The sequence below is a fragment of the Cavia porcellus genome, unplaced genomic scaffold (assembly GCF_034190915.1).
Source record: "Cavia porcellus strain 051 isolate PalLab524CR breed Dunkin Hartley unplaced genomic scaffold, mCavPor4.1 scaffold_2, whole genome shotgun sequence".
NCBI classification, from domain to species: Eukaryota; Metazoa; Chordata; class Mammalia; order Rodentia; family Caviidae; genus Cavia; species Cavia porcellus.
This window is the reverse complement of record NW_026947485.1, coordinates 94,018,955-94,091,043: the sequence shown is the minus strand read 5'-3', so window position 1 is coordinate 94,091,043 and position 72,089 is coordinate 94,018,955. Positions and strand designations below refer to the sequence as shown.

At 37.5% G+C, this 72,089-nt stretch overlaps 1 protein-coding gene across 2 annotated transcripts; it reads right to left on the bottom strand.

The window, feature by feature from the left end:
* Window positions 1-21,150: 21,150 nt before the first annotated feature.
* On the bottom strand, window positions 21,151-69,952 carry Wdr11 (WD repeat domain 11). 2 transcript variants are annotated; one of them, XM_003479630.5, is made up of 29 exons: window positions 69,808-69,952; window positions 68,660-68,771; window positions 65,009-65,162; window positions 63,725-63,898; window positions 61,176-61,362; window positions 58,963-59,128; window positions 58,424-58,538; window positions 56,583-56,778; window positions 56,194-56,297; window positions 53,227-53,403; window positions 50,642-50,726; window positions 44,398-44,504; window positions 42,866-42,941; window positions 38,884-38,992; window positions 37,234-37,358; window positions 35,559-35,706; window positions 32,860-32,966; window positions 32,390-32,504; window positions 31,641-31,812; window positions 29,998-30,106; window positions 29,012-29,074; window positions 27,743-27,808; window positions 26,848-27,025; window positions 26,166-26,261; window positions 25,560-25,725; window positions 24,578-24,675; window positions 24,002-24,147; window positions 23,190-23,269; window positions 21,151-22,069 (listed from the first exon to the last, which is right to left on the bottom strand). In XM_003479630.5, exons 1-29 carry the CDS (start codon window positions 69,891-69,893, stop codon window positions 21,912-21,914), a joined length of 3,675 nt encoding a protein of 1,224 aa, XP_003479678.2. In that variant the 5' UTR covers window positions 69,894-69,952; the 3' UTR covers window positions 21,151-21,911. The 2 variants fall into 2 exon arrangements, with proteins under 2 accessions (XP_003479678.2, XP_023417187.1); XM_023561419.2 differs by having other exon boundaries at window positions 56,194-56,294.
* Window positions 69,953-72,089: the final 2,137 nt, after the last annotated feature.

Sequence of the window (72,089 nt, the reverse complement as noted above, 5' to 3'; positions counted from 1 at the left end):
GTAATTTGCTTTTAAAAATCAAGAGTGTAGCATGGGTGTTCTTTCTCCTAAAATGTGTTTTGAGCACTATGTGTGAGACACACTGCGTGTTCAGTGCTGGAGCTACCCTGTGAACAAAGCTCACCAAGGGTGCAGCCTTCACAGGTTTTTTCAATGTACTAAATAGAAAGGGAGAGGAAAAAAAGAACAAGATACCATGAAGAATAATAACAGTCTCCCCATCGGGACAGAAAGGTCAAAGGGAGCTCTCTGAGAAACAAGGACAAATGAAAGTTTCCCAGACGGGCAGGGAGAAACCAGCCCTGTCGAAGGCCCACTGATGAGACTGGGTGGGGCTGGTGCCCAGGAGCTGATGAAAGGTGGTGGCTGTGGCCTGAGCATCTGTGGTGGGGACACTTGTTGATGGATTGTGATAAGTTCAGGGCACCAGATGGAGGCAGCTGTGCTTCTGTGACCTCAGATGGAGAAGAAGAGAGCAATGCAGAACACGAAGCTCCGTCTTGCAGAGCCTGGTGGTCGAGGCAGGCATTCACCTGCGTATGCAAACACGAAGGGCAATGTGTGTTATGGGGTTTCAAGCTGCTGGTGACATGATGTGGGCTTCCGCTCACGGCTCACGCACTACTGGGTGACAGTTATCTGGAGAGGAGCCAGGAAGGATATCTAGAGGCCTACCCAGGAAGTTCAGGATAGAGATGTCCTTTAACAAATCTATAATTTACATCTCAAACCATGTTTTTAACATTTTAGGATTCCCACTGTATGACTGTGACAGAATTGTTTCAAGCAACTTTTTAATTTAAAATGGTTGCAATTATAAGTGTGAGGTCAAATTCTTGTTTCCCTGGGGAAGGGCCTACAAGTAGAATTTCTTACCCATTTTTAAGGCTTCATGTGTACCATCCAAGGGTGTGATGGAGAAGCAGAATCAAATCACACTCCTAGCATGTGGATGCAAGGGCTTCCTTCACTCAGCACCATGAGACTTCAGGAGCACCCAAGGGGCAGAGGGCATTTGAGTAGCAGATGCTATGGTCGGTGGTTGCATGGGTACCTGGGTTGGATCCTGGGGAGGCTGGGACCTGAAAGTGTGTGGTGGGAGGGATGAGTACATTTGGATGCTAAGTCGCAGCTTGAAGAGGGCAGGGAGGTCTTTCAGGGTTGGGGAAAAGAAGAGTGATTGAGAGAGCTACTCCCTGTCTGCCTGGGAAGTAGAGATTTCATTCTCCAGTACTTGGGTCGGCAAGGTGATTGGTGGGGTCAATAGTTAGTAAGTAAAAAGGGATAAACAAGGAAAGAGGCAGTGGTGACAGGTGCATCCAAAACCGATTTCATTCTAATCCCCCTGTGCTGAACCCTGCCCCTAAATGTAGCTCAAGGCCAATCAGCACATGAGGAGGGACATTTGTTACCACAAACATGACAGTGGCCTGACTTGAGCGTGATGGCTCGTGCTTGGAGTCCTAGCACTCAGGATGGGGAGGCACGGGGATCCCTTGAGTCCAGATGTTTGGGACCAGGCTGGGCAACGAAGGAAAAACCTACTCAAAACTAAACCCAATCAAAAAACAAAACCAAAAAACCAAGGCAGCAGCAGTGTGTTAAGGCTTACTGCATAAAATTCCATTTTGCATGTAGAGATAATGATATTCCAAGAATGGCAGATTGTCAGCACATCACGACCTCTGTGTTCAGAGTGGAAAGGAAGAGGTTCACACAGAGGCCCAGGAAAGAAGGGCAGGGAAATGGAGTGGGTGTTCAGACGGTGTGAGGCTGAGTGGGCTGGAGCTGGGGAGGGGAGCAGAGGGAAGGGTTTTGGCTCTTGCTTGTGGCCCACTGGCCTCTCTTCAGATGTGTTTAAGGAGCTAATATCAGTCTCCTTTCTACAGTCTGCAGGTCGGCATGCAGAGCCATGGGCCAGCCCCATGTCCTGGGCCAGATTTGGCCCCAGAGTTCAGCACAGTGGAGGAGGGCCTGAAGTTGAAAGAAGGGTTCTGCCTGAGGACAAGAGGTCCAGGGCTAGGGCTGGCCAAGCAGCTTGAGTGTGTTTGGCAGGGGAGTAAAGGACACCTGGGCAAGTGGACACTCACAGAGATCTGGGGACAGGGAACACCCAGAAAGTTGGCATAGCATGTATGCACTTCACTACTTATGGCTGCTTGCAGAATTCTTCCTTTTATCAGCATTGAAGACACTATCCTGTTAAAAGTGAAGCAGCTCAGGCGTGGTGGCCCATGTCTGTAATCCCTGCACTCTAGAGGTTGAGGCGTGAGGATCGCTGAGAGTTCAAGGCCAGCCTGGGCTACAAAGTGAGTTCAAAACCAGTCTGAACTTTGTAGTGAAACCCTGTATCAAAAAGAAAAAAAAAAGAGGAGTTGAAAATCTTATAGGAAAGTGCCTCATCTGGCCAATAAGGTACAGAAGGATACCATACCTTGTATCCTTCCCCCTGTCCCTGTAATGGCTCCAGAAAGTAGGTTAGTATGTTAGTAGACATCTTTCAAGGGAGACAGTCCCCCATGTTCCACTGAGGGCTCTGATGAATTGGGCAGCCATTAGAGTCACATCAGCCTATTAAAACTGCTTGGGGTTAAAAAAATTGTTTGGGTACTACATGAACACCTGAGGTCAAGACTCCAACTAAATACTGTTACATAACTCTTTTTGTATTGGAGATTGAACCCAGGGCTTTTAACAGCAAGCTATCTACCTGCTCCTTTATATTTTTTAATATAGGGTCAGGGTCTAGCTAAAGTGTATAGGCAGCACTTGAACTTGCAATCCTCCTGCCTCAGCTTCCCAGGAGCTGCGATTACAGGTATGCTCCACCACTCCCAGTTGGTTGTATAGCTTTTTAAAAAATTACACATACAATTCAGAAGCCTGCATGTGTCTGGAATAAGTCCTGGAAAACAGCAAGACCAAGATTTTTCAAGCATTTAATGTATTTCAACTTTCTTTGTGCATTAACTCAGGGAATGAAGATGAAGCATGACAATGATGCTTTCATTTATGATTATGGAAGTCACAATCTAAACAGCAAGACCAAGATTTTTCAATCATTTAATGTATTTCAACTTTCTTTGTGCATTAACTCAGGGAATGAAGATGAAGCATGACAATGATGCTTTCATTTATGATTATGGAAGTCACAATCTGTCGCTGCAAAGACTGATTTTGGCCCAGAAATATATTTTGTTTGGCATGCACTGGATTCTTTTTAGTCAAGCCAATATTTAAAAGTCTGGATATATCACATAGTTCTTTGAACTTCCAGTTCCTTTTGAAACATCAAAAGATTTGACAGTTCCCATTTGTCTGTGTTAACAGTCAGCTGGAGCTGAGTAGATGCTACTGACCTTCCTTCCCAAGCTCACAGCCCTGATTATTACTCCTTCCGGCAGAATTCAAGAGACACTTTGACCATCACCCTTATGCTAGGGCAGATCAGCTCCTGATGGCGCTGACTTTCTCTGCCTGCCGGGCAAGTACTGAGCACTGACGGATTGCGCTACTGGAGCTCCGGCACTGACTTTCTCTCTGTACACAAGCAACACATCAACAAGCTGCTGGGCTCTTTTTCTGATAGCACAAATACACACTCAGTCTGAGTTAGCTTTTCACTGCTGTGACAGAATACAACTTAGAGGAAGAGAGCTTTATTTTGGATCATAGTTTGAGAGATTTCCATTCATGGTCACTTGGCTGATGATGGGGTTTGGCCGAGCAGAGCTGCTCGCCATGGTGGTCAGGAAGCAGAGAGGGTGAGTAAGAAAGGGAGGGGCTAGGGACAAGATGTTCCCAAGTCATCTTCTATGTCCCTGTCCCTAGACTCCACCTTACAAATTTTTATCACCTCCTAATAATGACATCAAATTATGATCCTGTCAAGGGATTAATCTACTGATGAAATCTGGCCCATCATGAAACACTCACCTTCTAAAAGCCCCACCTGTGAACACATGAGACTCCTAGGGGACATTTTAGATTCTAAACCATATCACAGGCAAACCTCAGGGGAACTGGTTCTAGGACCCTATCATACTACCATCAATACTATAATTGTGGAGGCACAAAGCATGCAATGTCGTATTTGCATATAACCTATACATATCCTCCTGTATACTTTAAATATTTAGTATATTACCTAGCACAACATAGAAATGCTTTGTAAATACTTATCATACTGTATCACTCAGAGAACAATGGCATGAAACAGAAAGACTGCACATGTTGAGTGCACACTCAACCACTGAGGGTGCATGGGTCAAGCAACAGCATGACAGTTTTTGAACTATTTTTCAGCTGTGGTTTGTTCTAAGGTCTTTTGGCTCTCTGGAATCAGTTAAAAGTACTGATTTACATTAGACTTTAATAATAAGTCAAGAACAAGTGATGCCATTACACAGATGATTCTTTTCTAAATTGGCAGAAAAGAATCTATAAGCAACAATATAATAAAAAGAGAAATGGAATAATGGTAAAATACTAATTGAAAAGAACATAGAAGGGGTCAGGGGTTAGTTCAGCGGCATAAGTGCTTGCTTGGCAAACGTGAGGTCATGAGTTGAATCCCTGGCACCAAAAGAAAAAAAAAAAAGAACATAAAAGAGGAAAGATAGAGGACATACAATAGGTCAGAAAAATGGAAAGCAAATAAGAAAATGATACATTTAAACTGACCAACATAGGGGCTGGGGATTTAGCTCAGTGGCATAAGCACCTGCCTTACAAGCAGGCAGTCGTGAGTTCAATCCCCGGAACCGATTAAAAAAAAAGTTAAAAAAAATAAATTGACTCACATAAGTTATCTCTTTATTTATAAAAGGCTCCAACTCAGCTTGGAAGACAGCAAGCAAAATACAAACAAATACTCAACTAGATGTTACTAAAAGAGACATAAGCTACATTAAAAATATAGAAAGATAAACATGAAACAGCATAAATATAAGAGAAAATATATTGTAGTCATGCTAATTAATATCAGAGTAGCTGCTAAGGGAAGAAGAGCTCATGAATCTGTAACGTGTGAACCCCAATAGTTTCGTCCCACAGCAGCCTCACCTGCTAATTAAAACACAGTCTGTGAGTGTCCTGAACTCTGAATCATCAAATGAAGATGCAGAGTATGAAAATCTGTAGTCTTCACTACAGGCAATGCTGGAGATACTCAAGTAGGGACCCACCCAGAATTTAGAGCCCAGTAGACAAGACATGCCAACGAATAGCCCATTATTATACAAACTAAAAGTCCTACAGTAAGCTCATAGTATGGGGCTTAGAGATGGGGTCCTGATGCTGGGTGAGACAGGAGTTGGAGAAACGTAAACAGAGGCAGGCACTAAATTTTAAGGATGCATTGATGTTCCCAAGCCACTGAAGCAGGAGAGGTATATCAGACAACAAGAGTAATGTAGGAGGTGCTGCATGTTCAGAAGCACATGCATTTCAGGATGACCAGGTCTTACCGTACAAATGACAGGTTCTGAGAGGCCACATGGCTGTGGTGGGTTGGTAACTGGTGGTCAACTTAAATACCAGTTGAACTGAATAAGCATGGTATAGAGTGTGGACTGCCCATCTGAGGACAGCTGCCAGCATACAAAGGAGACCTGAAGAGGAAGAGAGGCACTGTGGTTCTCCTAAGTGCTGTTGTTTGGAGCTATTGGTTCTCCTGGAGGAGCTTGTCATGCTGGGCCCTGTCATATGAACTTGGCTGTTACATCGGAGCAGATCTGGACCTGGTTGCTGAGAATAACTGAGGTTCACTTTAGGGCAGCTTTGGTCTTTACTTTGAGCATTGCTTAGTGGATCTGGAGGGGAAGACGTATGCTGTTTAACCTCCAGGAGGTTTGTCATGTTGGCTTCCTGATATGAACTCGGTTGTTCTCATCATGAGAGGAGCATTGGACTTTATTGTCCCTGAGGATGGCTGGTACAGATCCTTCACCCAGCCTTTCTGGCTTCCACTGCTGGCACAGCCTTTCTAGCTTCCACTGCTGACATTTGGGCCTTCCCAGCACAGATTCATGGGATAGACTTGCATAAGTCATTGTCATGGGCTCTGAGTTTTTAGCTGAATTCATAAAGGTTATTGCCATGAGATTAAGGCCCTTGGCTGGATTTTCTAAGTCTTTAGTGTTATAGACAAATTTCCTGCGCTTTCTTTGCATTTGACTCCTTGGGTGACCACTATAAATAATACTATAAATTATGTGTCCTGTATGTAATTATTCTCTTTGCAACTCCTGACTACAACAGTGGCCTATCCTTGGGTTACAGAAGGTTTTTCATAACATTCAAAAGTGAATTTGTGCCTGAGGAATAGAGACCTGATGAAGAATTCCGAGCCAGGAAGCTGCACAATTCTACTGATTTATAGGAAAAGTGGTGGTGGTGGGGTGAACAGAGGGGCTTTCTTAAAACTTGGATGAGAAAGAGAGGAGGGACATCCTCAGTGTTGAAGTTCATAAAAACACAGTCAGACAGAAGAAGGAAGAGCACAGAGAAAAATCTGCAAGTAATAGATTTGAGAGTTCCTGAATACTATATGCATTTCTTGTAGGCACAATGGGTACTTTCATATTAAGGGCCCTGAGAAATTTTTCAGTAAAGAAACTTATTTACCTATATTTATTTTGGCACTTGCCAAACTTACATGACCATGATATTTTTTAAAATATCAATGTATCACATAAAATGATGGTTCCAAGGAACACAACTGCAATACACAGTATTAGCAAAAGGATTCTTGGCTCCAGAAAGTTAAAACCACAAAGAGTGCTTGACTCCAGAATCTTCTGCAACCACCGCCATGGGGCCAGAGGCACTGACAAACTAGAAACTGTGGGTGCCTCTCTTGCCAACAGTGGGCAGCGGAAGGAAATGCCAGAGTGCTGTGAGGACTCAGAAAATGGTCCTGGGAACAGAAGGTGGACAGCCCAGTGGGTGAATCTGGTTTAGGTCCATGGGTATAACTGGAAGTCATTCTTTTCTTTTTAAACATTGTGGGTGAGGAGATAGTTCCTTGGTATAGCTTTTGCCTAGATGTGTATCTGTTTCTTAGTGAGATGGGAGAGTAGGACTGCAGCTTCCTGAGAGGTACTTTTTTTTTTTTTAATTTTGTTTTGTTAGCACATGGTTGTGATACATGAAGTTTACATTCCTCTTAAGTAGGTACATGTGCATAAAATATCTTGATTTTTATTCCCCTTCCCATCCTTGCCTACCTCTCTCCTTCTGTCTCTAGAACCATTTCCCCATTTTTGTTAATATTGTTATTTTTAGTTCATATTTATGGCATATAATGTTTACATTCATTGTGGTTATTGGTACATATACATGGCACACCTTAAAGCCTCTACTCCCCCAATCTCGCTCTCTCTGCCTCGGGTTCTTTTTCATTTGCAAAAGATCTGTCTCCCTGTTTCTTCTTATCAGATCTTTATTTTGCTCTTCACACTTTGCCTCTCTCAAATGAGAGATACCATATGGTATTTAGCTTGTATGTCTGATTTATTCACCTAATATTAGATTTTACAGGTGTATCCATTTCCCTACCAATGTCTCAAATATATCCTTTACAGCCAAGTAGTCCTCCATTGTTTATAGATACCACACTTTCTTTATTCACTTGTCTGTTGATGGACATACAGACTACTTCCAATATTCAGCTATTATTAACTGTGCTGCTGTGAACATTAAAATGTATGTAATGATGTCTTCAGCTCTTTGTCTTTGAATTCTAGTTCTTTGAGAAACCTCCATGCTGGTTTGCATACTTGTTTACCTTCCCACCACTCCCTGTTTCACTACAGCCTTACCACTATTTCTTATTCTTTGATTTCTTGATGATGGCCATTCTTTCTGTGTAAGATGAAATCGCAGTGTTATTGTAATTTACATTTGTCTAATGGCCAGAGATATTGGCCATTTTTTCACATGTTTATTGGCCACTTGTGCTTCTTTTTCTGAGACGTATCCAGTTTGGGAGGTACTTTTCTTCCATGGTTACCCCAACACCTCATAACTGGCCGTGGCTATGTCAGATGCTCCATAGATGCTCCAGGAGACATTTGCTGTGACTGCCACAGGTTTTGCTCTCAGGTGCACTCACATGATTAACCCTGCAGCCTTTCTGGGATGACTCTTCTCCTCTGCATCCCTCCTGAAGCAGGTCCATGAGGAGCCCATCTCTTACCAATGATTAAATGGAAAGCCTGACATTCTGCATGTTCAAGCCTGTTTCTCTCCTATATAAGCAACCTTCTTCACTTCCCCTCATGGGTCAATCCATGCACTTCGCTTGTTCGGATACAACATAGATCCTAATAAAGCCTCTTTTAGATGGTATGCTTTTGCCTATTTATGACTCCTTTTAGGAGTAGAGCAGTGAGCTGGTAAACTAATAGCTGTTGACATCAAAGGCCACTTGTACCAAGGTGGCCAGGAGCCAGCCTTGTTAACACTGAAAGTGGCTGACTGCAAAGAACAATGGAGAGTAATGGGGAATTGCCAGGAGCTATGATTTCTAGCCTTCCAAAGAGTCCCTCAGAGCTGTTAGTAGCTAGCTGCTGACTCCAGTTTTCAGTAGAGTGGTGAAGGTTGCTATCACCAAGAGCTGATATCCACCAGCACCCAGAGCTCAGGGCTTACTAACACCAAAAAAACTACACTTTGTCTATTTGTGATTTCTACTGAGCAAAATAACCACTGGCCAATAGGTAACATTAAGGAATTGTAACAAATTACAAGCTTGGTGGCTTCAAACAACAGGAACTTAATCTCTCATCCTTCTAGAACTAAAGGTTCAAAGTCAGTGTGGGCAGAGTTCTGTCCTTCTAGGACTCTAGAGGAGGCTCCTTGTCTCTTCTCAGTTTCTGGTGGTCACTGACCAGACCTGGTGTTTCTTAGATTGTGACGATACAGTGGTTCTGTCTCCATCACACATAGCCTCGTTCTCTCCTGTGTGTCACCATGTCCTTTCCTTTTCTCATTATCATCACCAACTGCTGAAAGTAAAGTCCCCTTAAATCCAAGATAATGTCATCTCAAGATGCTTTAACTAAATTATATCAGCAGTGAGCTTATTTCCAAGTGAGCTTATTTAGATCCATTCTGAGATTCCAGCTGTAGGTGAATTTGGGGATCTCCACACAGGTTAATGCACATGCTTGTGGCTTGGGCCAGATAATAATGGGTGTGGGGGGGGTCTGTCTAGGGGCTCAGTGGTTGGGCTCTTTGCACAGCTCTGAGATTTGCCATGCATCATGATTCCTTGTGAAAAGCCACTGACCTCTCACCTTCCAAACGCATTTTCTTCCACAATCCTGCTCTCTCAATAGATTGCTCCAAATGCTTACATCTTAAGGACTACAGCAACAGGGGCAGCCTGATGAACAAGGGGAACATTGACATTAGTATGACAGGTCCAGGCCATAAAGGTGGTTTTCTTTGGATTCTATGCCATCTCAATGGGTTCCTCACTGTGTCTTCGGATCAGAGCTGGGCTGATTCACTCACGGACAAGCCTTTACTTCTTTTGGGATTTGTGTAACAAGCTCAGGTCACTCTTGGCTGATCTGGACTTTTGTTTTCACTTAACACTCTAATGGCTTCCAGTAATTTCTACAATGCTAAGTTCACACCTAGCAAGAATCTTCTTGGGCAACCTCACCTAGGAGTGGAAGCTAGGAAGGAAAGGGGAGATGAAAAGGGGAGTGGTGGGTCTATGGGCAAAGCAGGTAAGGGTAGGATTCTGTCTGGAGCATCTTAAGGTTCGCCCATATACAAGTGCTGGCCATGTCCTGATCTCATACGAAACTGTAGGCTCTTGTCTTCTGTGGATCTGTGTTCACAACACTTCAACCTGCAAAGTTACTGTAAGTCTATTTAATTTACTTGTTAAGTTAAGCCCTCCAGCCCTTTTTATTGAGTAGGCCCAACAGTAGAAGCTGGCCCAAGCAAGAGACTCTCTGAGACCAGGGTTTGAATGACTTAACAACCACTGTGGCCCTGTCTATGTGAATAATGCTCTTACTACCACTGTTGGCAGCAAGCACCATCCTTGGCCGGCCTCATAATTGAAAACAGAGCCATGTCTGAGGGAGCAGGGAAAGAACTGAAGTTCCAAAGCCCTTGACCAAGGAATGAAGTAGATGCTGTAGACCAATGTTTTGATTATTTTTTTTTAACCAACAGGTACTGTTTCAGTTTCCCCAAACCATCTGCAATTCATTTAAAAGAAAAATAAAGACAGAAGATAAAGCAATGACATTTGTCAATGGTTTCTGTGTGAAAGGAGAGCACCCTGAACCAGAATGGTATAACTTGGTTCAGTTTTGCAAATAAATCTTGGAATGTACAAATTCTCCCATACAAACTTCTGGAAATATTTTGAAAACTGCATTCTTTCTAGCAGCCCATGCCTAACAAGACAGTTCTCTAATTCTGGTCTTTGCTGGCTCTGGGTAGGCTTTCCTCACTCTGCCTTGTTAGGTGACACATGAAGAGAGAGCTCAGGATTCTGGTTCAGACAAATGCTTCTGAGAGCTCCAGAGAATGGCAGTAGCTGGGACCCACATGGCAGGCAGGCTTGCATAGTACATTCCAGCCTTGTGACTTAGTAACCCTGTGTCCAATACTCTGAATTACCTGGGACCATCCTTGTATTAAGACTGAAAGTCTAGTGTCTTAGAAATCTTCTCACTTTGAGGCAATTCTGGAGTTTCTCTTTCTTGTTTCTTAACCTTTCTGAGCTCTATTTACTCTTCAGAGAAATGCACACTCTCCCCTCCCACATAGCTATAAGATTTTACATAGATATAGCGCTTGGCAAACATGCTGATGAAAGTTTTGAGGATGAGGTTGGGGAGGGGGAGGGATGCAACAGCAGGACCTTTACTCATGGGGCAGCTCCCCTAGGGGCATCCAGGTATTTTCCATCCTGATCTTTTCCCCAGCCTAATATCCTTCTTGAGCCCTTGTATCCCATTTACTTCTGGTGCAGTGGTGGTGAACCTGTGGCATGCATGCTGCAGCCGGATCTTTGTTATCATTAGATAGCTCTACAAGTTTCCCCGTTACTGCTCTAGAGTATTCCAGTGGGGACCCTGGTTTCCAGGTATATTTCCAGGAGGAACTGCCAACAGAACTGGGCAGAACCCACTATAAGGACTGGGAATGGTTTAGGTCTGTCAGGCTGTCTGAGCACCATGCACTGAGGATGCTCACCTAGCCTTGTGGGCAGTGTGTGAATGGCTGAGACTTCAGGAGAAACCAAATCTGGCAGCAAATCTCTTTGAGGAGTGTGAAGTGATGGTGTTTCTAGAGTGGGCTGCAAGTGCTACCGTTCTCAGTGAGATACTATTATAACTTATAAGCTGGAGTTGGGACTCTAGCCCAGGAAGTTTGATTCTGAGTCTAGGCCTCAACTATTACCTTTGACTGCCACTCTACATGAGGGTGTCCAGAGGCATCTTGCTGTTATCTATAGGACATTTTGGTGGTAGGAAGTAAGAGTATTACACAAAAGATAGGCTGGGAGGTAGTGAGCGTAGCTTTACCATACGTGCCTAGCAGAGCAGTGTGTCACAATGGATCGTGTCCTCGAGACAGAAGGAAAGCTGTGATTGTGTGCTATCAGAAGCCTGAAAAGGCTAAGAAACCTCATTCACTGTACTCATTTCTCTGGATTGCTTTTATTTCTGTTTGTTTTGGTTCAGCCTATGTATTTTTTTTTCCTTATTCATGAAACTTCTAGATTTGGAAAAAAATTCTTGATTTCCTAAAGTCTTTTCTTATGTAAAAAAGACGTTTTTCTTGGAAGAAATAGTAGATACTTTTGGATGGATCAAGGTTAAATTAATTCAAAGAGAGCCCTAGGGCTGTGTTCTGGACCAAAGCCTCTGCCAGTTCAGGTGCCAGTCCCCTCAAGGTTACCCCTTCTGGGTTACCCCTGCTGCCTCAGTAATGGGCTGTCCAGAAATCTTGGTGAGAGCATAGTGTCTCCTGCTTAGCATGGCAGCCCACACGTGGGAAATCTATGTGTATCTAAGGTGACTGCCAACACCAAGTACTGACATGGACTCCTTGGGGGTGCTAATAGCATAAAAAAGAGAAAAAAAGGGAGGAAAGGAGGGAGAAAAGAGACTGAGGAAAGAGGGGTGGAGGCCATTCCTAGTCAAATGCCTTAATTTTGACTCAAGCTTCAGCTAGTGTGGGCTGAAGCAGTTAAACCAGTTTTTCTTTACCTACTTCTTTTCTTTTTCTTTGCAGCACTGAGAATTAAAACCTGGGCTTTCACTCTGATTGATACCTCCAGACCTTCTTTGTTTATTTTGAGACAGGATTTCACTAAATCACTAAATTGCCAAGCTAGGCTTGAATCTGTAATGTCCTGCCTCAGCCTTCCAGAATGCTTGGGATTAAAGGCATACACCATCATACTTAGCTATCAGTTAAGCCAGTTTTCATTTTTCTTCCTTTCTTTTTTTTTTTCCTAACTGTAAGACTTCTCAGAATCTTCAAAGTATCCATGTGCATTGTGGATCTCCAGGAGACCTCACAATGTCATGTTTTCCCATCCCATTTAGTTTCCCCTTCCATTTTTTTTTTTTCTTTTGAAAAATATCTTGTGGGACAAATGTTTCTTAGCACTTTCATTTTGAAAATAATAGTCTAAATTTAAGATACTATCTTTGTATTATAACTTTTATTCTCCACAGATGTTCACTGACCGTCTAGTCTGGGTAGGCCTCTGGAAAGAGCTCAGAAGGGACTCCTTTCTTGTCTTGGCTCGCAGAGTTCAATTTCAGGCCAGTAGTAGGGCTTTGGCAGCACCAGTTACAAAAAACAACATTCTTTTTTTTTTTGGGTCGTTTTGAGACAGGGTCTTGAGCTCACTTTGTAATGTAAATTGGCCTCAAACTCCCAATGATCCTCCTGCTTCAACCTCCCAAGTGCTAGGATTATAGATGTGTATCACCATGCCTGGCTTGCTCATGTTCTTTATAACAAACTCATTTTACATTTTACAATTTGACCAAGAAAGCACTGTTATTAAGCCCATTTTACAGATAAGGAAACTGAGGCATGAGGATATTGTCAGAACTCAGACAACTTGGAAATGGCAGAGCCAGGTGAGAACCCCAAAATATGGCTTTTTAAAGCCCTGGGTAGCAGTAGCTCAGGCACCTTCAAACCCAGCAAAGGTAGGTGGAGTGGCAGAGCCAGCAGACCACAGTGCAAGTGGCTCTAGGCCCCATGCACACACACAAGGAATAGAAGCACTGGGTTTCAGGTCGAGGCTATCTCCAGATTCTGAAGGGAAAACCCCAAATGGTGATACATTGTTCTTTCTTGGAAGTACTTACTTTTTTCTGTACTTATCAACTACAATAGAGAATGTTTTTAGACTAAACACTCCAGGTATGAAGTTTTCTCAGACTTGCACTTAAATAAAATACCACCTACATTTGTTTAAAAAATGAAATATATGAGAATTAGGAGGGGGCTGTGCTGTTATATGTATCAGGAAAATAAAGAAAAACAGGATCTGTTTTGGAGCATAGTTACCCAACACCTGTTTGTAACCTTTCAGGAATGCTGCCGAGTTTGTGGGGGCTGCAATCAGGTAGGAAGGTGCCGGTGCTTTAGGGTGGGCACACAGGCTGGCACTGGCTGGTCTCGCCTATCCCAGTCTTCCTTTGGCCTCACTTACAGCAGCAGCTACAGCACAGCCCTCTCTAGGTCAGGCCCATATGGCCCCATCAAAACTAAAAGGTTAAAGCACATCTTTAAAAATGAGCATTTAAAAAAAAATAAACCTTTTTTTTGGAGCTGGGCATGGTGGCTCATGCCTGTAATCCCAGCACTTGGGAAGCTGAGGCAGGAGGATCACTGTGAGTTCAAGACCAGCCTGGGCTATGAAGAGAGCTCAAGGCGGGCCTGAACTGCATAGTGAGATCCTGTTTAAAAAAGACGAAGAAAAGAAAGTTAGCCGTTTTTTAGCTTCCTCATGTGGCTCTCCCACTGGCTCTGGTACAAGGCCAATTTTCTTAAATCTGCATATTCTTATCTCCTGGCTTTTGTTCTATCCCTTCTCTGTGTGAGGGCAGCCAGACTAGCTGCCCTCCCAGCTTGGCTATATTGTAAATACACTCATGTTTCTATTTTTATAGTCACTCCTCGTGCTCTTGATGGCAGGTGGGTGAACAATTCCAGAGAGCTGTGGCCCAGATTCAACTCCCCATCGGTGGTCTTTTCCTCCGGGACCTAAATGTGTGGCTGTTACTCATTATGTGTGCTGAGGCTGCCTTAATTTTGACTCAAAACTCAGCTTCCTCTCTGGCTTTTCCCCAGAATCCAATCACATTGAACATGTGGTAGATTTCACCATTTTATTAACAAACTCTGGTGTCCCAGGGAGAGGGCATATCTCACAGTTCTGGTACTACTAAGAAAAATCCTCATCATCAGTGTCTTCTCCTAAGACGGCTCCAGGGCACAGCTGTGGATGGGCTGGGCAGGTGGGCAGTGGGTTTCCAGATGAGCTGGAGGCTTCAGGTTGCTCAGAGTTGCTCCCCAGCAGTGCAGGCCCCACCCAGCCTCTGACTGCAAATCCTCACCACTCTGGGACTGTCAGCAGGTTCGCTCCACCTCCTGCCCAGTCACAGGCAAACTGCTACAGAATCCTGGCCTCTTGCTGCTGTTTCATCTCCTCTGAATCCTCGTCTGCCCTCAGGAATTTGGTGCCATTTTCAGGCTCCTGGGGGCACTTTGGGTCAAACTGAAGCTGTTTGCTCTGCAAAGGAACCTCTACACCTTTCCTCTCCAAAGATGACAAAGACTAGGGTACACTGTCATACTCAAAAGGGTTTATTTAATCTGTGAAGTGGGTAGAGGGGAAAATGAGTGGTTGACTAAATTGCAGATTTCTGATTAAGAAATGGTGGTTTCTTGATCTGGGGCACAGCCTATTCTGAAACAGGATAGGGTTAAGACAGTCCCAGCCCTGAGAATTTTGTCTCAGAGATGGGCTTATGCAGACTGTACCTGCTCTGAGGCCTGGGGGACTGTGGCTTGGAGTGTCACCAAACCTCCAGGGCAGGAGACAAGGGTAAAAGACCCAGAGAGCTCTTCAAACAGGAAGGAACCATCAGGAAATTGGCCTCTCACTGCCCCAGGAAGTTATGGGGCTGCAGATCTAGAAAGAGGAGATAGGTCTGAGCTTCCTACCAATTCAGGGGAAAAACTCTAGCTGGATCTCTTTGCTTTTCCTCCTTGCCAGGCCAGGCTCCCCGTACTGCATATTCATGCATCCAACATGTATGACTGAGTGTCTGTAGGTGCTAGACCTTATTCTGGGATCTGAGGACCCAGGAGAGAACAAGACAAACCACGTCCTCACAGAATTACTATCCAGTCACCAAGTCAGACAAACACACTGATTGACGCAAGGACTGCAGAGACCACATGAAATGAGTGAGGTAAGGGGACAGAGGGCTGGGAGACTGTGTGAGATCAAGGTAAGCTTTTCTGATGATGAGGTGCCCTTGAGAAGAGGCCTGGAAGAGGGCAGAGCTATGTGAATGGCTGAAGGCAGGGGACAGGGGACCAGAGATGTGAAGGTGCTGGGGTGGCACCAGGATGGGTATATTCAAGAAATGGACAGAAAGAAGCCACAGATAGAGAGAGGCCCTGTCTTCCCTCAGGCAGATCCTGGAGGCCCTGGCTGCAGGATAGTGGTACTTCAAAAGTACCACTAGGGCTCTTTATTCCTGCTGTCCTTCAGAACCTGCCTTGGACAGGGGCAGAAGCTTCATTCAGCTATCACAAGTGGATCCTTGCCTTTGGTCTTACAATGGGAAGGGGAACAACTCCTGCCCTTTTGAGGCAGATCCAACCCCAAGCCTCCTTGCCCACATGCTCCTTGCCCTTCCCTGGCCACAGCATCCTTGAGTTCATCCTGGGTATGGAGTGGTAAGCTCTCTACACTTGTGAGGCGCTGAGATGCTGTCCATCCTGCTTGGACAGGTGTCCTCTTCAGCAGACCACTCCTGCAGGTCTACTTCTTGTTGCACCTCTCTCATCTTATTCCGCACTCCCAGCCCATGTGCCACCTTTCTTGTCTCCCCCCACTCGTCCAGCTCTGGTTATCTGTACAACCTGAATGTCTTTTTCTTCCTGGCCTCTCAGCAGTCTCCCACAGGCTCTTGGGGCTCTGGAAGAGCTCAGTAAATACATAGTGCTGGTGGTAATAAGGTGTTAGAAAGGAGTCAGGGATGAGCTTGATTCTCAAGCAGACTTGCTAAGTATGTGGAATTTTCAGGGAGGAAGGGCTAGAAACAGATAGAACCTGCTTCTAGAGGTGCCACAGGAGAGGGATAGCAGCCCACTGGCCTCCAGATCAAGTTCTTTCTACCCCAAACAAACTTTCTGTAATCACAGTGGAGGATTTCAAAGATGTTAGGAGTCACTCTTATTTTCTTCTTTCCTCTCCTGTGCACTCCTACCCACTCCAGTTCCTATGTTGGCTTGTGTATGCCACTTTAGCAAGACTCTTTCCTGAGTGAAGGCTGACAATGTGACAATCTCACTCTTTTCCCCATGAGCTGCGGCTGACGAGTCATTCACTGCCTGGGTAACTATCATGGATTAGCATGTGCTTTGCACGGACAAGCTCTTGCAGTTTGTCTTCACTCTCTGGGCCACCAAACTAGAAACTATTGTCACCATTTTACAAATAAGGCCAGGTGGCAATTTACCGAAGGTCAGGTAGCTGGATTACCAGAAGCTGAGGCTCCTCTCCTTTTTCCCTTGCTTACTATCTCTGCCACTGGTACTTAGTCCTTCCTGAGCAGCTTTGCCTGAGGCAAAAAGCAAAAACCAAAGTGTGTCAGTTACTATGAGCTGGAGTGGACCCAGCAGGTCCTCTGACGTGTGCAATGGCATTCCCAAGCCCAGGACATTTTTTTTTTTTTTTTTTTAGCACCATATGAATGAACTTATATGGGAGTCTTGCTAAAATAAGTCCTCCAAGACAGCTTTTTTGCTGCCTATCGGCATAACATATATTTTCCTTGGCCTACACTTGGGACAGATCAGCAACCTCTAACAACAAGGAGCTGTCATGCAATTAAATTCCTAATGAACACACAGTCCTGAAAAATACTGAAGTATAAGTCTGGAGGATTTGATTTTGCTGTTGGACAGGTAATTCTTAGAAAATTGTTCAAGTAACTTCCCTCAGTCAACAATAAGAAATCTTGATTCTTAGGCTTCCCCCTCTTTCCTGCGACATACCTACACAAACAGTTGGCCAATTTCCTCCTGAATTTCTTCCACTGGATTGTATTGCAGTTTCCTCTTTGAACCTTCTCCATTGCTGTGCCACTTCTTGCTTCTGTTCTGTAGGATTATTTGAAGCCCTGGTCATCAAGAACTGGAGGGTTCCATGACCCGGCTTCTCTTCCCAAATGGGTAGAATATGAATCCTTAAAACTTAGGAATTCTCTTCGAAAACATTAATGTACACTACTGGTTTGGGACACAGCTAATTTTTATCTTTTATCCTGTCTGAAGGGTAGGATAAAGTGGACAAGAAAGGTACAGTCTAGTGTCCCTTGCCATAGCAAAGTGCCAGAGGATCTCATGCCAATCTGTAACCACTGGGGCAACTGGATATCTGAAATTTCAACTCAGGGAAGCAGTTGGAAAACTCTCAAGCAGGAATTAGAAAACTTTCCTTTTAAAGGCCAGATAGTGTTTTAGACTTTCCAGGTCACCTGATCTCTATCACAAGCACTCAACTCTATTGTCAAAAGTGGCCCTGGACAATGAACAGGTGGACCACCCCTCTGTGGCAGTTTACCTGTGAAATTCGGTTACTGAAGCAAGTTAGCTTAAGCAATTCAAGCTACACTTTTAGGACAGCAATGGAGAAGTGTATTTGTATTTCAAATAGTTGTCTAAACCTAGTCTTTCTCTGAAGGGTCTTGAACAAGTTTTCTTCCTTCATTGCTTTTGACTTTGATAACTTTAAACATGGGAAATGGGAAAGCTAAAAACCATAAACTGTTTCAAATCCAGAAGGTTCCTCTTACTCTAGTACTTAGTACAGTCATGCTTGGGTCAAGTTTATCAAGCTCTGTGAAAACAAAGATAAAGGAGAAGTGGTGTTCACTTCACTTTTCTAGGGCACAAAACTAGTCACTGAAAGAGCAATGACTGATGTTGTCTGCAGGGCCTTATGTGAGAGCCTCAGTCTCTCAAAATCGCCAGAACAGGTGAGAGTTGGGGCTTGCACAGGCTATTTTGTGCTGCATGGCTGACCAAACACACACATGGAAGGAAATAAATCATCCAGGAGCCTTAAATGACAAAAAGCCTGGACGAGCTGCTTCTTCAAGTTCCTTTCCTGCCCATCTCATTAGATTACAGGGTTTTAAGGATAGCTATTATCCAATGGTCTAGCAATTTCTGTTTCTTAAAATAGCAGCCAAATACAAAGTGTAAACATTTCTTACATTTTAATTGGAAATTTCCAACATCCATAAATTGTTTTGAATTAATCAAAATAATCACAAGCAGCCTCCCACAGAAGCAGTTTCATCAACTGTAACACTGTTTAAGATACTTTCATCTATCGCTCACTCCTACCTGGCAATTTTTACAGTTTCTTATCTGATGCTTTCCTTCAGTCACATATTTTTGCTGAGAATGAACTGTTATGGATAATCACAGGACTCAGGATTTAAGAGGAACTCTCCAGAAAATAAATAGCCAAGAGGGGAACTATCTTCTTATCTGTCTGTTGGCCTAAGACTTTCTGATTACAAAGTGAGAACATGAAGTTTGTATTCATGCCACTCTATGACAACTATGTTAGAAGAACACAATGTCCTGCTGCCACCTCCAAAACAATGGGAAGGGTGAGACACCCTGCCTTTGGTAGAATCACTCATGAGCAACACAGTAGGAAAAACATCCCAGGCAGTGAATGGCAAGAACAGCTCCAAGATGAGACAAGAAGAGCATCTAGCACTGCACACTTGTCCCGCAGAAGCCCCACCTGCTGCCTGGGTCCTCCAGCTGCCACCCAGGTTTACACAGAGGGAAGAGCTGCTGCTTTGAAGCCATTCTTCCCAATGCCAGCAGATGGTTTGACATATAAAGCAGCCTTCTTTAGTAATAATGCATTGATGACATCGTTCTTAAAGATTCTTCTTGAGAAGACAAACTGCTCAGAAAGACCAGCTGTGAAAAACAATTTGGCTTTGTTCAGCTCTTGACTTATAGTGCTTCACAGTTGAGTATAGCAGTTCCAGCTTTGTGGCCAAGACCATAAGGAAGGGAGCCACATGCAGTGGTTGAAAACAGACGTTCAGCTGTATCTCGACAGACTTGGTCTCTTGACTACTGCACCAAGCAGCTGGCCTGATACAAACCCAGGCTGTTGGCTTTGTCTATCCACTAGGATTCCACACAGCCATTGTGCCTAGTCCCACTTCTGTATCCATGATCAGGCAATGCCTTGTAGCTTATTTGCTGGCTTCTTGTGGTAGTCAGGGTTTGCAAAGGATCAGATTTTATACAAGACACATAACTTATAGGATTCTTTTATAATATTCACCCCAAAAGTCAAAGGCCGAAGAGTATAAGACATCTGCCATGCACCAGAGTCCAGCCGAGGGCCTGGATCCCATGGCAATGTCCTGCATGAGTTCAGCTGAAGTCCTAGAGCCCATGCAATATCTCATGCAACTCTGTAAGATCTGCACTGAGAAGGCCCAAAGGTCAGTGGTGGAAACTCAAAAAGTCTGTGCCAGTGGGATAAAGAATCTGTGATAGCAGGCTGAGGGATCTGCACTGGGGCCAGGAAGTAATGCTCAAAGTAACAATCAGACACCCCCCCCCCCCACCCAGAGAACTGCAGCCATCCTCAGCAACAGCGAGGACCTGAGCTCCTCTGATGGTGATAACAGTTGAGTTTGTATCAGGAAAACCAACATAAAAAGCTTCTCCAGGAGAATCAATGATATATCACCTTTCCCTTCAGTTTTTCTTTTATGCTGCTAGCTACAATCCTTAGGTGTGTCATCTATACCCAGTACCATGCTGATTCAGTTCAAGTGGGTGTTACAAGTTGATCACTGGTTAATACACCACAGCTTCCAATTCAGAGTATGTAAATTTTTAAGACAGACTGATTTGGAATAAAATGTTATCTTTTCCCTCTATGCTCCCTAGGCTTGGCATTTTTTTTCTTTAGCTAGTTGATGGTGGTTATGATTGAATGTATGGTCCATCCCCTGATGTGATAGTATTTGGTGCTAAAGCTGTGGGAAGTGATTAGGGTTACATCAGTTTGGGTTTACATTAGTTTAAAGCAGGGCGTGAAATACATGATGGGTTCTGTACTCTGTAAGAATGAGAAGACAGAAGTTTCACTGTCTCTACAGACATGCAGAGGAAAGGCCCAGTGAAGACATAGCAAGAAGGCAGCCTTCTATAAGTCGGGAAACAGGGCTTCCATCAGAATCAAATCTGCCCAACCCTGATTAGACTTCCAGCATAGAAAGACTTCCAGAAATAGGAGAAATAGAGGTCTGTTAATTAAGCCACTGAGTCTGTGGCATCTGGATATAGCATCATGAGCTAAGACTGAATAAACAATATATCTAAGGATTCACTTAAAATAATACATAATAAGGACACGCTTTAGAAATTCTAATGTAACTTCGTTAGGCAATAAAAAAACTAGTAAAGTGAGCCAGGTACAGGATCAAGGAATGAACTATGGATTTCTTCTAGAGCTGTTAGTCAAAGCACTGGTCTGGGAACAAGCCTTAGCAGGCAGGCCCTTCCTCTCTGTGCAGCTGTTTCTTGGCAGAGGGGTCAGACTGACAGATTTCTAAGGGTAGAAAGAGTCTGTGATTCTATCTAAAAACCATACTGTTGGTGGATACAAGGCTGTGTGCCACCCTGCAGGCCAGGCATTGCCTCTAAGAGCCACATGCGGAGCCACACACCCCTCAGGAACTTGGGTAGATGTGCTCTCAATCAGTCCTATTCTGGACTGGAGGTTGGGCAGAAAGATGACACCTTCAGAGCCCTTTACCCATAAACAACTCAGAAAATACAAAAGGCCCCAGCGGAATTTTCTTTTTATTTATCATTTTTGTTATTATAGACACTGACATTTTCAGCAATAATTTATAAGTTATATTCCATATATTTCAACTACTGGAAAAAAAGATAAAAAATTAAAATACAAAGAGACACTTCAAAAATGAGGTTGCTATAATGCATTATAGGAGTTAAAATTTAAAATATCAAAGCCCCCACAAACTGAAACTAAAATAAAGCTTAAAACCTTCCCATGGATCTGTATCCCTAAAATTACAAAATTTATCAACTGTCTAAAACAAAGAGTCAACTGTATGTTCACAGTAAGGAAACAAAAAATGCTTTGGTAAGCTATCTTTAAATATTTCTGCAGTCTGTATCTTGAATGATTATATATAAACACAGGCACAGCACATATTTGAGAAACTACCTCAGACTTCTTAAGATTTTTCAAACATCTTTAAATTAATCAATGACAAAAGCAATTCAGTTTCTTAAATTTTAGTTTAAAAAATTATAAGTATTTCCAGAGATCTTAAATCTCCCTCCTGAAAAGTATATAAAATGGTATGTACAATTTCAAACCCTGAAACACTCACATTCCTCTCTGACTCAATACAGGATACAGAACTTGCTTCTAATATCAATGCCCACATATAAGGTAGTAAAATAGCTCACAAAGATGGTCTTCCTCATCAGTCCAGATGTCAACCACAATCATAACCACATCCAAGTCAGTTTCCCCATCGCTTTCAACTTCAGGTGCCCTGGCATATAACCTGTCAGTCCTCGGTTACTGATACCTTGGGGGATTCTAGTTCCTTCAATAAGTCTTTGCCAGCCTCACCAGCTTTGGATGCAAAAAGTACAGCTCCCTGTTTAAAACCAAGATTCTTCAAACTTCGAGCATAGTCTGCATAGATGGCAGTGATGAGTTTCTGTACACAGCAGTTAAGGAAAAATGGAACAGAAAGGGTTGGATTGGTGCTCCACCCAGCGCGTGAGGCCACAAGAGCCAGCCTCAGACATCTCTGCTGGGTGAAATGCTGTCTCAGTTTAAATACCACTGCATTTCGTCCCAGCTGAGTGCAAGGCTTCTGTTCCCAGGAGACCCAACCACCTTCTTCCCAGAGTCTCCTACCATCTACACTCATGTGAAGATTCAAAAAGAAAGATGGGAGAAGAGAAACTTAATGCACCTCATCCCACATGAAAGTCTTCTAAGAAGTTGGTAGCTCTATATATGTAGGTGCTGTGTTTGTAGACAGCTCTGTCCATTATATTCTCATATCTGAAATGGGTACTTTGAACCAGTCAGTTTCACAGTAACCAGGAACATGATCTTGAGTAATATCAGGCTATAATTTAGAAGGTTTTTTTTTTTTTTTTTTCAGTTTGTAAAACATATATACATAGAACTACATACCTGATACAAAGAAAGGAGGCCAAATGTCATAATTCGACAAAAAGTGCAATAAAAAAAGCACACTACGGAAATACAAGGAATTGGGAGAAAAAAGGTGATTTGAGTGATGTCTAAAAACAAAATGATCTTAATTGTGGGTGGTCCACTGTGGCCTAAGTGACACATCTCTTTGAAGGACGCTGTCTTATTTCATCCTTCACTGTCACTGTGAATAGTAGATGTTTTTGTTTTACACTTTCTCCAGTAATGTTTTCCAAATAAATATATACAATTTACTGGGTAGAATGCCTTGTTTTGAAAGAACACGATTTTTAAGTATCAGGCCTTTATACCTCTCCTAAATTATTTCCTCATCTTTCTTTTCAAGTTCAAGAAAATATTAGTAACCTAGGGCTCCTCCTTCTGCCATCCTTTCCTCCTGTCCTCTTCACCCAGTCAAGCCTGCCATCAAAGATGAGTGACCTCTTGCTCTATTTATCTTTCCATTTCTCCTTCTCTCCTGGCTCTGGTGAAATACAGCTTGAGCTCTTCTCAATATAATATGTTTCTGTCTTACAGCACAACCAAGAGAGATTCCAAATCTCAATAATGTCACTTTCTTCCCCCTTAGCGTAAATGTCCTTGCAAAGGATATCTGTGTCTTCGCTTACTTCAAAAGCACCATACTTGAGACAAGCTTCCACAAATAAGGCCGCTCTATCAAAGTATCTCATGCTGCTCAACAGATCAAAGTAATAATTAGCCTTTGTGATTTACGTCTTTATGGGCAAAATCAATTAAGGGTACATTTCCATCTGAAGACTTATACACATTTTCCCCGGAAACTGAGTGCTATGTGAGTCACTCCAGCCATCTGTCTAAGCCTGGTTTAGAAAGGAAGGGAGACTACACATGTACCCAACCCCAGCTTTGTTATCATACTTAAGAACACTGTCAAATAGTTTAAATACACAGACATTTATAGCACTATGACGAGAGCCACATACTGCTATCCAGATTTAACAAGCAATCTTTAGATATATTTGCCTCAACTTTCCTCTTTTGCTTTTCAATATATAAATGTTCTATCAGAAGAAATGCATTCCCTTTTTTGTGATGTTTAGGAGGAAAATCATATCTTGCCATATTTTCTGTTCTCTTTTAAGTATTCTCTGTGCTTTCTTTCAGCTGTCAGAGCTGAATCTTTTCCAATTCTCTGAAAATTTCTTTTTTTTAAAATAAGTACCTACTGGTTTGACCAGTGTATTGATAGGAAAATGTTGTAAGTCCTAGACCAAATGAAGAATTAATGATGGACAGCTCTATTAGATTTCTTTAAGAAAACCTAAAATATATACTTCTCTTTTTCCTCTGCTTATTGAGTATGACCATGCAGTAAAGCCTCAGCAAAGCTGAAGCGATTAATTACGGGCAGTACTGAGCAGCCTACGGGCTCTGAGGGTGTACCTGTGAAGCATCTCTGCCACGCTAGAAAAGCTGCCCAGAGACAGGAGGACTAGGAGGGCCTTTGACTTCTGATTAACTTGTGGAGAACAAAGGTGGTCAACCCATCGCTTCAGAACATCAGCACATTCTTCAGAACTTAAACGGACCTAAGAAAGATACCCATGTTAAGAACAAAACATCCTACTCTAAAGAAAAGCAAAGCAAAGTAGGACCTGTCTCTCTGAAATAAACACTCAGGTCTGCTTTGGTAGCACAGCTGTGAAGCTACTGCTCACAGTGAATGGTAAGATGATTTGTGATTGCTGGACTCAGAGGCCTGGCAACACGTCTGGGCTGCAAGCTGGATTAGACCCCAGCAGACAGAGGAGATAGCTACTTGCCTTTAATTGCTAATAATGGAAATTCCACTTTCCAGTAAGAAATGTGGCTCATAAAAAACAGGAGGCAGGATGACAGTTTCAAGAAAACATTTGCAAAGTAGCTTTGCAGGACAAAAAATGCTTGAAGTCATGGGTCAGAGGCTCAAGACTGAGCCATCTATCCCAAATGCTCAAGACACCAACTACAATCACCAACCTTTGCAAGCCATGCCGCCCGGTTCCATTCGCCGTACGTCTGCAGGTAGCGGCAGGCATCTGCAGCTTTGTCTATCAGGCAGAGCAGCTGAACTCCCTCTGGAAGACAGAAGAGCAAGCCCTGCACATGGCACCAAAGCATTCTCTCTGACATCAGAAAACAAAATGGCCACTTGACTTCATCTAGTTTTGTGCATTTTACACAAGTTGAGCATTCTAATGTGAAAATCTAAAATCCAAAACGCTCTGAATTTTGAAACTTCCAGGGCACCAACATGACACTACAAGTAAAAAATTTCACATCATAAAACTTTTCATGCACAAAATGATTATAAAAACCTTGTATAAAATGATCTTCAGGCTATATGTTTAAGGTACATATGGAACAAAAATTAATTTCATGAGCAGACTTTGGTACTAATCCCAAAATCCAATTATACATATGCAAATATCCCAAAATCTGAAAAAAATCCACAATCTGAAATGCTTGTGGTCCTAAACATTTCAGATAAGGGATACTGGACCTGGACCAAAAAAAGTACTCTTGACTTGAATTTTAAATAACAAGGTAAAATAAGCACGAACACAGCCCAGGAAATAAACAGGTAACTCAGGGGCTGGGGATAAGCACCTACCTGGTAAGCGTGAGGTCATGAATCGATCCCCAGCACCAAATAACAAATAAATAAAAATTAAAAAATAAACAGTTTACTCACAGGTTTTATCATCTATTTTTCCAGGATTGTCCAATTTATGCCCACTGCCTTGGCAATTACTCACAGTGTTCCCTCCCATTCTTCAAATATGCTCTGATTTATATGAATGAATTACAGTTATCATATAAATAAACTAGTAATGGCCTTCTAATTTTCATTCAGCATAATACAGAAGAGAAAGATATGTTCTCAATAATAAAATATTTTGTTGAGCACAGGTCTGCTGTTCGACAGCATGGATAGATGCAGCCACAGTGTCTGCCTTACCTGCTAGCTTGCCATTGGCAATCATATTAGTTGCCACCAGCTTAATGGTGCTCTGAGAAGGTCCTGAAGAGGTGACAGTGGTGACCAAACAGGCTTTCAGTGAGTCACAATAATAATGCTGGTTGTCGGCACTTGTTTCTAACAGCAACTGCACAGCTCTGTCTGTCTAGTAAGAGAAAGTTTTTTTTAATTACACAAACATTTTCTACCAATAAAACCTTTTAAAATTTATAATGTGGAACACTAATCTATAGCTTAAGGAAAGTTCATTTAAGAAAGTTCTCATGATGCAAAAAAAATTCTCATGAATGCTTTGTTTACATAAACAAAAATTAAGTAAAAGTACTGCACACAAAAACAGTCTGTTGATAGATGCAAAAGTGACTGCCTATTTTAGCTTTGTGCCAGTCACTTTAGATACAAAAAAAAAAAAAAATAGCTGAGTTTCATCTTTAAGGAAGCCAAATTATAAGTCAGTTTTTTGCCTTCTAATAGTGTCTGTTAGTTTTATTTTAAAGGAAGCCTAAATCTTCAGGGAAGGTGATACATTCAAGAGGGAAATACCCTAATAGACAGGAATGAAAAAAATTATAAAAACTGACATACTTGACCCAAGAGTAGTAGTTGGTCTGTACATTTTCTTGTGTGATCATAAGTTGACCGTTTTACTTCCTGTAGATTAACCCTTTCCAGTTGAAATTTCTAAAGTGAGGAGAAAGGGAAGAAAAATTGATCCTTGATTATAAGATTTTTGAATTATTTCAATTTGATTATACTTAATAAAGACATTTTAAGAATCACTGTTTTGACTGAGAGGTTATAAAAGTTCAACAATTTAATAAAAATTTGAAAGGAAAAACCGTTGAAATGCATTACTATCTACGTGCATGCTTATATGCTTATAGAAACTGGCACCCGAATAGAACTCGATAAAAAAACTCTTCTGGAGGTTAAAAAAATTATATATATTTTTTCAATAATAAATTTAAGCCAAATGAATAGTTTATTAACAGGAAATTAAATGAGAGCTAAAATGAAACCTATAAGGCAAGAATTTAAGACAAAAATAAGATTTTTAAAAAAACATTAGTGCCTACTAAAAGCTCAGTGTTTGAGTTGCAGTCTGGAATCAGATCTTTACTATGCAAACATGCTATAGCATTGATTTCTATGATGTGGGCTTTAACTTAGTGTGAAAGTTTCCCAAGTTTAAGCAATTCAAAAGATACAATTAATTAATTCATGTGATAACTTTTAACTTAAGATTGTACTATATAAAGGACAATACCTGAAAATAGGCATTTTCACACAGTACATCATAACATATATCCAGTGGATTGCTCAACTTGTCCCAAGGTACAGCTTCTTTGGTTGCTGCTGTGCTTCCTGACTTGGCCTGGGACAAGCTGTGCAAGTAGTGGGCTGCCACAGTCCAGAAGTGCAGCTCTGACTCATCACCATAGAGCCTGGGAGGGGTGAAACCCAGATTACAATTCACAGAGCAAGCTTGGATCTAGACAGGGATTCTGTGAGTGGCCTACAGTACTGGGAATACAAGAGTCTCACATCTACATCCATTGTGGGACAGTGTCATGGGTCCTGGGAAGGGGAAATGGCAGATTCTCTAGCTACTCAGTCTCCAATAGCATGAGGCCCAAGTCTATAAGGTTTAGATCCAAGTATATGTGTTCTGTGTTAGGATCAATTTTCTACGTGGTTTTCCATGAGCACATCTTTTGGGCAATGGCTTTATAGTAGGAAGTTCCTTTGGAATAACTTAGTAGCTAAAGCATGAAAGTAATTTTCTGTTTACTCTCTAGAGCACAGAGGATTTTTAAAGAAGTGACTACTGTACTGTGAGAAAGTATAGGTTATAGCTTCCAAATATAATTTATCAGTATATTTAAATGCATGTCATTTGTATCTTGACATTTTAAAACACGTATTTTAGAAAGCTGTTAAAAAAAACTCTTTCAATATATTTGGCCTAGATCTCATGATTAAAATGTATTTTGATTTTCCTTTGTTTGTATTATTACTCTAAAAATTAACTGTAAGTCAATTTTAAAGCAGGATTTCATGTTTCTATATTGCATTAGTTTGGTCATAACCTTGATAAAATTCCTTAACAAGAGACATAAGCTTACTTGAAATTCTTTGTCTTTTACATAAAATACTGTTACCTGGAAATAAGCAGGCATCTCTGCAAGAGAGTAAATTCTGGATCAAGCAGGAGTTTCTTTATGTCACTGCAGACAAGAATCCAGACAGAGGTAAGACAAACATACTGAATCAAACTACAGCGAGGAAATAATATACTGTTGAAATGGAAAATTCCACTCAAAGTATATGTTTACATTTTACAAAAGTAAAGTTACTTTATCATGACTCTGAGATTACAAAAGCTGAACAGGCTAAGAATGCACTGAGGCCTCAGTAAGCAGTACTTGTCTCCCAGGTCTGAGGGCTCTGACTTAGCTTTGTAGGCTTGCCACAGTTCAACTTGTGCTTTCAAAGATACGAGCAGTTGCCTAGTAATACGGATTCTAGCTATATGTACTCCCAGAGCCGCATGTGCTTGCTCATAGATGGAGTTTTCAGAGCTGGCTGAATCTAGGGTGTGTGGGACTGAGGGTATGCAGCAGTAAACTAGTCCAGTGACTGGTTTAGCATAGTTCTGGTGTGAATAATGCGGTCTACCCTAGGTTGTGAGCCCACTCAAAAGGCTTGTAGCCTGGATGGCATAAAAGGGGAAGGGAGGCATGCTGCTGCTGCTTTCTACCTGCCACGCTATGGACTGCTTCTCTTCTGCCTTGTCACCCTGTTTTGGAGCCAGCTAACTATGGACTGAAACCTTTACAATGAGCTGAAATAGCCTTTCTTCCTCCAACTTTGAGTGTCTTAGCAATGAAAAAAAGTAACTAAGACATCTAAATATTGGGAGGGTGGCACTGTTGATAAAAGTTATTTTGCTAATCATCAGAAATAGTGTATACTTTAGAGAAGAAGGCATTTCAAATTTTATTTCTCCTTTTGAAATATTATTCTCAATGCACATAGTACCTTGGAGAACATATTAATTTCTCTACCAGAACTGAACCCACCCAATACCTGAAGAGGAAAGCGGACATGAAAGATACTAAAGTCCATGTTCACATAGCATGCAGTTTCGCAGGGAATGTGCGGTGAAGACAACTGAATTACAACTACTAATCCTTGCTCTGCCCTAACATGAGATCAGAACACTCTTGAAAACTTGGTGAAGAAAGATGATCTATCCCTGTGACTATTAAGTAGTTTCTTTTATTATACAACAAAGATTTAAAGGAAAACCAATCTCTGAAAGAATGGTCTCTTTTTGGGCCATTAACATTTTTAAAAACATAAATTACTTTGATTTTTAAAAACTCTTTAAGTTAATCTGTTTTTTCCTTCTAGTAAAAAGCACTTACTTTGATAATGAATTCAACTGCTCTTGAAGGAGACTCTTTATTTCTTCATTTTCTGGATAATCACTGCAAAAATGTTTTGGAATGAATTCATTATCTCTTCATTTACAACTATGTTATTTTCTTACCAGAAAAAAAAATGTTTCAATGTAGAAATAATATGTCTGCAGCCCTTGGCGGTTACAAAGCTGGTAATAGGGGCCAGAGATTTAGCTTAGTGCCATAAGCACCTGCCTGGAAGTGCAAGGTCCTGAGTTCGATCTCCAGTACCAAAAAAAAAAAGAAAAGAAAAGCTGGCAATAGACCAAAATAGCAATAATGTACACAGGACTCACCAATCACCTTTAAGGTTTTCTTTAACTTACTGAATCAAAACAAAGAAATAGTGAACAAAGGCTCTGGTTTCCAAGAGATCGAACCCACAATAACTAAAGGAATTTGCTCTACATAGAGAACAGCCATTTGTTTCTCTAAGGAGATGCCTTCAGCAATAAACATTTCATTACATTTACAAAAAATCCTCACCCTGTGCCTACTTGCCTCCTCCACATGGCATAAGCTCAGCAGTATTTTTGGATTTAATTAGTAACCACTGGTAATTTCTGTGATTTTTTTTCCAATGTGGTATATACTGGCATTTATAAACACAAGAGACCTCTGAAGCAGACCCACTGATGCTGCATTAGGCCTGGCCCCAACTCCCTCAGCCTCCATCAGTCCTCTTCACACTTTTCCTTCATTCATGATGCACCCATGGTCAGACCATATGACAAACCACTCAGACACTATGAGCAGCCTGCAAACTCACAGCTGCTTACCAAGCCACACTTCCACAGAGGTCCCACAGTGGTAGAAATGGCTTACAGTGGTTCTAAGGTTCCATTCCTTAAAGTTCTAGGGTATAAACCATAGTTGATTTTCATGGGTATCCTTCAATACAAGTATATATGAAAGGAAAAAAAAAATCAAGCACACAAGAAAGAACTTACACGTGAGAAATGTCCAAAGAATACTGCCCATTCCAAGGCTGGTGTAGTAAGAAGGCTTTCAGAGCAAAAGAGGCCCTTGGAACAAGGAGATATGGACACCACACAGGCTCTATAAAAGAAAATACATTTTTTAAATCAAATTTTATGTAAAATGAAGCTCCAGCTATAGGCTAAGAACAGTGAATAAATCTGGTACAACTGGGAGAGTGTATTCAATGTACTCACTGCCTGGGAAACAGGATACAGCATAAAGATTCTCTGTGCTCAAGTCTGATCAGTACAGTCTCTACTCCCTTCTTCCAATTTAAATATTCTGTGTGGTATAAAACTGCTACTACTTGAATAAAACAATCAATGTAATGACTCAACAGACACCAATACAGCTTATTAAATATAATTTTATTTACTTGTATCTGTTAAACCATTTGATATCGTTGCTTTTCTGATACTAAACTAACGTGGCTCATCATCTTCAAGGTTGTCATTACAGGGATCAGGTGACATCAGATCACTGGACTTCCCAGGAATGACTTAGGAGGGTAGCCCTAGAAAAAACGGCTATCATCCTAGAGTTGGAGTCCTAGTATCCCTCTCATTCAGAGGCTGCTTTACTTAGGACACTTAGAAAACAAGACTTGCCTATTTTTCAACATGTTTCAATGCAAAGAAACAGAGGACCCAAAGGCTCCAATGCCCAGCAACTATGTTCTGACACTCTTTACTCCAACAGACTCCTAATCTTTAATGCAGTGTCAGGGCCCACTGCCTTTACAACTCAGTATCATCACCCCTCTAACTCCTGTAGAGCACTTGTTTCACAATCTTGTGAATACATAGGATTACTTAAAGTAGCTCTATTCAGTGTTGCCTTCTCTAAGTGACATACACAGATCTCAGACTATACTACACAATATCTAGTCACCAGTCCTATGGGGCTATTACAGTGAAGGAAACTAATGTTTATTTTATTTAATAGAAATAAAACACTAATATGTGATTCAGTCACCACTTTAAGTATGTTTAGAACAACCTGTCTACACAGCTATTGTTTCAATTGAAAACTATATAAAATCTAAATAGAGTTCAAATATTTTTACTGAAAATATGTCCTCTGAGTTCAGAAAACAATTCATTTTAAAATAAACATGAAATACTCACTAGATTTTTAAGACTGAGGTTTTAGAAATGTAAAATATCAGTAACTCAATCGTGATTGTATATTGAAATGATAAACTTTTGGATATACTGGCTAAAACACAATCTTTATTGTGAGTTGGGAATGACTGATACCTACAATTACAAATCATCTCATTGCAATAAACAATCAAGCTTTAATATGTTTACTATTGTGCCGTAATTCCTAGCTGCCAGGCAGTTTGAACCAACAATGGTCTTGTTGGACTGTCTTACTGGGCAGCTTTTTATGAATTTTATTAGTAAAAAGATAGATTAAAGTGACAGATACATTTGTACCACTAGTGGTATAAGCTGTTCAGTGGAACAGTCACGCATGAACTGGTTAAAGTCAGTAGGAATGTGTTACTTCTTAAACTCACATTCAAAATAGACTGAAAGGAAAAAAGAGCAGCTCTCACTCTAGAAACAAACAGCTTGTGACAAAATCCTTTCAAAAGCACCCATACCACTTAATTCCTGCTCATCCATTCTAAAACACGTGGACTTCATAGACATCTCCAGGACTCTGATGCACCCATCATCTGATGCCAAGATCACTTTATCTGATGTGCACCAGTCCACATCCAAGATCCGAAAGGTCACATTTCTCCCACTTCTTAGACTGCTTACCATCTGAACCTACAAGAACAAATTCTGTCATCACTGTCAGACAGAAAAGGAAGATGTTTATCTATCATTCTGTATTAAATGGTCATGGGAGATAGTGTCACGGTAAAGGTCCAAAGCAAATGTAGAACTGCATGCTTCTAAAAAACTACTTTCTGCGTGCAATCTGTGTTTTAAAGTCTCTACCATAGCAGTAACATTACAGAATCAACGAATCGCCTGTGGAGCTGTCACTTTTAAAACAGAAATACTATAAAAGTAAAAACTTGTAAAACAAAATGATTTGTTATAAGCAGCATTATGGACTTACACAGCTTTTTGACAGTTTTTTTTATTATGTTTGCAGTACACAACAAGTACATTTATTGTAGAGAACTGGTACATGTACATAATACTTCTTCTTCTTTTTACATCCTCTTCCCCTTCTTTCCCTGCCCTTCCCTCCAATTTTTGATCCTATTATTACAATTTTCATCTCCAAGTCAGGAAAAGGGAAAAACAAAACCAGTTTCAGTGACTATATAAAATCTAAATAGAGTTCAAATATTTTCACTGAAAATACGTCTCACCCTCACAAGGCTGGACCTACCTCTTTAGCATCCCACACTTCAGTGCCGTCATTGTACATTGCTATTAGTTTTTGGTTGCCTTTGCCAGGTGCAAAACGAATCTTCCTCACCCAACTTCTGTGTGTAGGTATTCCCCTGAGGACAAATAAAAACACAAACACTGACATTAAGCAGATGTAAACAGCAGAAACCAGTTCTGCTTCTGATAAGGTCTGAGGACAGGACCATCACTTTACATTCTGGTACAAGGGCCACAATAGACAGAGTATCTTGCCCTTTAAAATGCACTACAATAACATCCCAGAGTTTCTGTACTCGCCACTTGCAGGTAAGGGTCTACTGAAAAGGGTCTAGAACTAGGCCCAAATCCCTGCCTCAGGTGACCAGAGACTCAAGGCTGGTCTTGCCATATTTACTGGTCTTGCTTACAAATCACAATCTTCCAATGTTTTGTTTAAACAAAAATTTCATTCTGGATAAACAGTCATACCTGGATACTCTGCCTCTCAAATCCCAAAAATTCAGGTTTCCATCTATGTCTCCAAGCACTAATGTATCACCTTTCCAAGCAATGCAGGTAATACTACCCATACTTCCCTGGAAAACAACAGCAAGAACACACATAAATTTCACTACTGATAAGTCATCAGAATAGAGATATTTTTATTCAATGGTCATGACCAAATAAAAAACACTTAATAAAGTAATATATAAAGGATTTTATTTTGTTATGAATTCCAAAATATAGGTTTTATACTATATATTATAATTACATAATTTATTCCAGTGAATTCTAAAATACACCTACACTGTACATTACCTTTAATTCTGGAGAAATCAGAGATTTCAGCCTGGTAGACTGAGCTAGGTTATCTGAGCTAGATTTTTTTGAGGAAGAAATATTTTGGAAGAAAAAAAAAAAAAGGAAAGGGAAGAGTTTTTAGAGAACTGACTAACTTATCCCTTACTTCAAAAGGACAACACTCGTATCTTCTGGAAATTTCTGGAATAAAGCAAAAAAAACCTGGTTTATTAAAAGTTTATAGTTTGGCTACAGAGATGGTTGTGCAAAGAAGTTACATATAAAGCTGCAAGAATGAGATACTATTGTAATAAATCTAAAATGGAGGAAGAGATACTTTCTACATCTCTAGCAGATGCCCAGAAGGAGTGACATTGGGACCTCAACAGCCCAGGCTCTGGAGTCACATGGCCAGGGCCTGAACCTCAGCTTTACCACTTAAACTGATGTGAGGTTTGGGGAGCATTTATTTCACCTTTCCGTGGCTTGTATTTCTCATTAATAGTATAAGATAAGCTTATGAAACTTGAGTTGGTATTACTGTTGATAAACTCATAAAAGTATAGGCTATAAAGCAATGTCTGCCACACCATTGTTAGCTATTAAATAATATCACTACTCAATTACTCTTTCTATTTATTACAAAAAGTTTATTTTTTCATTTATGGGATAATATAAAAATTCGTATGGCATCTATGGTCAGGAGTAGGAAAATGTCAGTGTCTGACCATTAACAGACTAGGACTCACACCAAATATTACAAAATCTTCAATTAGCTGGTCATGCCTTCAGAGAGCTGTATCTAGTGGGGAAAAAATACCTGGCAGAAGAGACTTGGTATATCCTGACTTTAGGCATCCTCGAAAAGATGGAACCTTAACAGCTTTGTGGTACAATTACCATCCACAAAAGAACATCTATAAAAAGTAACACTCATATGTCTAATGTTCAAGTCTGAAACTTATTTGGGGGTAGCTGAGGAAACTGGCATCCTTAAAATTACCGGCTCAGATAACTTCAACTTTCAGTTTTAAATATGCAGTAATGAAAAAGCAAAGAGACAGTTACTTGTGTGTGTCACTGGGACTTTTCTGGGGCTTTACAAGAGGAACTTCCACACACAGAATGTTATGAAGCAAACTGAGATTTAAGAATTCAGTGTTACACTGAATTTGTACATCTGAACTCAAAAGAAGTTTTGCTTTCTACATATTAAAATTTCTTTCCAATTATAACTACCAAATAACAAACTTTTACATTTATATTGTTATTTTCATCCTTTCAAGATTCTGAAAATGCCTGGCAATAGTAGATACTACTATCTCAAATATGATTTATTCTTATTAAAAATTAGGGGCTGGGGATTTAGCTCAGCGGTATAAGCGCCTGTCTTGCAAGCAGGCAGTCATGAGTTCGAGCCCTGGTACCGATAAAAAACGAAAAAGACCAAAAACTAAATAAATAAATAAATAAAACAAAATTAAATCAAAACTCCAAGAGTTCTCTCACTGGTTACCTCCAATATTTTAGGGTGGAATGCCCTCAATTTTTCTATAGCTATTAATACAGTAGATTTGTTAGCCAACCTCGAAGAGAGCCTCATTAATTTCTTCTTTTTTGGTTCATGGGCCTGTCATGAGCAGTAGAGCTGATGTGGGGGATGGCCTTCCATTAAAACATTCCCTTTTTAGATGGCAATTACAAATACAGACATTTCAAAAAATCCTCTCCTACTTTTATTTAATCATTTTCTTAATCCACCTATTAACCTATTAACTGTGGTACACATGTTGATGCAAATCATTAACTACAAAACATTAGAGGGCTGGGGATATGGCTCAGAGATACAGTGCCTGCCTGGCAAGTATGAGGTCGTGAGTTAGATTTCCAAAAGTACCAAAGGGAAAAGCAAAACAAAAAGAAAAAGACCTTAGGGTTAAGAGATTTCATAAAAAAAAAAAAGATATATATGAGGTAGTAAACATTAATACTATTGTATGTACAACTTGATTCTGCTACCTGAAAATAATACCACACTGTATCTCAAATCTTTCAGGGAAATACTTGAAATGGAAAAAGGATCAATATTGAAATCAGAGAGACTAAGTTTCAAATACCATTCCATCATATAACTGAGCCTTGGAAAAGTTATTTATTTTCCCTTACTGATTATCATGGGGATAAACAGTAAATGTTTAATCAAAATAATTACAACACTATTCTCTAGGAGTAAGGGGCAAGTTTATTTAGTGATAATGTCTCTTTAAATAGTAAAACTTATTTATAATAAGGTTTTCTGAAGAAGTTTTTCAATTTAACTATGCCTTCACTGGGTACAGATGAACAAAATTCTTGATAAGCGAGATTTAACCAAGGGTTAGACTTACATCTGGTGGGATCCGAGCACTATCTTTCACTGAGTTTCCTTCGACAGTCAAATGAAAAACTTGGCCATCATTATCTGTAAATACAAAATGCTCCCGAGCAGAGATGTTCTGACTAAGTTCAGATTTACTTTCAGCCTCCTGCAATAAGCTTTGGGACAGAGAAAAATTAAATAAAGGTGTTTCTTTCCCTCAGAGTGATAACCATAATTAATTAACCTACCCATAGGACAGATGCATTCACAGGAGAGCCAAAACCATGTTGGAAAGCCTGAAATGAGTCCTGCCCTGCTAATAATGTAAAAGTATAAATCACCCCTAAACAATCATAATGGGAGGGAGTTTACCTGGTATTGGCGGGGCGGGGGTTTGATGTAAATTTAACACAAGCTATTTTTGCTGCAGAACTCAACACAAAGGGGAATCACATTGATCTACTGTTGTGGCTGGAGCTTTTTTTTTTTTTTTTTTTTTAATCGGTACCGGGGATCGAACTCATGACTACCTGCTTGCAAGGCAGGCGCTTATGCTGCTGAGCTAAATCTCCAGCCCTGCTTTTTATTTGTTTATGGTATGGCTGGGGATGGTACATAAATTTAGTTTCCAATACATCTTCTCTGGTGTGCACCAGTGATAGTATGATCTTTGTTTATCCTACGTTCATTTGTGTTTCAGAAGCTGAAGTAAATGGGCATTTAACTGATCATGTTCACTGACAGATGCTAATAAATGGATAGTATTGCATATGTGACTGAGTACACCAAGTGTTAGTGTTATGGATTAAGAACTGGTGGTCAACTTAATGCCAGCTGGATTACATCAGCATGGCATTGAGCGAAGATGCTCCACCTGAGGAAAGTTGCCAGGATAAATAGGTGGAGAAGAAGGGAGGTGTTGAGGGGTTGAGGCATTAAGGAGGCATTGTGGGTTCTCCTGGAGAAGCTCTGGTCCTCACATCGAGCATTGCTTCCTGGCTCCAGAGGGGAAGACATGTGCTGCTTGGTCTCCAGGATGAACTCGTCACGCTGCTTCCTGGCATGTACCCGACTGTGCTTGTCAGAGGAGGAGCTCAGGGCCTCCGTGTCACTGAGGACAGCTGTGGTGCCTTTCAGGATAGTCCTGGTCTTTGTGAGTGTGACTTCTCGGCTCCAGTGTAGAACCCTCATCCCACTAGCACAGCTCCTTCATTCTGCTAGCACAGACTTTCTGGCTTCCACCGCTGAACCTTGGGTCTTCCCACCAGGGATCCATAAAAGAGAGTGGCATGAGTCCTTCTTGTGGGTTCTGGACCTCCAGTTGGACTCGTGGGAGGCATTGTCCTGAGCTCTGGGTTTTTATCTGGACTCATGTGGGACATTGCTGTGGGGTTTAGGCTCTTGACTAAATAATCTATGTTTTTGGTGTTGCAGATAGATTTCCTGCATTTTCCTGTGTTAACTTTCGGTGACCATTATAAAAATATCATAAACTCCATGTCTAATCCTAATTGTTCTCTGTGTACAACCCCTGACTACAACACCAAGCAATACAACAAACTTCAAGAGTTTGGGTATGTACTGAAACGTGAAACAAAGTACTGCATGTTCAGAGCAGTGTCTTCCTTTCTAAAGAGGATGCCTTTGGATGGCACATGTCAAATTCTCAGCTACGACATACTGGCAGGAACAGCAAACTCTACCTGATCACAGATGACTCAACAATACTCAGTTCTGTGTCAGAGACAACAGTCTGGCGGGCCATGGCCTCTCGGGTAGCAAGCTGTTTCTTCCTCAGGCTCTTCAAATTGTGAGATGGTGACCACTCCTGTGAAGCAAAGACAGAAAAACCTAGAAGTGATAAGTTTCCTTCTCTATTTTCCTTCCAGAACAGAAGGACACATTCACCACTGCAGCTATTGCTCACATGAATTTTTTAGATTTTACCTATGTACTGAAATGCTGAATAACTTTAGTTAAACCTTAAGGTAAAAAAGAAAATTAGTGGAAAGCTTACAAGAGGAAGTTCTGATGCTTTCTTTTTCACAAACTGAAAAAGAATTAATTCAATTACATCTCCTATTCCCCACTTTATTGTCTAGTTCTTACCTGTACAGGGCAAGAGAATCATGCTCCTCAAATTAGGAAGCGTTATCAGGGATAGATCCATCCCAAACCATTTGTTTTATTTATTCTTTTATAATCACATTTATCCCAATGTATATAATCCATTGTTGGACTAATAATACACCCAGATTCTTCTGAACGCAATCATGACAAATGACACTGCAGTGAAAATCCTTGCAGACATTCCTTTGTGGCCCAGAGGCTCAGCAGCTGTAGCACAATGTCTGTGTTTGCCTGAATCCTCAGTGCAGAAGGGTTCCCTGCCTTATATTTACCCACCCTTAATGCTATCTGCCTTTCCAAGTTTTGTTAGTCTAAAAAACATATGATGCTTACTTTACTTTGCACAACTCTTAAAACTGGTGAGTTAAACATTTTATGTGTTAGCCTTTCAGGCTTCTTTGCTGTTCACTATGTTCACATCGTTTGTTCATTTTCCCATTAGTGATCCTGTTTTTTCACTATTATGCTGAGGGAGTGCCTTGTTATTCTTTAGATATTGGAAGACTTATATGACAACAGCACCCTTCACCAAACATAAATCATCAATTGTGATATAATCTATTTTTTTTCTTAGTTTGAGCTTCTAACATCCATTTTTGCACTCAGGTCACAGAGAATATTCTCTTAAATTATATTATTAAGTTACATTAAATTTCATAGCTTTCTTTTTACATTTAGGTCTTCAACCTTGTGAAAATTTTCTTTTGTAAGTGGTATTAGACACAGTACTTTTTTCCATAAGGTGAGACAATTCCCACAATACTGTCTGCTGAACAGTCTATTCCACAGATTTGTGTATTTACTTTCTAAATATCCATGATCTGTTTTATGAACTCTTTATTATATTAGTCCGTTTTCTACTTTTGCATCAATACAACACTAGTATTATTTCAAGTTTGTAATGTTTTAGTATCAGTAGTGTAAGTCAGCCCAACTCACCTGCACCTAACACCTTTGTTCCTCTTTACTCTTTTATACACATTTTAGAATATGTTTATGACATTCTCAAAGTATCCAAATAAAAGTTTAGCAAGAATTGCACTAATATTAAATTGACCTAACAGTTATCTCCATTTATTTAGATTACCTTCTTTGAATACATATTTTTAATAAGAAAACACATGACAGTAAGGATATCATTTTAAGAAAAGACAATTTTTAAAGAAAAACAGTCACCACATACATATGTAATTGGATAATCTTCTTCTCAAACTATAACTTACCAAAGCAGTTATTGTAGGAAAGTTTTTGGACATTTCTCTAAGAAGAGTACAAGTCCTAACATCCCATAATTCCAGGGGTTTATCTCTGAAAACAACTGCTAAATACTGTCTAAAATAAACAAAAAATAGAAATAAAATTACTAAATAAGATGTGTTTTGAAAAATTTTATCAAAAGTTAGTACACATAAAAGGCTCAGCAAATTAAAAAAACTCAGATGACACATTCCAAGCACAGACAACCTAAACTACCATTCAGGTTCCATGATTAATAGTCGTCATAAGCATGTAAAGCTCTTAGATAAGCTTTGAAAGCATGTACAATCTCAAATCTGATGAGAAGACTGCTCCAAAGAGTGGCATGGGTTCCGATCCTGGTTCCACAACTCACTTTAACCTTCTGGAACTTCAGTTTCTCCTACCTGACATGGAAATACTACATCTATATCAATAAAGTAGTATGCAGATTATGGTAACAATTAAATAAAAAACAGGCAAACGTCCTATTATCCTACCTAAGTATGCAACAAATGCAAATGTTTTACTCACTGTTTGTCAAGCCTAGAAGTACATAATGAAACAATAAATGCAATTCAAGGAAGGTGAATTGAACACTGATACCTCAAGTAACCAGTGAGGAATTAAAACAACATTCACAAACTTTAGCTAACAGGAAAGAAACAATAGTGTGGGAAGATTCCAGGATGCAATGTATTAAAGGATTTAGATTCACTTAGGACAATGATGTCACTTGATAATAATGGGACTTCAGAAAAATTGTGTAACCTTTTTGAGGTTTATTCTATGTTTAAAATGAAATGCCAGCCATGTCTTCCTTAAAGAATTAAAGATCCTTTAAGGGATAAGAACAACATACACCAAGACAGATTATACAAGCATAATATGTAAGACTGTTTATTATATCTCATATAAAGGCATCTATCTACAAGCAAAATATCTTAAATGCTATATAAAGATTCACTGTGAAAGAGAAGGTCGGTTCTGACAACAGGGAAATGAAATTTCAGACAGAATTACAAATGTGTCAATGACAAAAGACAGGAAAGGACACAATATATTGGGGACTAGGCTTCCTTAAATGCACAGATTGTGGAAATAACCATAAAATAGAATATAAAGTTGGATCACATTATAAAGACCTTAAATGCTATGCTAGGTATTGCATGGCTTTATTTCACAGAAAAAAATGAATTGTGCTAAAAGTTTTGAAGCAGGGGAAACTGAGATCAGTTGTTTTAGATATATGAATTGTGCAAGAATGTGCAGAGTTGAGACTGAAAACAGAAGAGAATGGAGTCTCAGACTTCAGAGAACTCTTGTTAATGTGAATTACAGCAAACAAATTAATAAACTAAAAAGCTTTATTAATCTTTTAAAACTAAAACAAAACATAATAGAAGTAGCAAGATGCTAAATTTAAATACAAGTCATAGTTATACTACATCAATAATTTAGTCACTTCTATGAGAAGTCTGAGATTATCAGACTAAAAATAAAAATAAGCCCCACTTATATGCTGTCCAAAACAAATCAACTTCATAAAGATACAAGATTACAACTACAAAGATGGAAAAATATATATGCTGCAAGTCCATAAGAAAGCTGAGGTGACTATACTAATATCAGACAAATCAGACATTTTCAAAGAATAGTAATAAAGAAGATATTTCACAATAGTAAAAAAAAAAATAAACTGAAAGGACATAACAATTCTAAAAATGTAAGGACCTAATAATATAGTTTTAAAATACCTAGAGCAAGAACTAGAGTTTTTCAAAAGCAAAGTATATAAATTAACAATCAAAGTCAGATATTAAAACATTCATCTCTCAGTAACTCATAGAAGATAGGCAGAAAATCAATATTTTTACAGAACACTCCAGTAACAATGTCAATCAAATAGAACTGACAGTTACAGAATATTCTAATCAACACCAGTAGAATACACAACCTGTCACAAGAACATTCACTAAATATTCTAGGTCAAAAAAAATTACATGAAATTTTAAAAAGACTGAACTAATGTAAAATATACTCCCTAGTCACAACAAAAACTAGAAAATAACAGAAAAATGTATCTGGAAGACAACCAAAACATTTTTAAAAACACACTTACAAATACTCTGAAGAAATATTAAAATATTGTGAGGTATAATGAAAACTCCATATCAAAAATCATAGGTTACAGGACAAATATTGCTTCTACAGCATTAAATGTTTATACTAAATTTCCAGGATTTAATATCCTGGAACAAAGTAATACATCAGCTCTCACCACTCATATTTAACATTTACCAGACATTACACTTAGTGTAGCAAAGCAAGAAATAAAGGGCATACATATACAAAAGAAAGATGGAAAAGTAATTTCACTCGAGTTAACAAGATTGTCTATAGAGAAATTCTTAAGGAAATCTACAAAATTACTATTAGAATAATAATTAAAATTCACATGGTTACAAGGTATAAGAGCAGTACCAAAAAGTAACTACATTCAGTATACAAATAATGAATAATTAGAAACTTGAAACTGAAAAAAGAAAAAAATCCATTTTTAATAGCATCAAAGAAAATACACAAAAATATGATTGTTATGGTTTATATCTAGATATCCCCTCAATGCTTCATGCAATCATAGGAGGGACTTCTTCAGAGGTGGCTGGATCTAGAGTGTGTGATGGTGGGATTAAGGGTATGTGATTACTAAATTAGTCCACTGATTGGTTTGGCATAGTTCTGGGTAGGACTAAAAGTACCTCACCCTGGATATAAGTGCAATCCACCCTAAGGGCAGGTAGCCTGATAAGATATAAAGAACAGGAAAGGGTCACTGCTCACCACTTGTAGGATCCTGCCTTCTGCCTGCCATGAACTATTTCTCTTCTACCATGTCACTCTGCCTCAGAGCCAGCTGACTATAGCCTGAAACCTCTATAAACTGTAAGCCAAAACATAGCTTTCTTCTTTTAACTTTGGGTGTTGGGTATTTTGTCTGAGCAACAAGAAAAGGAACTAAGCCTGTCATTGAGACATATATACATAAAGCTATAAAATATTGCTAAAACAAATTAAAGAAGACTTAAATGAATGGAGAATACAGTCGTTTATGAACTGCAAAATCTGTCAGAATGTCAATTTTTTTCTACTCTGATATGTGGACTCAGTGCAGTCTCTCTTTTCTTTCTTTTTGGTTTGTTTAGTACTGAGATCATGCTACATTTTGAATTTTAATTTAAAATTTTTTGAGACAATCTTACTAAATCGATAAGTTGCCCAAGTTGGACTTGAACTTGCACAATCTTCCTCAATCAAAGCTCTAGCAAGACCTTTTGGCAAAACTGATATGTTGATGCAAAAATTTATATGGAAATATAAAGACCCTTGAACTCATGACTGCACGCTTGCAAGGCAGACACTTATGCCGTTGAGCTAAATCCCCAGCCCCAAGCCGAAATAATTTTGAAAAATTATTAGGAACCTTATTCTTTCTTTCTTCTTTTGTTTACTTTGTTTCAGCTTCTATTTTTAAGAATCTTACTTTACATGTGTTTTCCTTCAGAACAAAAATTCAAAAAATTTCTGGAATTATAAGACTAAATTATAAATAAGAAAGACGAGTTAATTTCACTCAGCAGCCCCATGGTTAGTGGAAGTAAAGAGAATTTTGTAAGGTAATTTTTTTAAAGTAAGTAAGAAGTACTTTTATCAATACAGCTTTCACAGAACAAATTAGTTTGTTGGTTTTGCCAATCTTATGACATGCCAAGAGTCTCCTCTATTTTTAGAAGCAAGGCAAGTGATAGCAATTTAATTTTGTAGTTAGTTTTAATGTTGCTGCACATCATTTGCTATTACTATGAAACTGTTTATGTATTTTAGCATATTCCCATTGTCTTACTTTTGTTTTTAAGTCATGAGATTCCATTATGGTAACATCACAGATTTCTTTAGGTTGACACTTACTTCAAATGCGATACTTTAATCATTTCGATGGGTGATTCATCATTGCCTCGTTCACCACGAAAAGCAATGCTCCTACCTTTAATTGCAAATATTAAAGAAAATACGAAAAAACACATAAGAAACAAGAAGCCATATCAATGTAATTTGATCAGTCTTATTCTTTAGCTCCTATTCACTATTACATTTGCTTCTAAGCTATTTGTGATAATTAAAAGAAAAAAATTCTCAAAGTACTGTAAGTTAATAATAAATTTCATATATTTTAATGTTTTTAATAGTTTCTTAAATTCTATAACTCAGTTTTAGAAATTTAGATATTATTTCCTAAATTTTAAAGTTTCTAATGTAGTATAGCAATTACCCACTGTAAATATACTGCTTGTGTATTTAAAAGAATATAAAACATTTCCCTATTTTCAAACACTAAGCAGGTAGAAAAAACTCTTGATACAGATACTTAGGATTTCCTGGATCCTGTGCCAAACACTACCTAAGGTATTTACAACATGTTCCTACCAAAATGCCTCTATAAGCTCACCTTAGGGAACAAAGACTGTAATGCTTACACATGCTGTACAAGAATTAGTTCCCGCCAAAAAGAAGCAAAATGTTTTTCTATAAATCAAAAGATAAATTCTACCTTATATCTGAACAAATATATTTTAATATTTTTTTCTTAGGTTTTAATCAAATTGAATACAAGAATATATTCAGTTCAAAGATAACTAAATACCTTTCTGCTAAATGCCATCAAGTAGAATTCACTATTTGTTATATTATTTGAAATTGTCAACCTTTTATATTTCCGAGTTCTTTATTTTGAAACTTATTGGGTTATAAATTTTAGATAATTCTGAAGAAGTTGTTTTTCTGGAATGTTTTCTGTTGAGGCCTTCAAACTCCTTAATTAAGTTTCCATATTTAGTTTGCTAAAGAATATCAAGTGCTCTAAATTTGAACATTTAAAAATCACACTTAATCTATAAGGCTTTTAAGGTTTCCTACAAAGGCCCAAACTTTAAACAGAGAATCTAAAAGTCTAACTACAAAAAATTATTTTAATCTTTATCTTCTGATTGCCAGGTATGTGGCACATGCCTATAATCCCAGCATTTGGGAAGCTGAGTAAGGAGAATCATGTGAGATTGAGGCCAGCCTGGACTACATAAGCAAGTTCAAAGCCAGTCTGGATTATATGGTGAGATTCTGTCTCAAAATTTAAAAAAAATTATCTTTTGCTTATATATAACAATGTACTTAAGGTACACTGAGTTATCGTATTTTTTATGCATCTATCTGTTCAAGCTAATGTCATCCATTTTACCACATAACTGTGTTAACAGTATTTCCACAGGAACAGGGATAAAGGATAACACCTTTCTAGGGCATTATTACAGACAAAAGAATGGATCTATAAATGTAGGATACAAGAAAAGATTCCAAGGTGAAAGAAAGTACTTGGAACACCTTTATAAACAGCAGAATATATGACAAAACTATTGTGAATCTTTTAATGGTCTAAATACACAAACCTGTTGGAAGATCAACCAGCTGTAGTTCATTTCTCACTAAACCCATATTGTTTGGTGTTGAGGTAGCAAAAGAAAGAAAACCTGTCAAACTTGTCCATTCGATACCCCTGGAAAATAAAAAAAAAATTAACTTAATAACTTTTTTGTTGGAAAAGTTTATTTTACTTTATTATTTGTGGTAGCTGGGGAATGAACTTATGAGCTTGTACTTACCAGGCAGGCATTGTACCACTGAGCTATATCCCCAGCTCTGGAAAAGTATATTTTAAAAATAAGGTTTTCTTAAAACCTAATTTTATTACACACTTCAAAATAGTACCTCCATTGAAACTGTATTACCACATATTTTTGACACACATACACAATTATTTCTAATTACAATACTTACTAATGTATGATAAAATAGTGCAGTTATCAGGATTCATACTATCATTATAATGACAATTAAAATTTGTTCAGGGAAAGTCACATCACAGCAATTTGCATGAATTCACCCTTGAGGAAAGAGAAATTCTTAAAGCAAAGAATACGAACACAGCAGTTACATCCGGAAATAGATCAAAGTTCCAATGGGTATCAATCAGAGAACTACCCATGAACTGAAAGCCCTGAGAGTCCCATTGATGAAGGATGTGAAAAAGGCAATGATATGTTTTTTTTTTTTCTCCACTAACTAAACTTGACAGTGCATACCAACACAATGTGCAAGAATGCAAAAAAGTGAAAAGTGCACAGGATAACAAATAGATTCTGCAGAGTCACAAGTGCTGCTTACATGGAGTAGAGGTGTTCTGAGAGGGAAGGTTAAACCTCAGTTCTATTAGATGCAGTTGCTCGTCAGAATTTATAGGATACCATGTATTGTCATTGTCTGCTCTACAATATAAGGGCTGAGCTATGAAGTGATGGCAGACGTTTCATGGCTTAAATTTCTAAGCCTAAAATATTTACTATTACTTCCTTTACAGAAAATGTTTACTGATCCCTGATCTAATTTCTCCATTTTTGCACTGATCTGCATATACCTACTACACTTAATATACAGGACTGCATCTCTAATTTGCCCAAGCATGTAGAATGGATTTGTTATCATATTTAAACTCTCTATGTGGCTTTCAAAGCCATCCAGTCATTTGCTTTGCCCTGTCTGACTGAGCTCACCTGCCAGTAATCTGAACTTTGCTATTTTAAATCAAAGAATCTTCCTCATTGGTCCTTGTATACACTCCTGCATCTCTTTTGGCTGAGAGACAAAGATAATCCAAAGAGAATTAAAAACACTATTTTCAACAGAAGGCAATTGCTGTAGTAACCTAGGATCAAGAGACTTGAAACATAAAGTTACGATGAGACATAGTCTAATGGCTGCTTAAAACTAGGTTCTCTAGGTCAGCAGTCTCCAACTTTTTCTGGAAGACAATTTTTCTATGGATGGGGTTGAGTGAGTGGAAGGAGTGAAGAAGTATGGTTTCCGGATGATTCAAAGGCATGGGCATCTCTCCTGCATCATAATTCACAGTAGGAATTGTGCTCCTATCAGAATCTAACACTGATGCTGATCTCACAGGAGAAAAAGCTAAGTGGTAACACAAGCAGTGGACAATATCTGTAAATATAATTCCTCCCTAATGGGATGCTCACCTACTGTGTGACCTGGCTCCTACCAGCTCTACATAATGTCTATACTTTGACTTCTCTCCTCCCTCTTCAAGTATTACTGGAGTTAGGTCCTGGCTATAGCACTAACTAGTTATAGAATCATGACATCTCAGTTTCCTCACTTGTGATGCAGGACAAATGGTGCAAACAGAAAGACTGGCCCTAATGTAAGTGCTATAGATACATACTAGTAATTACTATCATTGTATTATTTATATTTCAAGAGCTAATTCAAGTCTTATTTTCTTCATTAGCCTTCCTGACTCACTAAACTCAAATCACATCCACAATGAATATCATAAAATTTGCTTAATTATTCACTAGAAAAGCTCTTCCATCTCTTATTTCTTTTTTGCTTTCCATAACAGGTAATAGTAACTACTAATCTTTTTAGTTAAAGTGAACAACAGAATAGCAGTCATTTGGAGAATATTCTAATCTTCAAAAGCCTTGTACAGTCAGCTCTGCCTGTTCACAGAAACCCTAAGATTCATCCTTCAAGTGTTGTTAGTCATAATATCAGAAATTAGCAGGTCTGGAGACAGGCAGCTTTCTAACCACTAGCTATAGATAAAATCCACCCAAGCTTGTAGTTTCAAGAGATTGAAACATTGTCTGAATGAGTTAATAAGGGCCTGTAAAAAGTTCAGACTATATATGAGAAGTTAAAAATAAATCCTTAAGGTCACAAAGCAAATTGAAGACATCCACATACTGAGTAAACAGGGATCTACTTCTCTCTGAAGGAGGTAAACATAGCCCATTTTATTTATACAACAATGATTTCAGAAGAAGGAATGGATTACTTAAAGCACCCACTTAATCATGTATAGTAAACATAACCTGAGATCTCATTCAGTACAACTGCCATTTTGGCCCTTTGCAACCTTCATGCCTGAACGTGTATTTTTCTCTCTCTCTGAAAAATCTATCAGTTTTTCAATAAACTATATCTGTACTCTAGACAATGGCCTACATGACTTATCTAAAATCTTCCGTCAAAGACACAAAGAATTGAGGTGTCTTGCCAGTTCCTTGAAATGTTAAGACCTGGACCTGTTAGGATCTTTTTCGCTGCTGACATTGTTGCTTGAAATCCAAATTAACTAACTGGCATCACTATTCTAGACACTAGGAATTCTTCCCTTAGTATTTTCAAAAATGCACCTATTAAGCATCAAATATAGGCTCGTGATTTTTTAAAATGTATGCATAAATGAGTCCTTCCGAACCTTGCATTGTAGCAGAGAAGAGACATTATGGAAATGCATTCTGTATTTATGAGAAAACACAATTCCAGAGTTCAAAAGGAGCTGCTTGAGTCTCTTATAATCTGGTCTCAAGAGGTAGGCAGGGCTTCCTAGAGAAACTATTAGAGCTGAGACTCAAAGGGCAAATCGAGTTTGACTCTAGGCCTGTATTACTGAGACAACACAACAAATAACTGAAAAACATTGTTAGACTGCACTCTCTGAAGGGAGATAGGCACTATGTCACACCTCCCGAGGCATGTGACAGCACTCAGGAATTTTCTTAGATTAAACGAATGATGTTCGAGAAAAGCCTAGCACTCCTCCTTGTGTCATACATATTCACAGAATGTGTTCTCTATATAAGACGTCCCAGAGTACAGGATGTAACAGAACATGAGGTAGCTGCTTATGTTCTATAACCTGCAGTATACGCATGTTGCCTTTGAATGGATGACAGCAGCAGCTTCAAGAGCCCATTCCTAATGAAAATAAAAATCAAGTTGGACTTCAAAGTGGGGTTAGACACAGAGGGGATTATTACTCAGAAGAATGAAAATTCTTGTCAAACACAGCTGAGCTCTATTGCCCTCAGGATTAGAATAGTATCATCTGCATTTAACTATGTCTCGAGGGCTCTGAAAGTCTAAGAGCAGCAGCTCATTTTCTGTTCTAGGATTTTTTACTGTATCAGATTCCTAACCACTGAACACATAATGTTTGAATTTATCAGCAGGTTTCTGGGGCCTTGACTCCTACGGGTTCCTACATTTGACCACCTACTGAGTATGCTATAGAGGCCTCTTCTCAACATGGACAGCTAGCGGGGACCCACACTTCTGAAAGACTTAAAGTTTTAAGATTCTTCTGCAAACTTACAGACAGACAAAAAGATCATTTTACTTTCTACAAATAATTTAATCAAACAATGCTGAATCAATCAACATTTTACTATCCATATAAAATACTATTAATAATTTTTGACATCAAAAATAGTATCAGGCTATATTATTTTAAATTCAGCCCATGGAAAAAAACACAGACTAGTAAGCAAAGAATATTAATATGTATCACTCCACTTTATTTACTTCTAGGTATTGTCCACTAAATTATAAGCATCAAAGTATTTGTTTAGAGGTATACAAAAGGTGTTCAGTAGGTACTTGTATCCCTAGTTAAAACATCATGGTTTTTAAAATACACACACACACACACACACACACACACACACACACACACGCAAACCCCTACCATTTGCAGTTGTATAGTCTCTGGCCACATGTATGTACAAAGGAGAAAAACAACTTTCTAAAAGTTAGCCTTAACTTGCACATAAAATCTAGAATGTGTTGGGTTTATTGCTAATCAGTTCTGAATTTTTTATAACACATCTGTGAAATCTTCATAATGGCTTTTAATTGTAGTACTAAAACTGCATTAAGTGAAACACAAAGACAGCAGAATTTTAGCAATCTCTTGAGTAGCATCTCTGAATATAAAATGAGTTATCTTCAAAATGGGAAATAAAAAATGGAAATTCGTATGTAAATGGAGGGCTTGTGTATAATCACACACAATGCTAATCTGTGTGAGTAGCACACCCCTTAGTGTTAGGTAATTAATTCATACTTTATAAACTACTATAGTGTTATTCAAATATAGTATGTGTAAGTCAATTATGTAATGACATCTAAAACTTGACTGATCTAGGTTAACAAATCTTACTTAACACTAATATTTTGCTGATAAACTAGCCATTAAAGGTTTCAGTAGTCAGAAACAAAGTGACAATGTGCTTGATTTTCTAGAAGCATGTGTCAAATTCTTAGCATGAATCTTGCCTCAGTTATCATTTTGTTTTATTATCAACATGATTCCTACTTATCTGTGGACATTTTGGCAGATCTTGCACATGTACTATAAGAGCTCAGGCTCTGAAGCTCGAAAGGTCCAGAATGAATTCCACGTAATTCTTTTATAGATCACTTTGTGATTCTCAGTTTCTTCCTTTATCAATTTGAAATATAATACTAGCTACCCATTAGCAGTATAGTTGGGATTCAGTGACAGGACGCATGCAAAGTATTAACATAATCCTTAGGACAAGAACTAGTTCAACGAAGAGTTTTGGCTGGTTGGTATTAGCCATAAAAGAAAACACCACATAGGAATGGTTAGGGTGAGGAAATATCAAGGACAAAAATGTAGACAGGAATGTAAGGCAGAGAGATATGCACAGCAATAGCTGCAAATACTACCAGAGGAAGTATGTACCAGAGTGACAAGCTGCAAATCCTGTATCTGAGGAGAAAGAAGGTAACAGCCTAGAAGAAGCTAAAGAAATATCTTTGTTGATGCACCCCTAAAGCACAAATGCTTTTGAAAATATTACTACTCCATGTAAATGTATTTGTGAAGATCCTGGAGAGATACAGCATAAAGTGGCAACAAATAGGCACTAAATATTGCAAAGCAATTATTTGAAAGAATAAAGGCTTGTAAATCTTTCAGGCATTTCCAATACAAAAGTTTTGATACTCAAAGAGTTAACCCTTCTCCATTCAGAAAATGAATTTACTGATGAGTAAGTACTGTATTCATTATCGGTTGACTGAGAATCAATGTACACATGAGACCTACAATTATATAATGTACAGGAGACAGAAAACAGCCTTTCTTATACTTTCATGTAAAGATCATTGAAAAATACTGGAAACTAATATCATATAGTATGAAACTATAATCTATCACTGAAAGGGCAAGAGAGGAAAACAGCACAGTGTTCAGCAGAACAATGTTATGGAACAGGTAGGTATGCAGAAACAAGAGGTACTCTTCTGTCAATTTAGGCTTCTCTCATAGGTCTATGCACACACAACACTCATATCCAGATTACTCAAAATTAAAGAATAAATGCTATACAATTTTAGGTCTTTTATGATTGTGTTTCAATAAAGTAATGTTTCATCAGTAATTAAAATGGCTTTATTAAAATGTTAGGAGTAATCCTAATGATCAATCTTCGTCAGTTGGAAAATAATAAAATCTGAATAAGGGAACAGTGGTTTTGGACGAGAAAGCAACCTGGACCTCAGGAGAAATAAATAACACGCAGCAATAAAAGGTCTTATTGCTTATGTGCTTTACAAAGCAAGAAATTAGTACTCATTCTTGATTAACACAGCCATTAGCTAGACATGAATATTTATTATTCAAACTTTTCAAACAATTACCACTGCAGATCCCATTACAAAGTATTCAATGCAGCGGGCTGTGAGAAGTTTCTTCTGGTATTACCTACGATTTTAATGTCAAAGTCACAAGGACATACTCACTTGACTTCACATGAGTGGATGCTTAACTCCTTGTGCAGCAGGCCGCTGGTGAGGTGATATACCAGGACAGACCCATTACTTGTGCCTGCCAAAATGATGGAATAGAAGAGCACTAATTTAGTGGTGATTCTAGTTCTTTCCAATAAATGACAAGTCTCCTCTCAAAATTTTAGTCATTTTACAACATTTATCTTCTATGAAAGTGACCCAATTTATGTGCTTACAAAACCTATTTCTCTTACCTCTTCTTTATCAAAAATAGGTGTTGGCTTAACTGCATGTACGGTGAAATTTTACCTACTCTAGGGGAACAGATTCCCACAACAGATTTTAAAAGACTAAATCAGTACATATAACTATTTGAAGCAGCATTTACCTAAGCTTTTTTTTACACATGGGAGTTATATATTTGAGATTCAGAATGTCCACTGTTGTTGGTTCGGCTAAAACAGAACCTAGTAAAGCTCATTAATCAGTTCTTTTTTTAAAATAAAGTTATTTTTGTTTTGTCTCATATTAAATAAATCACAATAAGACAATAAAGTGTGGTGGTTATAAACATGCCTTTTGTAGATATATCCTGAGTTCTTGTTCTGGGTCTGTATTCTTGGGTGATTTACTTGTCCAATACTAAATCTCTGATCTTATCTATTTACGAAAAGAATAATAGAAAAATCTACTTGTTTACGATTAAATGAGGAAAATAAATGTAAAGCACAGCATTTCACACAAAGTAACCATTGGATTAACCATTATTAACCTGTTTAGTGAGTATTTGTCATCATTGCTTAAGTTCTAGTGTTTGAAGTGTTTTTATAAATTAAGCCAAAAAAGTGAAATGTATAACTGAACAATCACTTTATCAATGTATATTAAAGAATTAATGTATCCACAAAGCAATAGAATGGAAGCAAATCCAATCTCATCTTACTTGCTGAATAAAGCTTCAGAAAGCATACAACTATCCTAGAAAAAGAAACCATATGATTGCCTGTATTTATCAGCTCTTTCATAATAATTATTCTTGGTACATGGCAGCTAAATACTGAAAATTTTCAATTATAAAATCTTCATAATGATCAAATGATTTCTACATTCTGTAAATTTTGATGATGCTGAACATATGATCTGACACTCTAAGGGCACCACTAGGAGTAATTTTGTAGCTGAAATCTGATTATCTTGTCTAGTGACTTGAGGCTTTTATATTTTGTTTCTAGTTTGTTATACTAAGTTTAATAAATGATGAAGTTCACTGTACACAGTACAGTACAACTTTTTTCAACAATGGAACTCCTAGACCTTGGCATAATTCTTATTATTCAGCTACAACAGGAAATAATTTCCCAAGAAATTGATAAAATTCCAATTGGCAAATTAGGTATGTTGACACTGTGTATACACAATGTCATGAGTCCGGGTGTATACACATTGTATATACACATGTACATATAATAAACACTGATGAGTCTGAACTAAAATCTCTGTAAAATGTTATGCATGAATAGTTTCTAAAGCAAAAATTAAACATTTTTGTAGTTATATAAATCTCAACATATGTTCACACAGATTATTCAATCTTTATATTCAAATTCCTTTCAAAAGACAGCCACAGAAAAACATGAAAACTTCAAAAGAAATATCCAAAGGAGCCATGAGTACTCACAAATTAGCTATCAAGCTACATAAGACATGCTGGCTAGAAAACAAATGTGGCCATGTTTTCATTTAGGAAAAAAAGATTCACAAGTCACACATTTATAAAACTTAGGAAGACAGAAGCCAAGCAACAGTATCATACGATAAAATGTTTACAAGGTTTAATTTTTGGAGAAACATTTTAACTTTAAATAGGTAAGAATAAACGAAGGTTTTTTTCATCTGTAAAGAAAATTAGGTTCATCCTATTAATATGAAATTAATGTGACAGAAAGTTGAAGCTCACAATAGATTTATATCTATAACATAAAAACTTGCAATTTCAAAGTAAATCTGAATTTATAATAATCATAGCCTATTTTAAGAAAGGGTAATACACAACTCTTAGCAAATGAAGAAAATTACTTAACTCTGGCTACATTATTACTTAACAAAGATTCAATCAAAAATAAGTACTGGCTTGATCTATATATAAATAAGACAAGGAAGCTGGGGGTTTAGCTCAGCAGCACAAATACCTGCCAGGCAAGTGCAAGGTCATGAATTCAATCCCCAGTACCAATAAGTAAGTAAGTAAATAAATAAAGACAGAGAGTTAGATAGATAAGATAGATAAACAGACAAGTAGTCCTGGACTTATTATCTTACAGGGACTGCCCCCTTAATGTTTGAGAGAGGCACTGATACTATCAGAGAATGGACAGTGCAGTACCAGGTGTATAAGTTTCATTAAGATTAAAAATTTGGTAACTGGAATAAAACATAAAAATATAAAAGTTGCATGATGAGTATTTACTTACACAACTTTAATCAGTCTGTTCATTCTTTTAAAGTATCATTAAACAGAATAAAAGATTATCTAGAAATCTGATAACCAAACATCTTACAAAATGAGTTTTACAAAAAAGAGCAGGTCACATACTCACCAACAGCAAGTAGTGGCTGATACATCTTGATATTTTTTGTAGTCAGAGGTGGACACATACGGATGGCAAACTGTGGGGAGGGCAGTCCAGAAAGCAGTCCTGTTAGCAGGAATTTCAGATGCACTTCCTGCAGAATGGAGCCTTTGGGATGTTCTTCCCCAGCAATTGCACTCTGCCCTAATTTGTATAAAACACAGAGATATATTAATATAAACTATGCTGGCCTCAAAGACTAAAGAAACTCATTAGTGGACACGCTTTTTGGTTCTGGAAGCAACGGTGTGATATAAACACTGTAGACACTATAGGTAGCAGGGTCACTATGGCTCTGCACTTGGCTGTAGAACTAACTCACATAAGCTTACACTTCAAAGGATAGATCACTACACAGCACTGCCATCCAGAATTCAGAAGCTAGGTCTTCTAAGAAACAGTTTTAGCCAAAGTTGCTAAGCAGGAGGGTCCTACACAGAGAATTCAGAATACGTCACAACAAACTGGGTTAGAGAAAACTTCCTGTGGAGTGGGATGTTGCAGAATATCCCCATCTTGCTACTTTTCTAAAAGGGACTCTGTAAAGTGTACATAAAATTGGGAATAACAAAAAGCACATTTAAAGGACTCATTTATGACACCTAAAATGAAGTCAATGAAGTTACAAAGTATAAGCCCATAATTATTATATGTAATACAAAAATTACTAATAATATTACATAAACTGTCACTAACAAATCATATTGTTTTCAAATAAATTGTTTTTCATAAGTTATAAAGTCTCAAACTAAACAGATGATTCCAATAAATTGTTCTAAAAAAATTGAATATAAAGAGTATAGTAAAATTAAGCCTGTTCACCTAAATAACTTCTTTCCTATAAACCACTATGAAATACGTGATTAACTTGCCAAAAATGTATAACAAAGAACATGTGTGAATAGATACATAGACAAACATACACAAACATATATACACTGTGAAAGGTGAGTGGGTGATAGTATAATTTGAGACTATAAAGTTCTTTTAGTAATAATGTTATTTTAAAATCCTCAAACATTGAAGTTATAAATTTAATCTAATTAAAGTGATTCATTAGACTGGCAATACAATTGATAGTCACTTACTTTGGTAAAAATTGATGGGCTGTTAAGGAAAGGAAAGCTTAACAGGTAAGTATGATACATACCAACACTATGAGCTTACAGTTGACTCCTGGAAACTGCCACATTTTTCAAGTATTTTCCATAAGAAGCAATTCACAAGGTAGGACAGATTAGGCCCTAATAAACAGCTGCCTTTACCCAATGAATATAAATAAGCCTCCGTATTTAACTGAATTGCTTTCAATTACCACTAAGTACACAGTGAATTTCAAATTAAAAGTTTAATTAAAAGTTTTAATTAAAATGTTTTCAAGTGACAAAGTTTTATTTAACATTTTTAAATCACTGCGTTGTCAAGAACTGCTATACAATCTGTATCCTTTTTTTTAAAATACTATAATTTACACTAGATACCTAAAAAGCATAACATTTCTAACTCCTACAGGCGTATGATTACTAATTAGTCCTCTTCATGTGTATTCATAACTTTTTTCACTTTGATATTTTATATTACAAATAGACACGGTCAATTAATTCAGAAAATTGTGTTACTCATAAAATATATTCTGTAAAACTAGTAAATGTCTAAACTTCCCCATATGGATTTATGTCTGGATAGTAGATAGAATTTTAGATATAAAAGTTGTTGTCACTAAGCAAAATATTCTATAGCTGGTGGGAATCATGACAAAATCAAGGCCATAAGAAGTCATGGTCTTGCTCTAAATGACAGTAGAACAGCCAGAACTGGAGGTCATGTCATGGAGCCAATTCCAAAGGCATGAGGACTAGGAACCCATGGTGGCTTTCCTGTCCACTGTTGTGTGGTCTGGGACAGTTTTTGAATCTCTCTGGGCCATAGTTCTCACAAATATTAAATGTATATAATATTGTCTAATTTAAAGGGTTGCAGTCAGATGCTATATAGACTATTATGACAGCACTTTAGGCAGAATTAAACATTCAACTATACTATGGAAGAATAAACAATAATAAGACATTCTTTATAAACCACACCCACAATTTCTAAAGAATTACATGTCAAAATTACTTAGCATATTTACAAAACATCACAGTTTCAACTTCCATTAATATGTGGAATCACAAATCTTCATATACATATGTGTGCTCATAATAATTAAATAACTGAAATGTTCTACCTACAAACAAGTATTTGCTAAAAGAAGGTTCAGTCAAGAAATTTTAAAAGTTCATACCAGGAAGTATAATGTTTCTTATATTGCTCAGCTACTTTATTCCTCCAGCTAATGTGAACTGCACATACAGACTACAGGAGGCCCTGTGCAGAGTGCTTGAGAATACAAAACTGAATCAAACACTGTCCCACCTTGGTAGAGTAGGTAATTTGTTGGAGGAAAGAAAAGAAAAAATACACAATTACAAGATAGTTGATAACTCTTTGGGACTATACTGAAATCAGGCAGAAAAGATTAAAGGAAGCAACACGAGTTAAATTATGAGTTGGTATCATCAAAAAAAGATAAAGAGAAAGCATGTACTTAATTCCAAGTCAGGGTGCCAGTGAGTGCATAGGCCCTGAGAAACTGGGGGCTGCTCAACAAGGATTCTAAACCCAGAATCCAGATGCTTGATATCACATTTCATTACAATCAGTTTCTCAGGAATGAACATTTTTTAATCCCAACAATCATAATGGCTATCTATGCTACTTTATGCATGGCATACTTAAACATTTCATACCCTTCTGATTTAAGAAAAATAATTCGCCATCTTGTTTCTCAAATATTAACTTTGACTTTATAAGAATTGCAGGTTGGTGACTTCATTAATTTTTCCCTTCAAAAAGAATACATAACATGAAAGTTAGAGGAAAAAAAAAACCTACCAATCATGTTATCTAGGGAAAGATCGGGGAGCTTATTTTGTAGTACTCCTACAGGAATTCCACAGAAGGACACCGGTGAATACAAAGGTGACACACCAGAACTACTGTGAAGACATAATAATTAGATGTTTTCACATATTTAAAGCCAGCATTACATAGTAAGAACTAAAAATGTTAATTCCAGATCATGGTATTCCACTTTTACTAATGTTAGCCATACATTAAAGTGCTCTGGTAGAATTTATATAATTATCTAATAATCTAAATCTTTAATTATCTACTTAAAAATATTTTTTACAGAAAAAGTGGCCTATTTTATATGATTCTGGTAATCTTTTTTTACAAAAAAGGTAGCAGAAAACAAAAATACAATCTCATTGGTCATTTACCTGTTCTTTGAATTTCGACTACACATAGCAGATTTGAGTTCCCATATCATGACCCTGCCATCACTCACGATGAGAGCAGCTGCATTCTCACTGACAGGACAGCATACCATACTGAAGGGACGGACAGTTTTTGTCACCCTGATTGCATCACACTGGCTTCGTAAATCATAGGTCAGTTCCTGAACAGGATCTGGATCTTAACATAAAATTGTTTTAAGTATCAAAATTACTACAATTGTTTTCAACATAAATAAAACCTCAAGTAAAAGGAAATCATTCTTTTACTCTTAATAACTATACCTTTTACAATCACTACTGATTTCTTTAGAATATAAAAATAATTCACTTGATCACATACAAGTTTAATTTCTAAATTAACTAGAATGAAGATACCCTTTTTAAAATTATTTAAAAAATAAAATCCTTTGAAAAAATATCACCAGCAATACATAGTTAAATAATGAATAGTACACCATGAACTATCAATAGTGCACTATAGACTTATCAGCGGTCTGCAGTAAATCTAAAAATACCCATACTTTATGAAGGACATGAAAACTGTTTTCCCTTTATTCAGTACATCATTTCACAAAAACATTATTTCTGTTCTTCAAAAATAAGACCTGATAGCTGAAAGCCTTGGAGACATATTAACATTTATCACTACAATGGACACTTCTGAAGCAGAAAAGCCAAGGGAGTATAAAACTAAACGCATACAAGGCTGGACTTAGATCGGAAAAAATGATTTTCATCAATGTGTATTTCACCAGTTAAACTAATAGTTCCTGTGAGTCACACCATATGCTGCCTACCAGTGAGTCATGCTCTTGTGTATGGTTTAAGGGCAGGAAGAACCTGTGTCTACCGCTTGCTTCTACAAAAAGAATATGGCAAAGGCCATGGACTAGGTTACATTACCCAAGTTGTGATCAAAACATACAATGAATGTTTAAATTTTAAAACATTTGTTGCAGTAAAAGATACATTGGCATTAATCTCCCTCTAAATATTCTCCCCCTTCAAAACATACTCATCATGCTTGCCACTTTCTGAAGCAGTTCTGAAAATCGTTTCCATATCTTCACACGGTGTGATAAAAACACACTAACTACATGCTTGCTGCCAAGTGCTGTTAAGTGCACAGGCAGGCTCATAAAAACCATTGGTGTCTTCAGTCACTTTGTTCACCGGAACTGATGCCATGCAACTTCTGGCTTGTTCCTTAAGTCAAAATGACCATGAAGGGTAAATGTTCTGAATTGATTCAGGACATCAAGACATTCAGAAAAGAGGACTTCAATTGCTTCAGAAAGCAGCAAGAATGGTGAGATAAGTGATGAAAGAAAGGGGAGTATTTTGGTGGAGAATAATGGCAGTATGTCTTTTACTGTAGTAATGTTTAAAATTTAAAGTCACTATATTTTTCCATCTTCCTTGTATAAGACTCTGTGTTAACTGTCTGGCAGTTCCTGCAGGTCTTGAAGAAGTCAGCTGTCATGTTATAAGAGGGCCACATGAATTACAGGTAGCCTCTCTGAGCGAAGACCCTAATCTTGAGTTATAGCAAGGAAACAAGACTCCTGTCCAACAACCAGCATAAAGTAAAATTGTCAAATGACTACATGAGCTGCAAACAACTAGAGGGTCCCAACCTCTCAAACCCAGCCGCAGCTCACATACTGTTTATACTGGGCTTGTACTAAAATTTTTACACCTCACATTGTAACCATATTCTAATACTTTCTTAAGGCAATGCTTTGGCTGGCATTTGCCACAAAAAGTTTTACAAAATAATTCTGAAGAAATATAATTAGCATCATTGTATGATCTAAACCTACCTGGTTCTTCATTTGAAGTGGTAACAGTGCTATTGTAAGATCTTCGAACACGTAGGGTTATACAGCCATTTTCATGTAGGCAAAACAAGCCATCACGCTGAAAGCAGGGTATTACCTTTAAAACAATGATATATTTATTTTTTAAAACACAATGGATTATTGAAGTATATGCTGTAAAATTCAAACTCATTTTTAGAAAATATGGGCAAAAACCCCTCACAATAAATGAAAATATATACATAATTCTCAAGTTTTAAAACAAAATGAACATTTTTAAAATCCGTTAATAATCCTTAAAAAAAAACTATCTTTATCCATGCCACTTAAATCTTCAGTAAACATCTCAGGATAAATTAGAAGAATTTGTAAGGCAAACCAAGTGAGTTAAAAGTTCATAAATACTTATAAGAAATATAAAATATTACCATTAATCTTTCAATAAATAAAAAAAGTGGAACTAATCACTTTTGGAAAAATCAGTTTTTCTCTAAGCAAAATTCATAATACTTTTAGAGATGTAATTTACAAACTGTAGATACCTGTAGAAATGGAACTCCTGTTCGTTCTATTGCAATTACACCAACTGTTTGATTCACCTCAAGGTCAAGGATTAAAATCTCTCGAGGATAGAGCAACAACATGTGATTCCTCTTTGAAGGCAGATATGCCAACTGGAGGCAGTCATTGAGAGTTACGAATTCAGCACTGAAAAAGTATCAAGATAAACTGGTATCAGTATTAAGATATAATTTACATGAAAAAGACTTAATAAAGGGTTTAATGTTGTACTTTCCACCTAAAAATTGTCAGCGAGAATGTACAACCACTTCCTGAAATAGGCAACATGGGGTGGCATTTAAAGCTTGGATTTCTACTAAGTACCAGAATCCAAGGTATGCCAACACTGAGAAGGCACCATTGTTTCTAAACTTCTAATATACTTATTGTAAAATGAGCTAAGTGACAGTACTATACTAACATTTGTAAGCTAGTTTTATTTGATTTTTATTTTGCAAACAGAATTACATTGTTGAAATTAAGACTCAGGATTAAAACATAAACATTTAAGGTAGCTAGGATCACTATATCAGAATTATTGAACTTATCATACTGAGTCTTTATGACCTATAGCAAGTCACTTTCCCAACCTTCATTCACCTTTTTTTTTGCATTGCTGAGGATTGAACTCAAGGCCTCACATGAATGCCAGGCAGGAACTCTACTACTGTGCTACATCCTCAACCTACCTCATTCACTTTTAAGTTGTTTTAAATCTCTTTTCAAACAAACTAGGGCATATCATTCACTTATATCATATTTCATTCATCTTTTACCTTTTGTATAAATAAAACAGGTATAACTACAAGAATTGTAAAGAGACAAAAATCATTTTAATAACCTGTGATCACTGCGTACATTTAATCACAAACTTTTATGTAAATTTCAATAAAAATAGACATAGTTGAGCATTATTTTATTTTTACATAAAAGTTTTCAAGTTTTGATATTTAAAAGTTAATAGAGAGATTTGTATTTCATTAAAATTCTGACTGTCATTTCTTAGTTTGGTGAACTTGAATAAAGAATTTAAAACAAATACGACTAAGGTTTCCTCATCTATACAATAGGAAAGATATTACTATGCAGGACTGGAGTAAGAGTCCTAGATAATAAATTTACTTGGACCAGTTCTATTTGAGGGGATAAATAATGTACATATAATTCAAGATGCACATATTACCACATAATAGAAAACATAACAGTCTTTAACTTTAAAATTATTCCCTCTGTTATATAATTATTTATGATAGGGAATGCACAAAAAATAGGAAGGTCTAGCAAGATACTTAAGAATCTATTATAAATTATCTCAACAGCATGGTAAATTTAACCAGTTCATGACAATAATCAGAAAGTAATATTTATTCATAAATACAAAACGGATTCATATTTGGTTTACCATATATTATTAAGTAATTACCCACAAAAGTCTAGATACAATAATCTGAGCATGTTAAAGATAAAGGCTACCTTAAATGCAAAAACCAAAAACCCAACCAGTAAAATATAGTAAGAAAAAGACAGAAATCTATTTCTAAAACATAAATTAGTTATTTGAAATTTCATTCAGTTGCAATTTCTTAAACAGAAAATCACACATTTTCTGAATGAGTAGTTACAACCACTACATTAAGTATATACTTATGTTACTGTGTGTTAATTTTTGTAATAATTCTATGAAAGTCCCATGTTAGAGATGGGAGACTAAAAGTTGCACAAGATTAAGGGACTCTATTCAGAATCATTCAGGTACTGCTAACCCCAGAACTCTTCAGCTGGATAAGAGACATCTTCACTTGCATAAGAAAGACATCTATATTGTACTAGCTAATAAGACTTTATGGAACTTAAGTAGAGAAAATGTACTGAAATAAAAATCCAGCTTCTGTTTTTTAATTTTTCATGTATTAAATAATTATAATTTTATATTCATCTTATGTTTTCAGAACTAAAAATCAGAAGTGAAAAATTTTAATCTGTAAAATTTAATGGGAGAATTTAAGCAAACAGCGGAAGAAACGGGACTGCATTAAATGAATTAATTTCCTCTGAAAGAAGACAAAATAATTTTTCTCTATAATAAATTTAAAATTAGAAATGAGGACAAGATTTATCTTCTCAATGCAATTTCTAAAATGATCATTTCATATGAAATAGATGAATGTTGTTAGTTTTACACTTTTTAATTTACCTAGGTTTCTCTTGAGTGATTAAAATTTTTACTTTGTTAAGAGCCTTCTTGGCTCCTATGGCTGCGGCCAGCTTGTTATGAGCTGGGCTGGAATGTGGGCTGGAGATGTACACCTTTTTCCCAGGGCCTGAGGGAGGCTTGGATGGAGAGAAGTCTGAGATGAACACAATGCCTTCACTGGTGAGCACTATATTGAGAGAAGCATAACTGATTAAAATTTAATCAAATCAGCATAGTTTTAATACAATTTGAGAGCAAGATAATGATAATTTTAACCATATAGAAATGGCAGTGCTATACAGTCAGAACATGATGGGAATATTCTCCAAGTTGAAGAGAAACAGGTGGTCCATTAGAATTCATCACAGGTTTCTAAGTTCAGAATTCTAAATTACATCACATATTAAAATGATACTAGAAGGTTACTGGCAGAAAGAACAAATGTTTGTTTTTTCAGATAAAGACGATGCACAGACCTTCATTAAAAATCTTTATTCAGGGACCAGCGATTTAGCTCAGTGGCCTAATTGCCAGCCTGGTAAGTGAAAGGTCTAGAGTTCAATCCCTGGTACCAGACAAAAAAAAAAAAAAAAAAAAAAAAAAAAAAAAAAGAAAAGAAAGAAAGAAAAAGAAAAATCTTTACTGATTATATCTCAGAATTACAAAATACAAACACTTTTCAGAATACAATATTTACTCAGGAAGAAAAAAACATTTCTTATGTAGGAGGTTCTGCATTGTCACAATTCAAAGTTTAAATATTTGATGACACTAAATTTTTCATGATTATCATGAATTGCTCAGTCTAAATATATTTCCTTTTTCTTCTGAAGCATCAGAGTGAAGCTTAGAATGAAGAGTATTCTTTTCTCATTATATTGAAAAAAATGCCCATAAAGACTTATTAAGTATCCATGAAATAAATATATTTTAGCATCTTATTTAAGCAGTATAAATGATGTTTTTTAATAACTGAAAAAAAAAAGAACAACTCTTTCAACACCAGGCTGACTTACTATTGGGATATAAGGCAGGAAAATCTCATCTGCCCTGAATTCTGGCAGTTAGGCTGGAGTGGATACAGGGATCAAGAAAGCATTCAAGATTATGACAACCTGAGCACACTCTGTGTGAGTAAATAAAAAAGCTCAGGACAACTGATACTTTGAAATATATACCGTTTTCAATCACAGAAACCCAGAGAGTTGATGTATCAAGTTAGCCTAAAGTCTTTTCAGGTCTTAGACCTCATCCTTCAGGGTCCTACTGCCTTCCCTTCTTTTGCGATAGCTCCCTTTCCTGCCTTCTCTGAGTCAGATTTCCTCTGTGTTCCCACAGCAATGCATTCATGATACAAAACTGGTAAGTAAGCAAGTGTATGTCTGCACAAACTCATTTAAACCTGTGCACACAAACACACTGTACTGCAGTTAATGTATAGCATGTTTCCCATTTTAACTTTAGTCTTTTTCATTTGTATTTTTCTTCCTCCTTCAACACATACCAAGCACACACATACACATACATGCACATGCACGCACACACACACACACACACACACACACACACACACACATATCTTCAGTAAGTATTGATGTAAAGGCCAGAATCTCAACTAAAATAAAAGCAAAATCCAGCTAATGATCACAGTAAACCACAGCTAATTCTCCTATTTCCAAGTTTCTGATTATATCAAAATAAAACTAACTTTAATCACTCTGTCTAATAAACTTGACTCTGTCAAATACAACTGAACCACTTGATCCTCAATTCCTCTCTTTTCTCTTTATGGTATTTTATTTTCTTTATTTTCATCTCTTCATGTACCTCTTAATGTACCAGCACATATTAAGTTTATAGTTTATAATCTGATTCCCTCTCACTAGAATGTCAACTCTTTAAAGCAGAAATCTTTGTCCTGGTTTATAAAACAGTACCAATAGCTCAAGCAGTGTCTGTTGAAAAACGGAAGAAAGAGTATTTTCTAAATGAGCCATAAAAATGTCTGTCTAAAAAAAATCCTCAGTTGTAGATTATTTGATCAATAAGATATCAAAAAATCAGATACTGGCAAAAGACATAACTACAACAAAAAATTACTTTGGGCTTAGTCTGTTCTTTATATGCAACTGTTCAGGGCACTCAAAGTGAGTGGAATTAATTAAGATTTTTTTTTAAAACGCAAGAACTTAATTCGATCACAGATTAAATGAAACTCTTGATTCAAATTCTTTAAATGTTCATAGAAAATCAAATTTAATTAAGTCTGAATTTGAATATCACAGTAACTTTCTACCCCTAGCTGTACTAATGTTATTCACAAATTCAACATAATGAAGACAAGATTTGCTGGGTTTAAATTTCTCACTATGAAGATATGTGCAAATGACATGGGGTTAAGACACAGAATACAGGACCCGAGATGTGCTTTTCCTATTTTTTAGTCATTTTAACATTACAGATGTTATAGATATATGCACTGTAACTATACAGTTTTTTTATTATTAGTACCTCATTTAACTCATTTTCCAAAATCAATAATTACTTACAAGTTAAATGTGAAGGATCAAATGGGTCAAAAGAAAAAGAAAGAATGTTATCTGCATAGCTTTTCTTCCACAGTTTGGTGCCGGTATCTGCATTCCACAACACAATGTAATTTGGTGGGTGGATAGCAAGCAATAAATCTCGGGAAGCATCTTGATTCCATAACCACTGAACGTCTGTAAAGGACAGTAAAAGTTAAAACTCAGAAAACATCTATTTCAAAACATTTGGTTCATTATCATTGGTAGTTGGTCTTTAAAATATAATTCTTAAAATACTAACCCCTCCCAATATGATATATATATATATATATATATATATATATATATGTTTCTCAAGATTAGAGAGGAAGAGTAGTTTTTATATAAGAAAAAATTGTGCTGGGTGTAGTGGTATATATTTGTCATCTTAGCTACTTCAGAGAGAAACACATGAAGAGTGTGAGTTTGAAACCAGTCTAGGCAACTAAGTGAGACCTCCATCTGTAAATAAAAATATAAAAACCAAAAAAAAAAAAAAAGTTAAGTGAGTTCTATGGTTAAAACCTCAAGCACTACTTAAGAGTATAAAAATCAGGAGCTAGGACTATGGTCCAATGGTAGCCATGCAGACCTGGGTTCCTCTCCAGTACACAAAAAAATAATGAAATCAGAAAACATAAAATTAGGATGTAAGACTTGCTTAGCCATGATCAAGATGTCACACATCCCCAGTGTTTTGTGGAATTACTTAATAAGACAGTGCAATTTTTCACCATTTTTCAAAGTAATAAATAAAGATGAAGGTTAGTAACTAGCAGATAGAAAGCACTCAATAAAGATCTTTGAAATCATCATTTAAAAACTCATTTAGTCAAGGGAACATCTCAAAGATTTATGTCTAACGAATGCAATATTGGTTCTAAGACAGTAACATAAAGAAATGGTCAATTTATATGAAAAAATAAAATTTTTGTTCATTTCTATTAACATAAAGCAAGCACTGTTAGCTAATTCACAATAGCATTTCAACAAAATTTAGTCACACACCAGAGCTCAGACTTTAAGACTATTTGTAGTGAAATTTTCTCATGCTTAACTAATACTGATACTGAAACTTAAGCGTTTGCCAAAGCACAATTTCAGCAAATATACCTCGAAGTGTACAGATAAGGAAAAAAGCTAGATTTAGATCTTTAGAATGCCAAAACATTTAATAGTTAACACTGGAAACAAAATTAACTCAATGGGTGGGCAATCCAAGAGTAAGTATATCAATATAAGCTCTGAGCAGAGCACTTTCCTCACCCTGGATAGGCTTGGCATGCTCTTGGATCTCACACTGAGCGACTCCTGCTGCCACATCCCAGACAATGATCTTCCCATTGACATCAGCAGAAGCTAAGCGCAAGCAATATGGTGAGCCAATGTTATGGTGATAGTTTTCCCTTGCCCATTTAATCTAGTATTAAAAAAGAAATGAGATCAAATAAACGTTTGCACTGAATAAAACTAAACATAAATTTCACAAAACATCAACCAGAACTCATATTACATTTATATTATTAAAATTTTAGCTTGAATAGAAATTCATTTTGAAATTAAATGTTTTATCACTTATGGCATTTAAAAATACTGCATTTAAAATATTTTCAAAAACAATCACAATGCTCTTGCCTTTAAAATGTCAAAAATGACACTCTCCTCCTCACTCCTAGCTGGTCACTATAGCCTTTTCTTCTGTCTCAACATCCTGTTTCTTTTCTTTAACGCATTTTATTATACAATGTGTAATTAATTTACTATTATTGTCAACTTATCATCAACCATGGACTGTCAGTTCTATAGCACAGATCACATAGGCTTTGTTCATGTTTTTAGTACAGGATTAGTGTACAGTGCCCAAAGACATTGAAAAACAAGGATCAGTTGATGAAAATGCTGAGGTTCACAGGAACCTAAATGCTAGAAGTAAATAGTGTTTCCATACTCACTAAGTGTTTAGAGTGAGTTTAAGACTATAGTTTAAATGACAAGAAATACACATATTCACGTGTATGCATAAGTATGAATGAATATGTGTGTAGATTTCTTTTATGTAAACTCCAAGCAATGTATATTTAAGGAAAAGTCACCTCCATATCATAATCAAGCTGCTGAAAATCAAAGATAAGGAGAAAATCTTGAAGTACTCAAAGGAAAAAAAATTGCATACAGAGAAATCAAAAGGAGAATTTCTTATTAGAGATTATGTAAATCTTGAAGACAACCCAGCATTCTGTATCTTTTGATAATATCTTTCAAAAACAAAGTAAAGTAGCTTCTTAGACAAATAAAGCTGAGAATAGTCAACCAAGATATATACTTCAAAACTTTACAGTGAACCCTCAGGCAAAGGAAGTATGATCCATTCTGAAACTTTACACAAGGGAATGAAAGCTCCAGAAATGCTATGAGGTTAAAAAAAGGAGAGAAACAATAAAGTAACTGTATATCTTCATAAATAAAAACCTCTACATTGTGCCTTACACCAGACTTCATGAGGAAGCATTTAGGAACAAAATGCTTTCTCCTAAACATTTAGGAACAAATTGAAAAGTATCCTATTACTACTCCCAGCCATTATAACATGGGTTCTGAGCAATGCAATACAGCCAGAAAAAAAAAAATTAATTATCCACCAAAAAATCAAACTATAATAATTTGCAGGTGACATGATTATCTAGGTAGAAAATTTTACCTTCAAATTACTAGATCTAATAAATTAGTTTAGCAAGATCACAGGACATAGGTGAATAGACAAATACAAAAATCAATTGTACTTTTCCTCTCCTCTTACTGTATATAAAAATTAATTCAGAATGGGTCAAGGACCTATATGGCAAGAGTGAAAACAGTAAAATTCTTAGAAGAAAATATACTGCATCAAAATTACTAATTTCTTGAAAGTATACTATCTAGACAGTGAAAAGAAAACCCATGGAATGAGAAAATATTTGCAAAGTATACACCTGCCACAGGATTTGTAGTTATAATATAAAAAGAAATCTTACAACTCAATAAAAACGCCAACAATACAACTTTTAAATGGGCAAAGGATGAAATAAAGATTTTTACAAAAAAGATACACAAATGACCAATAAGTACATGAAAAGATATTCCACAACATTAGCCATTTGGGAAATGTAAATCGAAACAAGAAGAAACCACTTCACACCAGCTAGTATGGTTATAATCAAAGAACAGAGAACAATGAATGTTGGTGGTGATCTGAAGACAATGAAATCCTCACACACTGCTAATGAAAAAGTAAAACTTGGGAAACAGTCTGGTAGATCCTCAAAAAGTTAAAGAGTTACCATGAGCCAGTAATTTCACAAATATATCTATATATCTATATCTGTATCTATATCTATATCTATATCTATATATCCAAGAGAAAAAACATGGATTCATACATAAACTTACACAGGACTATTCATAGCTGTATTATTCATAACAACTCAAGCTGGTAGATATCCAAATATTCAATAGTCAGCCTGATCTATCCTTACTGTGGGACTGTTCAGCAATAAAAATGAAAGCACCAGTACATGCCCAACAAGTATGAAACTAAAAAACACTTCCTAAGCTAAAGAAGCCCAGCACACACAGAGACAGAAACCCCAGATATTATATGATTCCATTCATACGAAATTTCCAGCACAGGCAAATCTACAGAGACACAAGAGTGGTGGTTTTCAGAACTGAAGGGAATGGGGAAAATGGGAGGTGAACGCTAATGACCCTTACTTTTGGAGGTGTTGAGATTGATTACAATGATGGCTACTAAAAACCGTAGAACTGTGTGTTTTAAATGGCTAAATCATAGGTCTGTTTTTAAAAAGCTATTATTTAAAAAAAGATCCCAAATGTCTATCACGAATCTTAACCTCTCTCTTACATTTCAGATAATATGTATATATAAATATATATATATATATTTATAATAAAATATACCATAAGCATTTCAGAATTTGCATGTCAAAAATTTAAACTCACTGCTTTCACATAACTGCAAACACTGGTAAGTTACTCAAATAAAAATCTTAAGTAATTCTATTCTCTGACTTTCCTTAATATCTGTCATGTAAAGATCATTGGTTTACCTTTTACTCTGCTCCTAAACATGATTCTTTCATGCCTCAGCCTGATCTTAAGACCTTAGAATTTTCTGTATAAATTACTACAAAAGTCCTAAAGGATTTCAACTGTTTCTAGTCTTGCCTTTCTGCAACAGATTCTCCAATGCTGCCAGTTTTTCTAAAATGCAAATACAGTTGCATCAATCTCCTACTTAAACATCCAAACTTTTAATCTTATACAATTCTCAAGGTAGACAGCAGAATCTCTTGGATTGCTTCCTCTTCTTTTTATTAGTTCTACAAGTGTATCTATTTTCTGCCATCTTTACTACTTATAACTGGGTAAACTCATTTCCTATGCAATATTTCCCGATTTTTCATTTCACTGTTTACTAGTTCCTAACTTGAAAGACTTCTTGCAATCCTTCCCTTTCCACTAAAGCTAGGTGATATCACTCCTTTTCTTCCTGCATCATGAAGAACAAGTCTTAACACATTGTGAATCCTATATAAAAGGCAATGAATCGTCTACGCGCTTTCCATCTTTATAGCATTAGTATAGTACATGCTAAGTGCTCAATACTAACGAAAGAGTAAGTGGCCTGAAAAAATGGCAGAAGTGATGTTTCCCCAGAGCTACAACATGACCTAAGAATTAGCATTTAATAACTCATCCTGAATTGATGGTATGTCATATCATAGAAAGGCTAGGCTAATCCAAACAGATTATTACATTTAAAAGTTATTCAACATTTACAAGAATGATTTAATGATATTTAATAACGTGTTAAATTCGAGATGGTGTGTTCTGGGGTCAAAGTGGTATTTCACTTACCTTAACAACATCAGCTTTATGTTTTTCTAAAACTTGAAGAGTTTGGGCAGTATTGGAATCAATCACTACCACAAGCGAATGACATCCATAAGCAATTAAACCTTGCCAGCCCCTAGCAAAACAGCAATGTTAATTAAAACTTAAACACAAAACAAAGCAAGCCTCAACTTCTCTCACTGCCAATTGAAATAAATGATAAATTGAATTCATATGTACCAATGTTAATAAAATTGCTATTTAAATCCAAAGGCCCATATGTAACATTCTATTTAAATAAAAGTTCTAGCTAGACTCCACAAACACTTGTTGAAATTCTGTTTCCATGAAGATAAAAAGATTCTCAGGACTACATATGTGGAGCTATGTGGATGTATAAAGCAACTTATACTGATTGCAGGTATATGTCTTGTCTTCTTATTCAGCTTCCAATGCTTAGATTTTTGCAATATGCCTAGGATAAGTATTTGTGATAGGTCACAGTCCTAACCTCATAAACACACACACACACACACACACACACACACACACACACACACGAGGAGGTTTCAGTCCTCTTGGCACCGTTCTCAGCGACACGGCTTCAGAACTTTGTTTTATTTTAGTCTAATTACTAGTTTTCAGAGGCCCTGTGTGTTTCATTTTGTTTTTACAGCGTAAAGATAACAAGTAATAAGGATGACCTGTTGTGAACTGGCACGTCTCCCACAAGAGGAGCCAGGCAGGAGAAAGGTGAAAGAACAGGTAGACGCCTACAGCGGGGTCTGGATCGTTGTTGAGTAAGTGTGGACAGGCATATGAGAAGGGGGGCGATAAGGATGAAAAAGAGAAAGAGGTCAGAGAACTGAGAGTGACGGGAGAAAATGCTTGGAGGATGGAGAAGCGAATTGACATGGTAAAGGAATGAGGCGAAGGGGGAAAAGAAGAGAAACCCAAGAGAACGAGGGTGAATGTATTTGCACGCTGAATTTTCCATGTGGGCATTGGCTATTTTTATAACAACAAAAACGTTTCATTTAACAGAAAATACAATAGTAGAGTGAGGGCGGTACCCTGCCTTCGCAAGGCCAAACTAACCAGGGAGTGAAACCTCTTGTTCTTCCCCTTCCCCTCACAAACTCCTGGCCGATTCTGCCGGCCGGCGCCCTCACCAATCCACCGCCGCCTTGTTGTGGCCGCTGAGGGCCCCCGTAAGGGTGCGCGCAGACACCTTGAAGTTCACGGTGTAGGGTAACATCGCGGCGGCAGCCGCCGCCCTCGGTGAAGACCCGCAACCAGGAAGCGACGGACAAAGTGCTTCCGTTCCACAGTCCGGGTAGCTACGTAGGCGCCACTATCAGGTTCCGCTGGAGACAAGATTCCTCTATCCATAGCTTCTACCGTGTTCACATTCTGTTGCTATCAAGTTCCACGGGGCCTGTGTTCCACCTTCTCCAGAATTCCACAATCCAGATAGTTCTAGGTTTAGAAGAAGAGGTGACTTTAGTCATATCTGTTTTCGTCAGGTTGAGGAACAAATTGCTGGCAATTGTGAAAAGCAAGGGATGAATGTTCCCATTTGCTTCTCTGCTTTTGATCAGTTATTTAGGACCATTACCAATGTCAAATATTGCTGTAGGCTTGGAGATGAAGAAGACACAAAATCCTGGGTGAGGGTGGGGTAAATGGCTGAATAACATTAAATAAATGCAATGGAGAAAAGTGAATGAAGTGACCGCCCCAAATATAAACAATGTCCAAATACAGAGACACTCCATATCTGATCTTGGAGATTCTCCCCTTGCACTCTGCTAGTCTCCTTCCAGTTAGACACATTCCTTTGCTTCTTTGTTGTCCGCACTGGGTTTACTATACCATAGCACTTCATCAATGTTAACCTAAGTGAAAACAGCAAAAGACAGGTTCTTCAAAGGACGTTGATATATTGGAATAGAAAAGCACTGCAATGGGACCGTGCATGTCATAGTAAACTATAGAAATATTCAAAGAAATTGAGGAACAGGCAAAAAGAGGATTACATCAGTTATTTAGAAGCTATAATCATGGGCCACAATTATTATTACCAAAAGTAGTGTCAGTCTAAGGATGAACAGGTGCTGAACGGATTTTCCTTAGTATTTTTTTATTTTTGGTTCTATTGTAAGACTCTAATAGCCTCTGTGAAAGCTTGTAATGTTGGCAGTGTTTGTGACAGTTACTACTGGCAACCATGCAAAGTACCCTTTCTTTATAACCTGTAGGCATTATTTAATTTTTTCTTTCTTTATTTATTTAGTTTTGGTTATAGTTGGCACAAGCAACGCCATATTCATTTTGAAAGCTTTCAGATTTGTTTCACATTAGTAGCGATATCTACAGATGTTTGTTTCCCCCTAAAAACACTGGTTAGCTCTTTGATCAACAAAAAAGACAAAAAATATTGTTAATTTCTTTGTGCCTGTCTTATCAGTTTTGGGAATCAGTTTTCTCAAAGATTGCTTCCAGTATCCCCTTAGTTGATAACTCCAGTGAATATGATTTGGTTCTTAGTTGTCCTTTTAAAAGTAATCACTGTTACCACTTCCCTTTCTCTCCCTTGCCCCATTTCAGAACCACAACAGATGCTCATAAGCGTAGATCTGAATTTAATAAGGCCCTTATAAAAAATTCTGGATACTTCTCGTAACAGTAATTCATTGGATTCCCAAATTCTCCCCCCCCCCCCCCGCTTTTTCATGTGAACAATTTGGAAGCAACTTGTATTTGGGTATATTGTTACTCCATTAAATGAGTATACTTATCCACTTTCCTTACCACTAGGCCAGGCCATGAAACCAAAATCTTGCCAATTAAATGTAAGTGAAAATTTGTGCAGTAACATCTAAACATTACTTTTCTGTGTTCCTCTTCTGTGCTATTTAAATATTTACACGATACATTATTGTTAGATATATTCCTGTGTCATGAAGGAGAGCAATACATGTTTAGGTGACCATAAACATAAGGGAATAAGAGCACTGTAATAGGCATATGATTCCTTTCATAAAGGAGCCAAATCCTCCTCTTTCTTCCTATTCACTACCTAGCATCATTCCTGACACACAGTTGGTCCTCAATAAATTAATGGGCTTCAAATGCCCATTAAGCATAAGGTCAAGAGTCACAAACTGAAAATAAGGGCTTCTTGCAGGAGCTTACAGATGGCATGGGCAGCAGATAACCAGACTTCCCATCTTCTTGGTGGTAAAAACTCCCTTGGAGGAAGAGGGGTTAATTAGTTAAATCTATAAGCCACTTTTAGGATAAGAATGCTGAATATTCAGTGCATGGGCCAGCTGGAGTTGGGACAGCAATATGTCTCCCATGTTAAAAGAATGTGCAATTAGGTATATTCATGATTTTTATTGCCTTCTGTGAAGCATCTGTCTTGTCCAGTGGTAAGACAGAATACTGG

Excerpts from the sequence above, each read along its gene's own strand:
- Wdr11 (XM_003479630.5), bottom strand. The coding sequence starts at position 69,893 with ATGTTACCCTACACCGTGAACTTCAAGGTGTCTGCGCGCACCCTTACG. Across the intron at positions 53,404-56,193 it reads TTCCCTAGATAACATGATTG|GGCAGAGTGCAATTGCTGGG; the intron begins GTAGGTTTTTTT and ends TATACAAATTAG. Across the intron at positions 27,809-29,011 it reads CAGTTGAATTCATTATCAAA|TGACATAAAGAAACTCCTGC; the intron begins GTAAGTGCTTTT and ends TCTTGTCTGCAG.